The 72,089-nt window shown below is 36.1% G+C and overlaps 1 protein-coding gene across 1 annotated transcript; it reads left to right on the plus strand.

The window, feature by feature from the left end:
• The first annotated feature begins 5,820 nt into the window (after nucleotides 1-5,820).
• On the plus strand, nucleotides 5,821-54,621 carry GNAT3 (G protein subunit alpha transducin 3). The gene is given in 10 exon segments (XM_007467044.1): nucleotides 5,821-5,935; nucleotides 37,507-37,598; nucleotides 39,489-39,646; nucleotides 43,832-43,940; nucleotides 43,942-43,961; nucleotides 52,210-52,256; nucleotides 52,259-52,338; nucleotides 52,533-52,686; nucleotides 54,438-54,584; nucleotides 54,587-54,621. Coding segments are annotated over 10 exon segments (957 nt in total).
• Nucleotides 54,622-72,089: the final 17,468 nt, after the last annotated feature.

Here is a 72,089-nt window from a genome sequence, read left to right on the forward strand (position 1 = left end):
TATCCTGGACCACATCAATGTCACAGTGGGCCCAGTGGATTCACAGACCCAGCCAGTAATTATTTCTCAAGTCCCTGAATGTATGATTGGAATGAGTATATATCGCAGTTGGAATGAATATACATGGCAGACTCCCCATTTTGCTTTTTCTGGCTTGTACAGTAAGAGTTAGCATAGTGAGGAACGTCAGATGGGAGCCTCTTTTACTGCACCACCCAGTCCCCAGCTGTCATGGTCCTTAAATGGAGTAGAGTGCCCCAGTCTTTGTGCTCCATTTCAGTATAAATCTGAAGGACCATCTCAGCTTTGAAGCTCCCCAGAAGGTTGGCTAAGTTCCCTGTTGCAACTCCACTGCACTCCAATTTCTCCTTTTGCCAATATTGCTTCCTTCACTCACTTACATGGAGTATTCCAAAGAACACTTTCCAGTCAACTTTCTGCATGCCTTTTTCATATAAAAGTCAGTTTTTATGGAACTTTACCTAAAACAATTACCTTTTCAGTTTGGTCTTTCTTGGACGTATTACATAAAATTCGAATCGCTCATCCTTACCACTACCCCCATACTCCTTATGTCTATTCTCTGTTTTCTTTTTTAAACAGTTGTCACCATCTATAATTCTATATCCTTGAAATATTTAGTGTGTTTATTCTCTGTGAGAACCCCCCTACGCACTCACACACTAGAATTTGAGCTCTGTGAGAGGAGGCATCTAATTTGTTTACTGCTGAATCTCCCATGCCTGGTACTTAACAATGTTAAATATATCAATTGTTGAATAAATGAATCCCTGCCATTCTAGAGGTAATATTTCACATTTGCAATCATTTGGGAAGGAGAATCGTGCATTTCCAAGATGGAACAAAGAGCTATCAAACAGCATATATCTACTGATCACTCACTATTTACTAATTATTTCAATAAACAAGATTTTCTTCTATATACTCTCAGTTTGGAGCTTACAAACAGAAGAGAGGTACCAGAGGGCATGGTCACTGCAAAATACTCTGCCTAGTTAATGAGGATGGACAAACTGATCGGCAACAGATTCCTCTTAGGGATTTGAAAAGTAAAGAATCACCTAATGGGGGATAGTAGATGTGAAGCATATTGGAGAATATACAGATTAGGTTCTCTCTTAAATGATGATTATATGAGAAAAAGTCAGCCATGGAAGATCAAGATATTCCTAGTGAGAAAAAAAAGCATGAGTGAAAGCTAAGTTGGGACACCTAATTAGGAAGGAGGTAAAATCCCAGCTCTAATAGAGAATGTGTTATGAGAAGTCATGGGAAGTACATTTGGAGAGTTGGGTGGTGCTGACTATATCATTGAGTGCATGGTGGTAGGATTAATATAGGAGACAGTGATAAATAAGAAGTTCTTTTTCAACACGAAAAGTAGTATGATGAAACTTGAGTTTGAGGTAATTTAACATGGCACAAGCAGACAGGTTAGACTGGGATAGGGTAGAGACTAGAATCAGGAAAGCTAAATAAGAGGTGGTTGCAAATCATCAGGACTGAAGTTACTGAGGAGTAATATTAAGCGAGTATGTAGTGGAAATGTTGCATTAAAGAAATATAAAAGTTTTTTTTTTAAAGAGACAGAATTTGGGACAGGAAGAGGTCCCACAGGAAATAATTATCTACTTTGTCAGTTAGGCTTGTAACATTTTTTATTTCCAATAATCATTGTATATAATTACATCCTAATCCATAAAGAGGAGTATGTAGCAAAATAAAGGTAGAAATCAACTGCAATGAATAAAAATATGTATTTGCACTACCTCTTAAGATATAAGAGCTGCTTAAGGCTGGCACTGTAAACTTATTGCACCATCTGAATGTGCTAACTTGAAACACCAAGTTTTGCCCTATTCCCTCAAGATGGAAAGACTGCTCTCAGGAAGTCCCCAAAGACACGAGCTCTCTGGAGGAAATACCGTGCACAGAGCTCCCAGAAGTGCACGTCTGAGTACAATTAGCAAAGAAGCGGTAGTTTGCCTCAAATGTCATGGGAATACACAAGGATAAAGGTCATTGCTAAGGGAGCCAGGACTCAAACCACCCAGGGACCCAATGCCTGAAGTCAACACCTCCTATTAGATATGGAAACAAAATAAGTAATACAGATGGCAACCTGATTTGACAACTATCAGAAGGATCTGAGCCGCTGAAGCCACTTATTGAAGTCAGCAACATGTCACAATCTCAGGGGAAATCCAGCTTGATGACTATTTTAGATCCAGTAATACCGGCAAAAGAGACATCTCTAAAAACGTAGGTTGACGTCTCAATACTACAAGCAAATGGTAAATAATCGCACATTATCTCAAGCTAGATGTTGAGATATAAATGTAAAATGGTAATTATTCAAACTGTTTAAAGGCTAATGTCCCAGACTGAAGATTCAGAGAACCTGATCAAAAACAGAGGAAAAATTATGACACCATATAAGCTTGCAGTATTTCAGTGACCTTTAGCATTGAGGACTCACTCTTTGTATTTTACCTCCTCAATTTTCTTTCTTGCACAGCCTGTTGCCCAAAGAAGATGTTGACAATCAGGTTTGTGATTTTTTTTTTTTAAAGGCAACAATGTTCTTAGAAGTCATTTTTGAATGACTATTTTAAACGACCATGATGCTCCAACAGTGTGTTTTGCTTTGTGTGTGTGTTTGGGTTGTGCATGCACATACGTGTGTATCTCTGTGTGTGTGTACACAAAGTAACCTGCCTTTTTTAGCTGGTCAATATATAAAACTCTAACATGATATGGTCTTGAATAGCTTTATGTTTCTGTTTTAAAGAACAAAATTCATGGCCACATTTTTCCTTGAACAAAAACATCGAATTTAGTTACCTTTTCCTATTGACATTGTCTATCAATTTTCCCTCACTATGGAGCAAGGTTTAACAATAGAAAGGGAGTGTGCTGGTGTTATTTTTAAGGCTGAGAAAAAAAAAGGGGGGTAAATATTGGGCTAACAGTTGTCATTGTATCAATAGATATTGACATAACTTCTGACTAAAATTGGGCTTTTTGTTGATTTTTTGAGTCACTCTAAAATTTCTAGGGTGTTGAGATAGACCCATTACGACGTTGAACCTTGGAAAGAAATGCTAACCATACTGTCACCTCAGCAGAGCACACACCAAAAAGGCCCCAGGTCTCTATCAATTTTTTAAAAAGAAATAATCTTTGAACATTTCCTCTGGTTAGCACTGTGCCAAATACTGTGGAGGACATCCAAGCTAATAAGATGTTGTGCTCACTCTAGCAGAATTTACTGTTTTATTGTCATCATTTTCTTGGGTCCAGAAAGCCATAATTCCAAGTGAAGCAACATGGATTAATAGCTGTATTAACCTCAGGTCATTATTGAAGCTGTGTCCCAGGCACCCAGGGGAGAGGAATGGGAAAGAAGCCTTTCTCTTTTCTCTGGCTTTCTCCAGCCTCCCTCCCTTAAATATAGACACATCTTGAATTTTATGTCAAGATTATTTTAGTCACTGATGAAAAAAATCACATAATAATCTCATAAAGTTGATGACTAAACATTGTGGGTTACACAGAAAAGTGGAAATTCATAATTTTATACAGTGCAGAAAATGCACAATTCTACTCCTGAAAGAGCTGGTCCGTTTTCGTCAGTAACCCACTTAGGAAGTCCTACTAAAACGCATACCCTTTCAAAGCCAGGGTATGTCCCCACCAAAAAGCTATGGGGTATATTTACCTGAATGCAATTATACGAAGTACCTTATCCGTTCATAATTGCTATGGAACATACAAGAGTCGTTTATATTCAAGGTACATTACACTCAACTTTTGTGTAAAAACAAAAGGCAAAAAGATTTTAACGGGGGCTTCCCTGGTGGCGCAGTGATTGAGAATCCACCTGCCAATGCAAAGGACACGGGTTCAAGCCCTGGTCCAAGAAGACCCCACATGCCGCAGAGCAACTAAGCTCGTGCGCCACAACTACTGAGCCTGCACTCTAGAGCCCGTGAGCCACAACTACTGAGCCCATGTGCTCCAACTACTGAAGCCCGTGTACCTAGAACCCGTGCTCCGCAACAAGAGAAGCCACCGCAGTGAGAAGCCTGCGCACTGCAACTAGGAGTAGCCCCCGCCCACTGCAACTAGAGAAAGCCTGCGTGCAGCAAGGAAGACCCAATGCAGCCAAAAATAAATAAATAAATTTATAAGAAAAATAAATAAAAGATTTTAACGTTTGTGATCTTGTGTTGCGGTTAGCATAGACTCTGTGTTCGTGGGTGAGTATAAATAAAGCAGTCATTGCAAATCTTGTTCCCTTGGGGCAGGCCCTTTGCATTGTAAAAGCGACACCACATGATTTGCATGGACCCTCACATACCTACCTTTCCACATCCTTACACTATCATAAAATGGCTTTGGATAGATGAAATCCGGAAAGTTTTGACTACACTTATGTATTGACAGCCTAACATTTTATGTGAAAAAGTAAACAAAGCAGGACTATGTATTGAATTTGACAGCCTATTTCCTTGTTCTATGAATATGCAAAAATCCACCTGTTCAGACTTTGCCCATGGTACCACAAGAACAGCACCAACATGCTGATGGACTGACTATATTCTAACATTTCCCAGTTAGGCATGTTCACCAGTCCCAAAATGTGCACTGAGAGATTTGCCTGCTGCCACAGGTAGCCAACTCTGTTTATAAGGAAAACATCACTTGACTACCTAAGCACTTTATGCTTCATATGAACAAAAAATTATACAACAGAATCTCTGTCCCCAAGCTTGCAGCTCGTCAAGAAGGACATGGCATCTATTGGGGTAGTCAAAAGGCATGGAACGTATTTAGGTGTATTTACTCTTCTTACTTTTCAGGAGAAACCAAATGACCTACTGTTACAAAGAATATTGCTTTTTATTCCCTCAGTACCAAATCAATCAAAGTCCTTCCAGCACAGCAGCTGTTGCTTAATGGCCCCAAAGAGTTAATGTATTGCTTGAATCAAACACATTTCAGTGTCTACACCAAGCGGATTCTCAATTAATGTTGATGGATTGACTTTCTCACAAGCAGTAAAAATTCAATTTATAGAAATCGATCCTAAGAGACGAAAGTAAATAATTTAAGAGCACCGTGTGTTGAATTCTATGTTTGGTAACACAGCAATGTGTATAGATATAAGAACTACATGTATTTATTTCCTTTTTAAATAAAAAGCTGTTTTCTAGTTGGCTGACAGATACTACGTCTCAGTCATTTTGAGGCATAATCTAAGCATAGCAAGGCTATAAATTTGGGTGATTCAATATAAATATTCTGATAGTGATATTAGAGTGATTATGAAGAATTTTAAGACTCATATATCTAAAGACAAGACACAAGCTTGTTCATTAGTAATTATAACTTTAAATCATGTAATAAAGATTGCTTATTAGTGAGAAACATTCTATTTGAACTGTTCATTTCAGATTATCTTTAGTGTACAGATTTTGACAACTTTCTACATTATTGTATGCTATTCTGTAAGGAAGAAGAGCAGGTTTGAAGATGTGTCAGAAGTAACCATTTAATCTGAAAGCATAAAGAATTTTCTCTTTAGCTGCCATAGGGTTGTATGGTTTTTACCCTTTGATCGGGTGACAGCTCGAAAGCATCTCCTTAGTCAAAGCAGAGTCTTAGAAAATGAGGGAATGGGCTATTGGGTATTTCAGCAGAGCATTGCTTTTACATCCTATGTCCAAACCAGAGCTGTGCTCTACATTTCAAAAAGTTTGAGCAAATAAACTGACAAGTATCAAACACTACAAGATGGGAAGGGGAATTAGTTCAGAGAGCAAGGAGTCAGGCAAAAGATCAAAAGAACTGGAGAAAAAGCTTCGGGAAGATGCTGAGCGAGATGCAAGAACTGTAAAGTTGTTATTAGGTAATAGCTTTATTTTCTTTTGCCTTTAAAACCCTGATTTTTTTTCAATTGTGATTTATTTACTTTTCTCAAACTTTAGTTTCAAGGGTATTACCACACGGGAGATTTATTATCAAAATGTGTTTGGAACTTGACTTTGTGTGCTCTATGAATATTTACTTGTTTGTTTAGCATTTTATTACATGTCTTTTGTTAAGCACAGAGACAAATATTTACTAGATGGTTCAATTCTCTATGTCAGTAATCTTTTATTATTTTTTAAAAAACTCAGACATTTTTTATTGTACCCGTCACTTCGTGAATACCAACTTTTTATATGGAAAACAACCTTTTAATTACAAGTTATAAAGATTTATGCTAATTTGTTTGAAAATATGTTGAGTTGTTTGATATCAACACTAATATGTTATTTAATTACTTGTACTGTTAAAACCAATTAGTCTCAAGTTATTTGGAGAGTAATGATAAAGTACTTTAAATTATACTAATAATATTATTTAGGCTTCTGAATACTGCCTGTAATATTGTCTGTATGACTGAAAAATACCCCATTTAAATCCTTTTAGGATATTTAAATATTCATTCAGGTCAGGAGTTACATCTCTTCTATCTTTTATTCCCTCAAAATTCAGCACAATATTTTACCACAACTATAAACTTAATAAATGTTTAATGAATTGAAAGAATGAAAATAGTCTAGATGCCACACATTTTTCTAAAAATTTTTAACATGTTATAGTCACTAGAAGATAAATATATTTTTGAAATAACATAAAGACCTATGAAAAGAATACAAAACAGCTTTAATTTAATCATAGCTGTATGTTTCTCCTACTCTTAGTTATACACAAAAGGACTTCATTTTATTTCAGAATTGTGAGTCTTTCACACAACAAAATGCTCTCATTTGTGTGTATGTGTGTGTGTCTGTGTGTCCCTTTACTGTGTCTAATTTGCTCCCAGTAGCAAGAGTACCTCAGAAACGAACTACGGCATTCCCAGCACTTGCTCCTCCAAGGAAAGGAAACGTTTTCTCCCTTTATGCCCAAGTCCTGAGGCCTCACACTTGCCCACAGCACTTGCAAGTAACCACCAAGAGAGGTTGATAATTTGGAAAGATGTAGGGGTCAGCTCTTATGAAACCAGAAAATAGACCTTCCCTAACACTCCAGAGAATTCTCTGAGGCTTTGATCAAGAGTCAAAGTAATAAGTGGACATAGAGAAAACAAAAGATGAGAGGGAAAACAAAGCATTCCTGCAAATGCATTCTGTGTCCTTCTTGTACTCAGAACAATGGCACAGGAATAATAATACAATACATTAGGAATCCCTATGTTTGAAGAAATTTTCAAAAGAATAGACATTTTCAATATACCAATTATTTTTAAAGTGGTGGGCTAGATAAAGCGGAAAGGATAACATTTTATAAGAAATATAAGAGTAGCCCCCGGCTCACCGCAACTAGAGAGAGCCCACGCGCAGCAATGAAGACCCAACACAGCCAAAAATAAATTAAATAAATAAATTTAAAAAAAAGAAATATCAAAGAATCTTAGTGGTATTATTACATCTTTAACTTTCCTAAAACAATCACAATTGCACAAATTCATTTCCAGTGTTACCATACAATAAGCTTGGATTCATCTTGTTCCAACAATATGTCACCAAACTTTTCTGTCACATCTTATTTGCACAAAATGAATCAAATTCTCTTTAGCTTTTCACATTTCAATGTCCAAACACTTGACTAAATTTTCCCTTCTGGACTGTATATGAGTTCTATATCTAATGATTAAGTTGTCAAAGTTCAAAATAATAAAGTTTTGTAACAACTCTGCTTCAATTCTCATGTTTTGAATTGAAAGCAAATTCTATAACCTATAATCTTTATATTCAATTTGGCATCATTAAGATATCATAAAAGCATTCAGTGGAACTAAACAAAACCTTCCCACCCTCTCAAATCCCCTCACTAATGAAATCTATCTAATTTCTCCCATCATTGAGACAACGATTCTCACTCATCAGTCTGAACAACTGTTGTTAAGTTTATCAGTGAGCGGACGTCATGTGGGACTAACCAGGTAAGCGTTGGTAGTAATCGGTCCCTGAGTCTAGCTCTATTTTTATAAAAATTAAAAATCTGAAAAACATTTTCAACAGAATTCATTCTTTATGTTGATCCTCTTGTTATCCAATGAATTTCTAGGTGCTTTAACACAACTTGCAAAATTTAACATGTGCTGTAAAGTAGATGTACCATTTGGTATTACTGAATACACGGTTTCATTTAATCTGAAGAGCTATCTATAATAAAGTGCACTTTACAACTAAAGGATCACCTTGCAGACAGATTCCCTTTTATTGTATCCTTCAGACATTCAGTAAAATTATAGAAGAGATGCAAAATCTGTTCCTAGAAGCAGGCTTCTAGGAAACACTGGAGATGACATACATTCCTGGCTCATTTGATAACTGCTATCAAGACAATAATGTCACATACTTTAAAAAAAAATTAGCCTGTAAAGGTGCCCCAGGAAGAGTGCATTTTAATAAGAAAAACAAATGTTCATGAATAAGCTGTTCTCTTTTGTAAACTTCCTATGTTACTTTTTTAAAAAATCTTAATTTACAAATATTTGAATAAACTTGTATTCTATTCAAAAGAAATACATGTAATTTGATTGTGAAATCAATGTGGATTATGTTTCTGTTTTTCCTGTCCCCTTTCCTTATATTTATTATTTCAAATTTCAGTTCAAATTTATTTATTTACATTACTTTTTTTTTTTTTTTTTACTTTGACAAATTTCTATCACATGAGCTAGTTAGATTCAAAGCTGCGAAGTACAGGGAAAAAATTAGTTTCATTCTTTCTTCATATCTGAAATCTTGCCTCATTCACTCTACAATTTTTAGCTATGATATTGTAGTGAGCTTTTAGCCAGTGATTCCCAACATTGTCATGGACTGTTCATCACTGGTGTTCTATTCCTTTAGTTCTAAAACCATTTTTTTTTAATTTTTTTATGTGCTATCTTGTAAGCATCACACTATCATTTTTTTAATGGTGCCATCTGAGTTTTATCATTTTAAAATATTATTCTAGTCATCTGGCTCTTAGAAACATGAACCTTGGATGGACTCTAAAATTTCTAAATCTACTTTAAATATGTTTATATTTACTTACTAATCAACATCAAATTTTCCAAACTGGCCCACTTATTCAACAAGTGGATGTTTTAGAAGATGTTCCATTGTTTTAGTATGACAGTAGGAGAATTATAATAATTCTGACACTATGTAAAAGCCTGTTAGAAAATAATTGATAAAACTTGCAAAGCAGAATTACCTAAATAGGTTTACCCACCTGGCAGAGTGGAGAGAATACAATTTAAAATTCTGATAGAGTAAAATGTGTTTTTAAGCCATTTGAGGTAAAATTGATTTGTTAATATTTTCATCAAGTGTTATGCTTTTTTCGCTTCTCTGAATGACCTCAGCTAGACACATAACCTCGGAGAAACGATGGGTGTCAAAGAATTTGGTGAATTGTAAAAATCTAGACAAACGTGGTTTACTCTTACTGTATAACAGATTCCTAGATCTGAAATAAATTGAATGTCAGTAAATGTATACAGGTTTTCTTCCTCTTATGTACATCAAGAGAAAAGAGGACATAAGATTCATATCAAAGTTGTTATTTATATTGTATTTGTTTAAATAGGTCTTTAGTTTTAAGAACTATATAAGAACTAAGAACTATATATACTAAGAACTATACTAAGAACTATACTATAACTAAGAACTATATATACTAAGAACTATATAAGAACTAAGAACTATATATGAGTGGGAGTGGATGCAGAAAACTGCAAGTGTTCCTGAGTCACTGGCTAGAGTATAAATTCAACAAGTGTAAGAAGTTCTGTTCTGAATTTCTATTACACCAATAGAGTCAATGCCTTTCTGTGGATGTGATCGCATACACAGATCCCCTGGAATAATTATGTTACACTTAAAACTTGCAAAGAAGAATTAGCAGAATTAGAAAGAAAAAAAATTCTTTCTCATCACTAGTGATAAGAATCTTGTGAACAACATGTAGAACTTATTTCTGAATAAGGTTTCCATTTTTTTAAATTAAAGTCATTCTTTCCTTTCTGTAATATCAATACATTTTTGTTTTAAAATATTTTACAATATTTTATTTTGTTTCTAAAGATATCAATCTTGTGGGTGCACAAATATTTTTAATACAAATGTTTAAAATTGTTTTAGAGTAAATGGAGAGAAAACAGGCAGAAAAGGTCTACTTGAAGAATTTCAAATCATCTCAAAGCAATGAACTATTTGCACCATAACAATTTGAAAGCTCCAGAGGAAAAGCCAAATATTTGCAGTTGTATTTATTTATAAAGAATGGCAGCTGGCAGCATCAAATAGCTTTTTACAATGTCCCTTTTTTCTAATAGGAAAAAAGCACTTAGACGAATGTTTTGCATATATTTGGTTGTTTGTTTTAATTTATCTCAAATAATCAGGACACATTAACCATAGGCTCATAAGTCTCTCACATAAAAGATGCAAACCATTCATTAAGGCATTCCATATTTAGCCAAATGATGGTATTTGTTAATGAGATTAAATATCCTATCTTGCTGAGAATAGCTCTCGTTAACTACAATTTAGCAGAACCTCTCTAGTTATATCAGAGCATTTTTATATTCATTTGTTTTATTCAAACCTGAATTAGTGACTCAAGAGCAATACTGTACCTTTAAAAACATTCATATAAGCAACATGAGCAGTTAACAAAAATCGTTTACCCCTCCATTGTGTTAGAAAGAGGGTAGTGAAACAACTGATGGTGTAAAGGCTCCATGATATATTTTACATAAAATAAAATATACTTCCAGTTAAGATTTAGATTCAAATTCAGAATCCATCTCCTTATTTAAGTTTCCTCCAAATACATCAATGTAGCATTTGCACCTAAGGATGCAGAATTCAAGGAGAAACTGAGGGTGAAATTAATCAAGATATGAAAATCTCCATTCTCTTTACTAGATTCTGATGCTAATAAAGTAGAACTCGAGGGTTTAATTCCTGCCTCAATATTTTATATTCAAACAGAACAAATTTGCTATTTAGAATTGCTCCTCTTTTAAGATATCTGGAAATTTCACTCTCTGACCAGCATGTGATTCTTTACTATCTCATACTTGTTCACAGTTACTGAATTTGTTCTTTAATTTCATATATTTTCCTTCAAAGTCAGCCATTATAACTGGCTCCTCCTAAAAGTCTGAAATATTCTGTCCCCTTAATCTTCTACCTAAACTGGCATTCACAACCTCAAACCTGGATAATTCCTCAAAGTTCTCCATTTATTATTGTTTTAATACACTGTTCCCAACCGATTTCCTCCAAAGTGATGTTATTTAACATCTTTTCAGCCCTCAGGGCTCATCCTGGTCCCCATGTAAACTCTTAATTTCCTTCATTCCCAGATGTTTTAGAATAAAACGATTTATCATTGTCAGTTTCCTGGCTGACAATTTCCTGTTTTTAACTTTAGCTGGGCTAATAATTGTTTTACTTATTCCTACTTTTCTACTAAAATATTCCAAAAGGCGGCTCTTTCTACATTTCCAACATCATTTTCTTCTAGAACTTACTCTCTTCCCACCTCACCGTAGATGACCACCCTTGTTAAGACAGTCATCACTCATCATCTCCAAACTCATTAACTTTCATTTATTCTCTTTTACTTCAACTAGTTTTAAGGAATTGGTGGTATTCCATTTTCATTTAAGGCTAACTTCAGCCTTTGTGCTATAAATTCTATCCCCTTCTGTATCTTAAGAATTTTGCTTTATGAATTATTTTATCTCTCTGCCATTTTCAAAATTCTTCTCTGCTAGCTCCTTCCCCTTGGCATATAATATTTCTCTCCATTTGCCTAAAAAGCTTTTACTCTTTTCTTTGACTCCCTTTGAATTCACCTTATAGAGTTATCTTTTAAAATGTTATTATATTGAAATGCTTATAGATATAGTCTATGGTCACTGCTTCTATTTCTATACCCTCTACATTCCCTTCCGTTAATTGCAAAATAACTTGTATATCTTTCTCTCTACTAAAAAATGATCTCTCACAATCCCTGATAACCTGCAAATTCACAAAACTGAGACCTCAATAACTGAATCTCTTCTTTTTTAACTCCTGTAACACTGAAATACCTATTCATTTTTAATATCCCTTTACTCCCCACTTCACTGAAGCTTGCTTCTTTTCTCTCCATTTGTAAGTGGTTTCACTCACCAAAATTTGTCCTTAGGCCTTTGTGTTTTTCAATCTGTACTCTCTCAGGGACCTCATATCAGGACTTAACTATCACTTCTAGAAGAATGACTAATATGATAGTTAATGACTAATGATAGTTAAGTTAAATTTGTCCAATTTCTTGATCCATATTTGCAAATTTCTGTTATTTATCAATAACCTGATTGTACTTTGGGAGACCTCAAAATTATTTTCCAAGTTTATCTTGTTTCCAATCATCTTCAAACTTTATTTTTTTAATGAGATCCCTCATTATATTCTTTCCCATTAGATCAACTTGATATTTCAATCTTCCTCAGCTCTTTTCTTTGTAATCATTCTCTATCCATTGTCCAAAGCCTGTTACAAAGTTTAGTTTTAGCTCTTCTCTGATAGAATGGGTCTCACATTTCTCTTTTTCCGCTACTTCTGTTATTGTTTTCAATCTACGAGGAAGCCCTATGAAACAGTATTTTCATTATATAGAGAAGAAAATGAGAACTTATTAAGGTAATTCAATTTCTAAGATGACAAATGAGTTTACAGGAGAACAGAGCTTTTTCTTTCTTATTATAAACATCTTTACTGGAGTATAATTGCTTTACAATGGTGTTAGTTTCTGCTGTATAACAAAATGAATCAGCTATATATATATATTTATCTCCATTTCTCCTCCCTTTTGCATCTTCCTCCCATTCTCCCTATCCCACCCCTCTAGGTGGACACAAAGCACTGAGCTAATTTCCCTGTGCACCTGTGCATAGCTGTGCTATGCAGCTGCTTCCCACTAGCTATTTTACATTTGGTAGTGTATATATGTCCATGCCACTCTCTCACTTCGTCCCAGCTTACCCTTCCCCCTCCCCGTGTCCTCAAGCCCATTCTCTACGTCTGTGTCTTTATTCCTGTCCTTCCCCTAGGTTCTTAAGAACCATTTTTTTTATTCCATATACATGTGTTAGCATATGGTGTTTGTTTTTCTCTTTCTGACTTACTTCACTCTGTATGACAGTCTCTAGGTCCATTCACCTCACTGCAAATAATTCAATTTTGTTTCTTCATATGGCTGAGTAATATCCCGTTGTATATATGTGCCACATCTTCTTTACTCATTCATCTGTCAATGGACACTTAGGTTGCTTCCATATCCTGGCCATCATAAATAGTGCTGCAATGAACACTGTGATACATGACTCTTTTTGAATTATAGTTTTCTCAGGGTATATGCCCAGTAGTGGGATTGCTGGGTCATATGGTAGTCCTGTTTGTAGTTTTTTAAGGAACCTGCATACTGTTCTCCAGAGTGGCTGTATCAACTTACATTCCCACCAACAGTGCAAGAGGGTTCCCTTTTCTCCACACCCGCTCCAGCATTTATTGTTTCTAGATTTTTTGATGATGGCCATTCTGACTGGTGTGAGACTCTCTGCATTCTAAGTTCTATGAAAACAGACAGCATGTATGCTTTTGCTCTTCTTGAATTCCAACAGCTTAGCACGGGAGAGCATGCATGCATAATGCATGGAAGAATGACAGAGTCAGAACCTAAAATATTTCTGTATGTTGGTCATGGTGACTAAACCATAGACATACATCTGGTATTTGAAAATAGAGCTGAAAAAGAGACATCTCATAAGGATTTTGGTTTTTGTTGTTGTTGTCTTTTTTTTTAATTCATATATATGTTCACATATAACCAGAGCTAAGGATAATATTAGATCATTGAAACTGGAAATCTACACTTCTTTTCTTTCTTCTTGTATTCAATTTCCTTTTTTTTTTTTTTTTTTTTTTTTTTTTTTTTTTTTTTGCGGTACGCTGCCCTCTTACTGTTGTAGCCTCTCCTGTTGCTGAGCACAGGCTCCAGACGCGCAGGCTCAGCGGCCATGGCTCACGGGCCCAGCCACTCCATGGCATGTGGGATCTTCCCAGACCGGGGCAAGAACCCGTGTCTCCTGCATCAGCAGGCGGACTCTCAACCACTGCGCCACCATGGAAGCCCTCTTTTCTTTTTTTTTAATGTTTATTTTTAATTAATTTATTTTTTCTTATTAGTCATCCATTTTATACACATCAGTGTATACATGTCAATCCCAAACTCCCAATTCATCACACCACCACCTCCACCCCCCACCTCTTTCCTCCCTTGGTGTCCATACATTTGTTCTCTACATCTGTGCCTCAATTCCTGCTCTGCAAACCGGTTCATATGTAACATTTTCAAGGTTCCACATATATGCATTAATATACGATATTTGTTTTTTGCTTTTTGACTTACTTCACTCTGTATGATAGTCTCTAGGTGCATCCACGTCTCATCCACAAAGGATTCAAGTTCGTTCCTTTTTATGCCTGAGTAATATTCCATTGTATATATGTACCACATCTTCTTTATCCATTCGTCTGTTGATGGGCATTTAGGTTGCTTCCATGACCTGCTACTGTAAATAGTGCTGCAATGAACATTGGGGTGCATGTGTCTTTTTGAATTATGGTTTTCTCTGGGTATATGCCCAGTAGTGGGATTGTTGGATAATATGGTAATTCTATTTTTAGCTTTCTAAGGAACCTCCATACTGTTCTCCATAGGGGCTGTATCAGTTTACATTCCCACGAACAGGGCAAGAGGGTTCCCTTTTCTCCACACCCTCTTCAGCATTTGTTGTTTGTAGATTTTCTGATGAAGCCCATTCTAACTGGTGTGAGGTGATACCTCATTGTAGTTTTGATTTGCATTTCTCTAATAATTAGTGATGTTGAGCAGATTTTCATGTGCTTCTTGGCCATTTGTATGTCTTCTTTGGAGAAATATCTATTTAGGTCCTCTGCCCATTTTTGGACTAGGTTGTTTGTTTTTTAATATTGAGCTGCCTCAGCTGTTTATATATTTTGGAGATTAATCCTTTGTCCGATGATTGATTTGCAAATATTTTCCCCCACTCTGAAGGTTGTCTTTTCCTCTTGTTTATGGTTTCCTTTGCTGTGTAAAAGCTTTTAAGTTTCATTAGGTCCCATTTATTTATTTTTATTTTTATTTCCATTACTCTAGGAGGTGGATCAAAAGATACCTTGCTGTCAAAGGGTGTTCTTCCTATGTTTTCCTCTAAGAGTTTTACAGTTCCTGGTCTTACATTTAGGTCTCTAATCCATTTTGAGTTTATTTTTGTGTATGGTGTTAGGGAGTGTTCTAATTTAATTCTTTTACATGTAGCTGTCCAGTTTTCCCAGCAACACTTATTGAAGAGATTATCTTTCTCCACTGTATATCCTTGCCTCCTTTGTCATAGGTTAATTGACCATAGGTGCATGGGTTTATCTCTGGGATTTCTATGCTGTTCCATTGCTCTATATTTCCGTTTTTGTGCCAGTACTATATTGTCTTGATTACTGTAGCTTTATAGTATAGTCTGTAGTCAGGGAGTCTGATTCCTCCAGCTCCATTTTCTTCCTGCAAGACTGACTGCTTTGGCTATTCAGGGTCTTTTGTGTCTCCATACAAATTTTAAGAATTTTTTGTTCTAGTTGTGTAAAAAATGCCATTGGTAATTTGAAAGGGATTGCATTGAATCTGTAGATTGCTTTGGGTAGTATAGTCATTTTCACAATATTGATTCTTCCAATCCAAGAACATGGTATATCTCTCCACCTGTGGGTATCTTCTTTGGTTTCTTTCATCAGTATCTTATAGTTTCCTGCATACAGGCCTTTTGTCTCCTTAGGTAGGTTTATTCCTAGGCATTTTATTCTTTTTGTTGCCATGGTAAATGGGAGTGTTTCCTTAATTTCTCTTTCATATATTTCATCATTACTGTATAGGAATGCAAGAGATTTCTGTGCGTTAATTTGGTATCCTGCAACTTTACCAAATTCATTGCTTAGCTCTAGTAGTTTTCTGGTGGCCTCTTCAGGATTCTCTATGTATAGTATCATGTCATCTGCAAACAGTGACAGCTTTACTTTTTCTTTTCCAATTTGGATTTCTTTTATTTCTTTATCTTCTCTGATTGCCATGGCTAGGACTTCCAGAACTATGTTGAATAATAGTGGTGAGAGTGGACATCCTTGTCTTGTTCCTCATCTTAGAGGAAATGCTTTCAGTTTTCACCATTGAGAATGATGTTTGCTGTGGGTTTTATTTATTTATTTATTTATTTATTTATTTATTTATTTATTTATTTATGTATGTATGTGGCCTTTATTATGTTGAGGTAGGTTTCCTCTATGCCCACTTTCTGGAGAGTTTTTATCATAAACCAGTGTTGAATTTTGTCAAAAGCTTTTTCTGCATCTATTGAGATGATCATATGGTTTTTATTTTTCAATTTGTTAATATGGTGTATCACATTGACTGATTTGCGCATATTGAAGAATCCTTGCACCCCTGGGATAAATCCCACTTGATCATGTTGTATGATCCTTTTAATGTGTTGTTGGATTCTGTTTGCTAGTATTTTGTTGAGGATTTTTGCATCTATATTCATCAGTGATATTGGTCTGCAATTTTCTTTTTTTGTAGTATCTTCGTCTGGTTTTGCTATCAGAGTGATGATGGCCTCATAGAATGAGGTTGGGAGTGTTCCTTCCCCTGCAATTTATTGCAAGAGTTTGAGAAGGATGGGTGTTAGCTCTTCTCTAAATGTTTGATAGAATTCACCTGTGAAGCCATCTGGTCCTGGACTTTTGTTAGAAGATTTAATCACAGTTTCAACTTCATTACTTGTGATTGTTTTGTTCATATTTTCTATTTCTTCCTGGTTCAGTCTTAGAAGGTTATATCTTTCTAAGAATTTGTCCATTTCTTCCAGGTTTTCCATTTTATTGGCATAGATTTGATTGTAGTAGTCTCTTAGGATACTTTGTATTTCTGTGGTGTCTGTTTTAACTTCTCCTTTTTCATTTCTAATTTTATTGATTTGAGTCCTCTCTTTTTCTTGATGACTCTGGCTAATTGTTTATCAATTTTGTTTACCTTCTCAAAGAACTAACTTTTAGCTTTATTGATCTTTGTTATTGTTTTCTTTGTTTCTATTTCATTTATTTCTGCTCTGATCTTTATGATTTCTTTCCTTCTGCTAATTTCGGGTTTTGTTTGTTCTTCTTTCTCTAGTCCCTTTATGTGTAACGTTACATTGTTTATTTGAGATTTTTCTTGTTCATGAGGTAGGCTTGTATAAACTTCCCTCTTAGAACTGATTTTGCTGCATATCATAGGTTTTGGATCGTCGTGTTTTTATTGTCATTTGTCTCTAGGTATTTTTTGATTCCTCTTTGATTTCTTCCGTGATCTCTTGGTTATTTAGTAACGTATTGTTTAACCTCCATGTGTTTGTATTATTTACGTTTTTTTCCCTGTAATTCATTTCTAATCTCATAGTGCTGTGGTCAGAAAAGATGCTTGATATGATTTCAGTTTTCTTAAATTTACTGAGGCTTGATTTGTGACCCAAGATGTGATCCTCCTGGAGAATGTTCTATGCGCACTGGAGAAGAAAGTGTAATCTGCTGTTTTTGATGGAATGTCCTATAAATATCAATTAAATCTATCTGGTCTACTGTATCTTTTAAAGCTTGTGTTTCCTTGTTTGGATGATCTGTCCATTGGTGTAAGTGAGGTGTTAACGTCTCCCACTATTATTGTGTTACTGTTGATTTCCTCTTTTATGGCTGTTAGCAGTTGCCTTATGTATTGAGGTGCTCCTATATCGGGCGCATATATATCTATAATTGTTATATCTTCTTAGATTGATCCCTTGATCATTATGTAGTGTCCTTCCTTGTCTCTTGTAACATTTTTTTATTTTAAAGTCTTATTTTTTCTGATATGAGTATTGCTACTCCAGCTTTCTTTTGATTTCCATTTGCATGGAATATCTTTTTCTATCCCCTCACTTTCAGGCTGTATGTGTCCCTAGGTCTGAAGTGGGTCTCTTGTGGACAGCATATATATGGGTCTTGTTTTTGTATCCATTTAGCAAGCCTCTGTCTTTTCATTGGAGCATTTAATCCATTCACATTTAAGGTAATTATTGATTTGTATGTTCCTATTACCATTTTCGTAATTGTTTTGCGTTTGTTTTTGTAGGTCCTTTTCTTCTCTTGTGTTTCCCACTTAGAGAAGTTCCTTTAGTATTTGTTGTAGAGCTGGTTTGGTGGTAGTGCTGAATTCTCTTAGCTTTTGCTTGTCTGTAAAGCTTTTGATTTCTGCATCAAATCTGAATGAGATCCTTACTGGGTAGAGTAATCTTGGCTGTAGGTTCTTCCCTTTTATCACTTTAAGTATATCATGCCACTCCTGGTTTGTAGAGTTACTGCTGAGAAATCTGCTCTTAACCTTATGGGAGTTCCCTTGTGTGTTATTTGTCCTTTTTCTGTTGATTTCAATAATTTTTCTTTGTCTTTAATTTTTGCCAATTTGATTACTATGTGTCTCGGCGTGTTTCTCCTTGGGTTTATCCTGTATGGGACTCGCTGTGCTTCCTGGACTTGGGTGGCTATTTCCTTTCCCATGTTAGGGAAGTTTTCGACTATAATCTCTTCAAATATTTTCTCTGGTCCTTTTTCTCTCTCTTCTCCTTCTGGGACCCCGAAAATGTGAATGTTGTTGCATTTAATATTGTCTCAGAGGTCTCTTAGGCTGTCTTCATTTCTTTTCAGTATTTTTTCTTTCTTCTGTTCCACAGCAGTGAATTCCACCATTCTGTCTTCCAGGTCACTTATCTGTTCTTCTGCCTCAGTTATTCTGCTATTGATTCCTTCTAGTGTATTTTTCATTTCAGTTATTGTATTGTTCATCTCTTTTTGTTCTTTAATATTTCTAGATCTTTGTTAAACATTTCTTCCATCTTCTCGATCTTTGCCTCCATTCTTTTTCCAAGGTCCTGGATCATCTTCACTATCATTATTCTGAATTCTTTTTCTGGAAGGTTGCCTATCTCCACTTCATTTAGTTGTTTTTCTGGGGTTTTACCTTGTTCCTTCATCTGGTATATAGCCCTCTGCCTTTTCATCTTGTCTGTCTTTCTGTGAATGTGGTTTTTGTTCCACAGGCTACAAGAATGTAGTTCTTGTTTCTGCTGTCTGCCCTCTGGTGGATGACAGGAGTTTGTTTTTTAAGTCAATCAAGATTTTGATAGGTTTTAATAATGTAAATGAGAATAATAATACTTGGATTTTTTGTCAAAGTCTATCCTGGCTCTATTATGAGACAAAGATTTCATGAGGGTGGTTAAGGTAGGTAGACCATTTAGGAAATTGTCACTTCCTTGCAAACACTTGATGAGATTGTAAATTAAGGCAGAAATTATAAGTTTGAAAGTGAGATTTGAAGGACATTCAGAGACAAAAACCAATAGAACACTGTGACTTGACTACCTGTGATTGTTAAATAAGAGGAATGATTAAGAGCAGAATTGGGAACAGTGATTATTTTATTCATCAGTATGTGAAAGAGAGGACAAAGTTTAGGTTAGGCAAGAAATGAAAGGAGTAATAATTTGAGACATTCAAATTTGTGATGTTTCTAGAACAATCAACTTGAGATATCTATTAAATAGATGAATATATGGGTCTGGAAAGCAGGAGGGATAAACTCAAGTGAGAGCTGTCAATTTGATATATTCAATCCTCTGTTCTCCCTTTCCCAGATATACAGTGTGTAAAGGCCAAACTTTACACACTGTATAATTAACCAAGGCCTTTTTTTGAAGGCCATTAATTTATACAAAATATGTGTGCATAACCGCTCCCACAATTAAGGAATACTTAGATAAATTCTACCTATCGATCCATCTTCCTATCTATCGTCTATGTTTCTATTTAAAGCAGGCCTGTGTGGGAAAAAAAATCACAGAATTCTATATTTCAGGGTTTTCTCCCCCTTTTTTGCCTAAGAAGTATGTTAAAAAGATAAGATCACATATCTGTTAAAATACTTCAAAATCTAAGAAGGCTTATGTAAATAATGTTTTAAATATAATATTATCAGATATTTTTAGAACAATTATAAAATTGAAAGTATTTAAATAAACTTTCATTAGAAAGAAAAGATTATATAGCCACAACATTCTTTCTCACAAATGAAATATGTTTGTTTGGGTGATGACATATTTTATAGTTTCATAATGCTTATCATTACTGTATCACAGAAATAGGTATGTGGACATACTAATAGTAATAGAAATATATCTGACACCATATGACTCCTGATGTGATTCACTGAAAAAAGACAATATTGCTTACATCATATTTATGCTAAAATATTTACACTGGATCTAACCATCAAATATAGAATATTGAACATTCTATAATAAATTGCCCTAGGCTTTAGAAAAATGCCAATGTCATGAAAACCAAATAACAATAATATAACAAGGGAAATATTCTAAATTAAGAGTTTAAATATTATAGCATAATATCCAAAGGAAATGTGTAAGCCTTGATTAGATCTTGGGCCCAAGACATATGAAATGCATGGAAAACATATTTTGGAACAGTCAGATAAATTTGAATATGGAGAATATATTAGATAACATTTTGGATTTATACATCTAAATCGTGAAAATAGTATTCTGGTTTTCTGGGAAAATGTCCTATTCTTAAGAGATGTGTTCTGAAGTATTATGGGTGAAGTGTCTGATTGCTTTCAAGAGGTTCAGCAAATCAAAACATAAATATGTGTATATATATATATCTATACACACACACACACACACACACACACGTGTTGTGTAAATTTATATATATATATATAAATTTATATATATATATATATGAAACAAGACAAATGACAAAGTGTTTGGTAAGGTGAAGGGTATAAAAGGTATAAAATATAGGTTTCTAATGTATTATTTTCTCAAACTTCCATAGGTTTATAAGATTATTAAAATTAAAATTTGGGAAAAGTAAGTGCATTTTTTTGGCAAAAGAAATATGCAAATGTATCTGTAAATTCATGTACATTTCCTTACAAATGAATTCTATGAGATAGCTCATGAGCATATCACTTTAAAATCACATAAACTTTTTTAGGAAGTTCTTCTCAATGCATTACTTGATAACCTTGACAACAAAATCTGGCCAATCTTCTTGACAAACAGATCCAAAAACCAAACCAAAATATTAGCAAACTGATTCCAACAATGTATAAAATGTACTAAAAAAAAAAAGAGCTAGAGGTGGGAAGGATGTTATTTCAAGAATGCCTTGTTTAAATACTATTAGAAGATTGATATATTCACATTATTAAAGTAGAAAGATAATGATTAGGACAGGAGATACGTGCATGTACGTGCACGTACGTATGTACGTGCATGTACGCGCGCGCACACACTAAATGAACTTTTTATCCATTCCAGATAAAAATTTTTATCACACTAGGAATAGAAGGCAATTCCTTAAACAGGATAAATAGTATGTACAAAAACCTGCAGTAATTGTCATATTTAATGGGGAACATTTAGCATCATTAACTACAGATAGTGAACAAGGACTTATGATGATGAATGGGTCTGACAGTTTCCTGCCCTTGATCTTCTCCTCTTCAATGCCCTTATCAGGGATTTGGGTAAAGATAGATAAGGCAACATTTCACACTTGAGTAATATTCAGAATTTGGAAGGATATAGTGATAGGAAAGTCAATATTCCAAGTGATCTCAACTAGCAGAAATGCTTGGCCCAAATGAGAAAAATGGAATTTAACAGATATCTTCAACTGAGCCTCAAAATCAACTATACTCATGCAGTATTCACATGTAGTACATGGGAGAATCTGTTTGCTAAGATGTGATGTGAAAAACATAGCAACAAATTAATTGCTACAAGCTCAATATAGGTATAAAAAAAAAAAAAGTAATAAAGCTAAAAAAAACCCCAACAAACAAAAAAGAAAAGAAGAAAAGAGGCAAACTAGTCATGGTCTCTATTAAGAAAAGTGTTCTATTTAGAAATAAGTACCAGGATTGAGGCAGTCCTATGTTGCACCCTTATCTTACTACATCAGAATATTATTGCTTTCAATAAAATCACCTGATATCTATGGCACCATTTTCAGTAGGACAGTGTTTCAAAAGGACATTGGCTCTTGCATGGAGTGTGGTTCAGAGGGTAAGGAATCTAAAACTCATGTTCCACCAGGAAGGGTTAAAGGAGTGGAAGATATTATACTTGAAAAGTCTCTTGGTAAAAAGGTGGGGCATGCTTCAAATAATAGAGAATGTTGAGAGCTCACTGTAAGTTAGAGTATGCACCAGGTACTTTATATCTTAATCTACCCAAACCCTAAGAGGTAGATATTAATAAGCCAATTTTATGAAAGAGGATACTCTCAGAAATTAATTTTGATCAAGACACCCAAAGTCAGCAATGAGTACACGCTCACTTTTATTTAATTCCAAAGCATGAGTTTGCTTATTACATTGTTCTACTCTCTGTCTAGCCTATTTGAAGGGTTGTAATGTGGAAGAGACAGATAAGTTTGTTGTTGCTCAATGAGAAAGAGGAATAGTGAGGGTAATAAAATCAAGTTGCTCCAAAAAGGGTTACCCTAAAAATCGTTTATGCCAACAGTACACCAACAGATGACAAGCAGACACTACAAACCCATATGTCTATGAAAGTTCACTTCTTCCATATTAATTTAAAATAAGTGATTTTAAAATAATTTATGTCTTGACATCATTTTGATATTGACATTACCAGCGCATACCTAAAAAGAAAGCAACAGGGCTTTCCTGGTGGCACAGTGGTTAAGAATCCACCTGCCAGTGCAGGGAACATGGGTTCGAGCCCTGGACCAGGAAGATCCCACATGCTGTGGAGAAACTAAGCCCATGCACCACAACTACTGAGCCTGCGTTCTAGAGCCCGCGAGCCACAACTACTGAGCTCGCGTGTCACAACTACTGAAGCCCACATGCCTAGAGCCTGTGGTCCACAATGAGAAGCCACTGCAATGAGAAGCCCGCGCACTGCAACGAAGAGTAGCCCCTGCTCGCCGCAACTAGAGAAAGCCTGCGTGCAGCAGTGAAGACCCAACACAGCCAAAAATAAATAAATAAAATAATTTTTTTAAAAAGAAAGCAATACTATAGCATTAATATGCAAGTCAGGAGACTTAATCTCTTTGTTTTAAAGTAGGTCTGGGGATCACCAGGGAAGATGGTGTAAGAGTAAGACGCAGAGATCACCTTCCTCCCCACAGATACACCAGAAATACATCTACACGTGGAACAACTCCTACAGAACACCTACTGAACGCTGGCAGAAGACCTCAGACCTCCCAAAAGGCAAGAAAATCCCCACGTACCTGGGTAAGGCAAAAGAAAAAAAGAAAAAACGGAGACAAAAGAATAGGGACGGGACCTGCACCAGTGGGAGGAAACTGTGCAGGAGGAAAGGTTTCCACACACTAAGAAGCCCCTTCGCAGGCGGAGACTGTGGGTGGTGGTAGGGGAAGCTTCGGAGCGGCGGCGGAGAGCACAGCAACATGGGTGCGGGGGGCAAAGCAGAGAGATTCCCGCACAGAGGATCGGTGCCGACCTGCACGCACCAGTCCGTGAGGCTTGTCTGCTCACCCGCCTACGCGGGCGGGGCTGGGAGCTGAGGCTCGGCCTTTGGTCGGAGCGCAGGGAGAGGACTGGGGCTGGCGGCGTGAACACAGGCTGCAGGGGGTTAGTGCGCCACGGTTAGCAGGGAGGGAGTCCAGGGAAAAGTCTGGACCTGCCAAAGAGGCAAGAGACTTTTTCTTCCCTCTTTGTTTCCTGGTGCGCGAGTAGAGGGGATTAAGAACACTGCTTCAAGGAGCTCCAGAGACAGGCGTGAGCCGCGGCTAACAGCACGGACCCCAGAGATGGGCAGGAGACGCTATGGCTGCTGCTGCCGTCACCAAGAAGCCTGTGTGCGAGCACAGATCACTATCCACACCCACTTCCAGGGAGCCTGTGCAGCCCGCCACTGCCAGGTTCCCGGGATCCAGGAACAACTTCCCCGGGAAAATGCACGGCGTGCCTCAGGCTGGTGCAACGTCACGCTGGCCTCTGCCGCCGCAGGCCCGCCCCGCACTCCGTACCCCAGCCTCCCCCCGGCCTGAGTGAGCCAGAGTCCCTGAAGCAGCTGCTTCTTTAACCCCATCCTGTCTGAGTGAACAGATGCCCTCCGGCGACCTACACGCAAAGGCAGGGCCAAATCCAAAGCTGAGCCCCTGGAGCTGTGAGAACAAAGAGAAAGGGAAATCTCTCCCAGCAGCCTCAGGAGCACTGGATTAAATCTCCGCAATCAACTTGATGTACCCTGCATCTGTGGAATAAGTGAATAGACAACGAATCACCCCAAATTGATGAGGTATACTGTGAGAGCAAGATTTATTATTTTTTTCCCCTTTTCCTCTTTTTGTGAGTGTGTATGTGTATGCTTCTGTGTGAGATTTTGTCTGTATAGCTTTGCTTTCACCATTTGTCCTAGGGTTCTGTTTCTTTTTTGGTATTTTTTCTTAATAATTATTTTTTATTTTAATAACTTTATTTTATCTTACTTTATCTTCTTCCTTTCTTTCTTTCTTCCTTCCTTTTTCTTTCTTTCTACTTTTTCTCCCCTTTATTCTGAGCCGTGTGGATGAAAGACTCTTGGTGCTGCAGCCAGAAGTCAGTGCTGTGCCTCTGAGGTGGGAGAGCCAACTTCAGGACACTGGTCAACAAGACACCTCCCAGCTCCACATAATATCAAACGGCGAAAATCTCCCAGAGATCTCCATCTCAACACCAGCACCCAGCTTGACTCAATGACCTGCAAGCCACAGGGCTGGACACCCTATGCCAAACAACTAGCAAGACAGGAACACAAGCCCACCCATTAGCAGAGAGGCTGCCTAAAATCATAGTAAGTCCACAGACACCCCAAAACACACCACCAGACGTGGACCTGCCCACCAGAAAGACAACATCCAGCCTCATCCACCAGAACACAGGCACTAGGTCCCCTGCACCAGGAAGCCTACACAGCCCACTGAACCAACTTTAGACACTGGGGACAAACACCAAAAACAACGGGAACTACGAACCTGCAGCCTGCAAAAAGGAGACCCCAAACACAGTAAAATAAGCAAAATGAGAAGACAGAAAAGCATACAGCAGATGAAGGAGCAAGATAAAAACCCACCAGACCTAAGAAATGAAGAGGACATAGGCAGTCTACCTGAAAAAGAATTCAGAATAATGATAGTAAAGATGATCCAAAATCTTGGAAATAGAATAAAGAAAATGCAAGAAACATTTAACAAGGATCCAGAAGAATGAAAGATGAAACAAGCAACGATGAACAACACAAAAAATGAAATTAAAAATACTCTAGATGGGATCAATAGCAGAATAACTGAGGCAGAAGAACGGATAAGTGACCTGGAAGATAAAATAGTGGAAATAACTACTGCAGAGCAGAATAAAGAAAAAAGAATGAAAAGAACTGAGGACAGTCTCAGAGACCTCTGGGACAACATTAAACACATCAACATTCGAATTATAGGGGTTCCAAAAGAAAAAGAGAAAAAGAAAGGGACTGGGAAAATACTTGAAGAGATTATAGTTGAAAACTTCCCTAATATGAGAAAGGAAATAGTTAATCAAGTCCAGGAAGCACAGACAGTCCCATACAGGATAAATCCAAGGAGAAATATGCCAAGACACGTATTAATCAAACTGTCAAAAGTTAAGTGCAAAGAAAACATATTAAAAGCAGCAAGGGAAAAACAACAAATAACATACAAGGAAATCCCATAAGGTTAACAGTTCATCTTTCAGCAGAAACTCTGCAAGCCAGAAGGGAGTGGCAGGACATATTTAAAGTGATGAAGGAGAAAAACCTGCAACCAAGATTACTCTACCCAGCAAGGATCTCATTCAGATTTGATGGAGAAATTAAAACCTTTACAGAGAAACAAAAGCTGAGAGAGTTCAGCACCACCAAACCAGCTTTACAACAAATGCTAAAGGAAATTCTCTAAGCAAGAAACACAAGAAAAGGAAAACACCTACAATAAGGAACCCAAAACAATTAAGAAAATAGGAATAGGAACATACATATTGATAATTACCTTAAATGTAAATGGACTAAATGCTCCCACCAAAAGACACAGATTGGCTGAATGGATACAAAAACAAGACCCATACATATGCTGTCTGCGAGAGACCCACTTCAGACCTAGAGACACATACAGACTGAAAGTGAGGGGATGGAAAAAGATATTCCATGCAAATGGAAACCAAAAGAAAGCTGGAGTAGCAATTATCATATCACACAAAATACACTTTAAAATAAAGACTATTACAAGAGACAAAGAAGGACACTACATAATGATCAAGGGATCGATCCCAGAAGAAAATATAACAATTGTAAATATTTATGCACCCAACATAGGAGCACCTCAATACATAAGGCAAATACTAACAGCCATAAAAGGGGAAATCAACAGTAACACATTCATAGCAGGGGATTTTAACACCCCACTTTCACCAATGGACAGATCATCCAAAATGGAAATAAATAAGGAAACCCAAGCTTTAAATGATACATTAAACAAGATGGACTTAACTGGTATTTATAGGACATTCCATCCAAAAACAACAGAATACACATTTTTCTCAAATGCTCATGGAACATTCTCCAGGATAGATCATATCTTGGGTCACAAATCAAGCCTTGGTAAATTTAAGAAAATTGGAATTGTATCAAGTATCTTTTCCAACCACAATGCTATGAGACTAGATATCAATTACAGGAAAAGATCTGTAAAAAATAAAAACACATGGAGGCTAAAAATACACTACTATAATAACGAAGTGATCACCAAAGAAATCTAAGAGGAAATCAAAAAATACCTAGAATCAAATGACAATGGAGACACGATGACCCAAAACCTATGGGATGCAGAAAAAGCAGTTCTAAGAGGGAAGTTTATAGCAATACAATCGTACCTTAAGAAACAGGAAACATCTCGAATAAACAACCTAAACTTGCACCTAAAGCCATTAGAGAAAGAAGAAAAAAAAAAACCCAGAGTTAGCAGAAGGAAAGAAATCATAAAAATCAGATCAGAAATAAATGAAAAAGAAATGGAGGAAACAATAGCAAAGATCAATAAAACTAAAAGCTGGTTCTTTGAGAAGATAAACAAAATTGATTAACCATTAGCCAGACTCATCAAGAAAAAAAGGGAGAAGACTCAAATCAATAGAATCAGAAATGAAAAAGAAGTAACAACTGACACTGCAGAAATACAAAAGATTATGAGAGATTAATACAAGCAAATCTGTGCCAATAAAATGGACAACCTGGAAGAAATGGACACATTCTTAGAAATGCACAACCTGCCAAGACTAAATCAGGAAAAAATAAAAAATATGAACAGACCAATCACAAGCACTGAAATTGAGACTGTGATTAAAAATCTTCCAACAAACAAAAGCCCAGGACCAGATGGCTTCACAGGCGAATTCTATCAAACACTTAGAGAAGAGCTAACACCTATCCTCAAACTCTTCGAAAATATAGCAGAGGGAGGAACACTCCCAAACTCATTCTACGAGGCCACCATCACCCTGATACCAAAACCAGACAAAGATGTCACAAGAAAGTAAACTACAGGCCAATATCCCTGATGAACATAGATGCAAAAATCCTCAACAAAATACTAGCAAACAGAATCCAACAGCACATTAAAAGGATCATGCACCATGTCAAGTGGGGTTTAACCCAGCAATGCAAGGATTCTTCAATATATGCAAATCAATCGTGATACACCATATTAACAAATTGAAGGAGAAAAACAATATGATCATCTCAATAGATGCAGAGAAAGCTTTTGACAAAATTCAACACCCATTTATGATAAAAACCCTGCAGAACTTAGGCATAGAGGTAACTTTCCTCAACATAATAAAGGCCATATATGACAAACCCACAGCCAACATCGTCCTCAATGGTGAAAAACTGAAAGCATTTCCACTAAGATCAGGAACAAGACAAGGTTGCCCACTCTCACCACTCTTACTCATCATAGTTTTGGAAGTTTTAGCCACAGCGATCAGAGAAGAAAAGGAAATAAAAGGAACCCAAATCGGAAAAGAAGAAGTAAGGCTGTCACTGTACGCAGATGACATGATACTATACAGAGAGAATCCTAAAGATGCTACCAGAAAACTACTAGAGCTAATCAATGAATTTTGTAAAGGAGCAGGATACAAAATTAATGCACAGAAATCTCTGGCACTCCTATACACTAATGATGAAAAATCTGAAAGTGAAATCAAGAAAACACTCCCATTTACCATTGGAACAAAAAGAATAAAATATCTAGGAATAAACCTACCTAAGGAGACAAAAGACCTGTATGCAGAAAATTATAAGACACTGATGAAAGAAATTAAAGATGATACAAACAGATGGAGAGATATACCATGTTCTTGGATTGGAAGAATCAACATTGTGAAAATGACTCTACTACCCAAAGCAATCTATAGATTCAATGCAATCCCTATCAAACTACCACTGGCATTTTTCACAGAACTAGAACAAAAAATTTCACAATTTGTATGGAAACACAAAAGACCCCGAATAGCCAAAGCAATCTTGAGAACAAAAAATGGAGCTGGAGGAATCAGGCTGCCTGACTTCAGACTATACTACAAAGCTACAGTAATCAAGACAGTATGGTACTGGCACAAAAATAGAAAGATAGATCAATGGAACAGGATAGAAAGCCCAGAGATAAACCCACACACCTATGGTCACCTTATCTTTGATAAAGGAGGCAGCAATATACAGTGCAGAAAGGACAGCCTCTTCAATAAGTGGTGCTGGGAAAACTGGACAGGTACATGTAAAAGTATGAGATTAGATCCCTCCCTAACACCATACACAAAAATAAGCTCAAAATGGATTAAAGACCTAAGTGTAAGGCCAGAAACTATCAAACTCTTAGAGGAAAACATAGGCAGAGCACTCTATGACATAAATCACAGCAAGATCCTTTTTGACCCACCTCCTAGAGAAATGGAAATAAAAACAAAAATAAACGAATGGGACCTACTGAAACTGCAAAGCTTTTGCACAGCAAAGGAAACCATAAACAAGACCAAAAGACAACCCTTAGAATGGGAGAAAATATTTGCAAATGAAGCCACTGACAAAGGATTAATCTCCAAAATTTATAAGCAGCTCATGCAGTTCAATAACAAAAAAACAAACAATCCAATCCAAAAATGGGCAGAAGACTTCAGTAGACATTTCTCCAAAGAAGATATATAGATTGCCAACAAACACATGAAAGAATGCTCAACATCATTAATCATTAGAGAAATGCAAATCAAAACTACAATGAGATATCATCTCACACCAGTCAGAATGGCCATCATCAAAAAATCTAGAAACAATAAATGCTGGAGAGGGTGTGGAGAAAAGGGACCCCTCTTGCACTGCTGGTGGGAATGTGAACTGGTCCAGCCACTATGGAGAACAGTATGGAGGTTCCTTAAAAAACTACAAATAGAACTACCATATGACCCAGCAATCCCACTACTGGGCATATACCCTGAGAAAACCATAATTCAAAAAGAGTCATGTACCAAAATGTTCACTGCAGCTCTATTTACAATAGCCCAGAGATGGAAACAACCGAGTGTCCATATCATCGGATGAATGGATAAAGAAGATGTGGCACATATATACAATGGAATATTACTCAGCCATAAAAAGAAACGAAATTGAGCTATTTGTAATGAGGTGGATAGACCTAGAGTCTGTCATACAGAGTGAAGTCAGAAAGAGAACGACAAATACCGTATGCTAACACATATATATGAAATTAAAAAAAAAAAATGTCATGAAGAACCTAGGGGTAAGACAGGAATAAAGACACAGACCTACTCTACTGGAGAACAGACTTGAGGATATGGGGAGGGGGAAGGGTGAGGTGTGATAGGGCGAGAGAGAGACATGGACATATATATACTAACAAACGTAAGGTAGATAGCCAGTGGGAAGCAGCCGCATGGCACAGGGAAACCGGCTCGGTTCTTTGTGGCTGTCTGGAGGGGTGGGATAGGGAGGGTGGGAGGGAGGGAGACAAAGAGGGAAGAGATATGGGAACATATGTATATGTATAACTGATTCACTCTGTTATAAAGCAGAAACTAACACACCATTGTAAAGCAATTATACTCCAATAAAGATGTTAAAAAAAAACAACAACAGTGAACACTAGCTCTCTTCTTCCACTTTCCATCTGTCCTTCAACCATTTCCATTGCTCTTGCCTCTGGCACGTCACAGAAACTGCCCTTATAATTGTCAGTTACGATTTCCTAATTGTCATTTTTTAGGAAGTGTTGAGTCCTTATTTTAATTCCACTTGACTTTATTGAGTTTTTCCCTCCCAAAACTTTACCCTGGCTTCTAGGATCACTCCCTTTCCCAGTTCACCTCCAAACTCTACTATCCTCCGCGATTCTTTGACTACATCTTCATTGTTAGTGTCTCTACTGTATCAGGCCCTCTTGTCTGCTTACTCTATGGCTTCATCACATGAAAATCGCCGAAGTCCACTGATTTTCACATTCATCTTCAAGGGGACTGTACCAGAATATTTCTTCCAAACTCAGACACTTTGTCTGAACTAGGGAAGCAGATAATATCTACCTCTATATTCTGTGGATAGGTCTAAATCAGAATAAACATTAAACTTATCTGCCCATCTGGCCTGTAGTCCCCTACAATGAATCACAGCAACAGCAGCCTCTAAAGAAATAAATCTAGGTGTAGTTATACTGACCCCTCACTCTCTTACCAAGTTATGCTACATCTGCGTAAGGTATGTTTCCCAACATGTCACTTAACTCTACTGTCACTGCCTTAGTTCAAAACCTCAGCATTTCTGACCTGGATTAATAACGGCATCTTGCTGTGCTGTTTCTACTTCCCCGTCTCTTCCTTCCACCGCATTATCCACACTGCCACCAACTAATCTCTGAAAAAATGATTGTATCTCCTTCATAAATTGAATGCTTCACCTATACTATCAAGATGAAGCTCCTAGACGTGGTAAATCAACAGTTCAGAATCCAGCTCTTGCCTGTCTCTTCATCCTAACATCCCACAATTTCCCCCTTCCTACTTCCTGCTTCAGAAATGCTGGACTAAAACAGTTCTGTGCACTAGCATGCTATGGGTGGCAATACAGCTTAGTGGCTAAGATCAAAGGCTCTAAAAGCAGACTGTGTTTGTTGAACAGCTGTACTACACACTAACATTTTAAGTCAGGGATAGTGTCTTAATGTATCTATGCCTATGTTTCTTACCTGTAAAATGTAGGTGATAATTTTACCTACTTTAAATGAAGGCTTACTGTAAGAAATAAGACATAGAAAGCACTTAAAACAATGTTTGGCACATACTGAAAGCTTGATGATTGTCAGCATCTATTTGGTCACACAGATCCTTCTGCCTAAAATGTTCCTTTTCCTTTTGACTCTCTGGAAATAACTATTTATCCTTGAAAAAGCTGATCATCACTGCTGCCAGGCAGTCTCCCTGATCCCTTACAACCACTCGCAATACAGTTGATCACTTTTTCTAGTTCATCATACCACCTGCCAATATTTTTGCTAAACATTATCACACTGTACAAAAATAGAATTTCATGCCCTACCTTCCAGTAGAACTTCCTGTGGTGACAAGAATGTTACACCTGTGCTCTCCATATGTGGCTAGTGTGATTGAGGAACTAAACTTTTCATTTTACTTAATTTTAATTAACATGTCTGGTGGCTACTGTATGGGTCAATGGTGCACTAGTCTGTTTTTAGGGAGGAGGGACTTTGATAATTCATTCATTCTCTTCAGTGCATGAAACATGTTACTGAAAATGCCCAGTAAATGCTTATTAATTTGAACAGATCTAGGAATGAACTTCCAGGTAGAGAGCTCTGTCTCACATCAATTGCAGCCCTTAAAAAGCAATATTGCTTAAGTCCCACTACAACTGGATTTTGTTAACTGTGCTTTTGTCAATTTGCTTGATGAAAGGTATTTCTTCATCCTATGAAGAAAAAAGTATAGCTATCAGAATCTGTTCCAGGAAGAAAACCTAAACACCCCCAAGTTTATTTATAATTGCCACTTAAATTTACTAATTAAAGTAATATTCTAATTTCAATTTTTGACAGAGAACTGGGATTTCTTTAATGAACGTATTCCTGATCTATCCATAAAGACATTTTACCGTTTTTTTTCTACAGCCTTTAATTGACTATTTTATTCACTTAAGTTATTTAATTGTTTGCTACAGCAGGACAAACATGGCCATTTTTGAAGTAGAAAAACAGCCATTATTGGCAATCAAATATTAAAAACAATAAATAATAGGTATAGGTACTGCCTTTACTCCTTTCACTAAGAGTCCTTTTATTTGAAGGTTCTAATATCTTGGGAGGCATTTGTGTTGCTTTTTCCCCCTATGCTAAAGCCTCTATGTGTATGCATGCAACACAAATCCTTAGTGATATGTCATTCAAATGATGCCTAATGAACACACAAGCACTTTTAAAAGCAATAAGAAAAAAAAACAGAAAGCAATAAGAACATGTTATGCAAAAAAGTGATTAGCATACACAAAGACCTTAACTTTCAATAGGTGTGTATTCCAAAACTAGTGGTAAAACTTTGAGCTCTGTTTGTATGAGTGGAAGGGAAAGAAGAGTTCAGCCAAATTAAATGTTGAGGCATTTCAACTTTGAGAACTCAGCAGGTACACACCATGGAACAGCAACAATGGATTTAACAGAGAGTAATTACCGCCATTAAAGAGGATGCCTTTGTTACTGTTATAAATAGAAAGTAGGCACTCCTATTTTCCAGTGTGTCTTAAGTGATAGGACAAGATGGGAATGTTATGTTAAATTACTTCATTTCCTCAAGATGTCATGTTATAAACACTACAAAATGTTTCAGAACTCTGTGTATATCTTTGTCCTCGGAATATTGAAATCTTTCTCTTGAAAACAAATAACCTTGCTAAGTAAAAAGCTAATGACTGACCCTTAAGAGACAACCAAGTATAATCCCCTTATTTAAAGATGTAAACAAAAAAGAAGGGCCAGAGAGGATTAGCAAGTTGACCTGCATTAAATAGCCAGAGTTTAGGGCAAAACCCACTTCTCTTGGCTTCCATTATAGTGCTTTTCCCTATATAAGGATTTTTGTAAAAATATTTTTAACAATTAGGATTATTTCTTTTATTTTCTCCCTCCTAAGCAATAATAGTTCCTCAAACAGGTTTTCTTTCTGCAATCCTTTGAAGATGATTTAGCAATGTTTGAATTTGCATGTGTAATATTCCATTTATTTGCATCACAACCTTGCCCACTGCTACTTAAATATATTTTTTGTTTCATGCAGCCCAATGTCTGCAAATCAGTGATGCCAGTCATCACTAAATACCTGAAATGTGTTGGTTAAAAGTCTTAATGATCTGGCATGCAGGTGAGGCGGAGTGAAAATAGACTCTGTACATTGCTGCCATTATACTAACTACAAAATAGAAATAAATGTCATTTATTCAAACCCTACATTAAATGGTGTAAACAGAGTAACTTAAGCAGCACTAAGCAATTTACATAACTTCTTAGGAGTACTTATGTCCTCAAGTATCAAGCATCACAGTTGTCAGGTAGTATATAGTTCATATTTTGATTTCGATTAATGTAGATTATAGCAGTTTCAATCACATTCTTCAGTATTTGATTTTAAGATTAATACACTCTCTACCTGGCTTAAACTGTTTATTCAACAGATAATTGCTAAGCACTTTGCTTATCTGTGGCTTTCAGAGAGCTGGTGTCCTATGGCTTTCAATTTAGCTTTCAATTTACTTATATGTTTCAATTTATTTTATACAGTTTGTACATCATCACACAGATTACCATTCAAAGAAAGTATCCTAAACGAAAATATACATGAGCTTTATTAGTCACTGGTTCTGTAAGTCTGGACAAGTTACTTAGGTTTCAGATTTTTCATCCACACAGTGTTAGTGCTTTCATCATTAAATTACAATGACTAATACAGGAGGAAGCAAAACCATAAGAAACCCATATAAACACAAAGTATTGAAGAACATTAAGCTCCCAGTAAACATTAGGTATTTTTGCTTTCCAATAATCGCATTGAATGGAGGCTCATTAACACTTATGTATTGAAGTCTACACATCCAATACCATTTGAAAAAGTTTTTTTTCATTAAACTATTATTGATATGGCAGACATCTGACTGGACACTAGGAATATACTGAGGAATCAGCAGTAAATGAGATGGAAATAGTATTTGCCCTCTGGAGAAGAAAGTTTGGTGCTGAACAAGTAATTACAAAGCATGAACTATTTCAAAAGAGCAGCATAGCTGGATATGGAGCTAAATCCTCATCATGTGTAGAGAGAATTACTGAGAAAGGGAAGACTATTACTAATGAAGATGGGGCAGAACTAATAAATTTCCCTTTGGAAATGTTGAGTTTGTAATTCTGTGAGCTCTCCACATGTATGAACAGTTGAAAATGTGCATTTTAAGTTCAAAGGGGATATTTGGGTAGAGACTTAAGTCTCAGTGTTACTGCCATACCCTTACACTAAGACATATAATTTACATTAAGGAAGGGGATGGGATGGAAGAGATAAAGTGCTTAGATTGAGAAGAGAAGGGCACTAAGGAGAATGGAGACTTAGGTAACAATGTTGAAAAACTCCAACAGCTTCTGGTCATTTGAGAGGAATAGGAAACTTTGGAGAAAATGATGGAACAGTAAGAAGAAAACCAGGAAAATATGGAATCACGGAATTTGAGTGAGGTGCTCCAAAGGAAGGTGATCTAAATTGAAAGGTCTGAAGAGGTCAAGAAGGTAGTATATTTAAAAGAATCTAATGGATTTGATAATGTAGAGATTATGGGAGAGGTTTCAGAAAAGTTGTGAATGCAGAATCCAATGAAGTGTGTTCAGAAATGAGTAGATATGAGAACAGAGTTTAAAGAACTATCACTGAAGAGTATGAGAGAGAATCTGTAGTTGAAGGGAAATACAGCTAAAGGGGGGTCATTCTTGTTTCTTTTGGTTTAATGTTTGATAAACTAATTTCAGGAGTATATAACTTTTAAAGAGGGCAAAGTTGAAGAAACAAGAGGGGGAAATAATAAAGGCATTTACTCTCTCTGAATATTCCTATATTCTATTTTAGAGCATCTAAAGCAATCACTAGACCAACATAAAAGGATGCTGAAAATTAACAACACTTTAATTCCACATTTTGGGTGTTGTGACCATCTTTGACATAGGACCCTATGAAGTGAATCCTATAATTTCAACTAAAGAACACTGATTCCTCAAGATGTTCTATGATACAAGTTCTGTAATCAAATAAGTTTGGTATACATATGTACTATAACAACTTACTGGAAATTTACCAAGAGTATTTGTAAGCAAAGGCTCTGAAAATCCTATAGTTAAAACTTGGTATTCTGAATCTGACAGTTCTGCAAATTATTAGGCTATGATATCCTTTCATTCCATTGATATATCAATATTTTTTTCTGCAACATTTTTAAATATGATTCTAGGGTTTAGAATGAGTTCCACAAGGTTCTAGGATCATCTGAGGTCCCTAATGTTGATGAAGAAAGTCTGAGTAACTTGTTGAGGAGACATATATTTCACTTTCTATGCAACGTAATTCTAGAACTATCCAACATTAAGAGAATGAGCTATTCTAGAACCACCATAATTCCCAAGCTTTTCCAAATACATGATAGGGGAAAATAATTTCTTTAGGATGCCACTCATACCCACTGTGAATTATTTGAAACTTTTGGAAAATTATTAGACATCCCTTAAAATTTCTCTAGAACATGAGGTCTGAGCTAATTAGTATATTAATTTTACTTATTCATCCATTCAACAACATTTCAGGGACATATACTATGCGTTAGGTTCTGTTCTTGGTTTTAAGGATATAGAAATGAACAAAACAATAAAATCTCTGCCTTCATTTGCTTATAGCCTAATATAAAAGATATAAAGAACTGTGTACTATATAGGTAGCAATAAGTGCTATGAAGAAAAATCAAGGAGGTTAAGGGGCTAGAAAGTGATGAAAGAATGAAAGAAAGGGTGGTAGGGAAGGCATTCTTGAGTAGGTGGTATTTGGGAAGAGATGAAGATTTGGTAAGATTTCAGTGAAGTAGGAAGTGAGCCACAGGAAACACACGAAGAGATCAGCCATTCTCAAAAGCTCTGAAATGGGGGCTTGGAGAGTTCAAGGAATAGTAAGGAGCCCAGTGTGTCTTGAGGAAAGAGGGACAAAAGTGCAGGGGTAGTGGGGAAGCAGCAAATAAAATTAGAAAGGAAGACGTGCCTAAAAATGTAAAGCCTTGTGAGCCACAGTACGGAATTTGGAATTTTATTCTGAGTTTGATGGGAAATTACTGGAGTTGTGGGTTTTTTTTAATCTGGAAGATAATAGGTAGGAGTTTGATGTTCAATCAATTTGGCTGTATATAGAAGACTGTTCATAATGGCTGTTAATTTTGGTGTGATGTATTTCAAAAATTCAAATTTCATTGGTGGGCCCAATCCCTTAAACAATATCAATTTGGACTCTTTAATTATCATCAACCCTTTGATAACTGTAGAAGAACTTCAAGAATTGAATTTGCGGTATGTCTAATACGATATTATTTATGGTTAAAAAAATATATGTTGCGAGGTATTCTCAACTCAGGCTGCACATTTGAGACACCTGGGAGATTTTTAAAACTACCTTTGCAGACCGTGACACCTGGAGATTCAGACTCATTTTGTTTGGGTTGGGGTCCTGGTATCGATATTTTTTAAAAAGTACCCCACATGTTTACAATGTGCAGCCTGGTTTGAAAATCACTACCATCAACTTTACCTGTGCATGCAGTACACTAAAATATAAAAGGTCTTGAAAGACAAAACCAAACTGATAGGATGGCTTGCCCTTGGGAAAGCTAATAATAAATGATCAAAGAGGACTTCATGACATTTAAATGCTCATGGTGAGACTATATTCTTGATACCTCTACAAATAAAGTATATGTAAATTTAAAATGGTAACTATTTAAAAGAATGAAAGAGTATATAAGAGCTTGTTTTGTAAAGCTTACAAGGCATGTGATTTTTTTCCCTTTAGGGACAATACTGTTTGAGCAGCTGTTGTGCTGCATCATTTGTCCCAAATGGCACTTTAGTGTGGAAGGAGTCAAACAGGATGATGCCAGCAAAGTGATCGGATCATATTTCACTAATTTGCACTTTCCTATCACATCAAACTACTTGGGAAGAAGGATTTTAAAGTTCACCTTTTGTTGATGCAATAAAATAGGATCAAAGCCCTCGATTTGGGCCAGTTAAAGTTTGTGGCCTAGTGGTCATCTGATCAGTTTGGTTTGGCAATAAAATCCACTTGAAGAAAGATGAAGTAAGGTTTTTAGTCTCAACAGAGCCTCTCTTTAACAATACGAGCTATACCCTTAGTTCTTCATGCGAAGAGCAGATTTTTAGTAAAATGGTGACAGAAGCCTGTCATAGATTTCAAATAATAATAAATTGAATTATATCAGAAAGTCATCAGGTTCTTATTGGACATACTTCACTGGTATCCACCTGATTTTGCAGAAAATACGTTTGAGTTTGACTCTTCAATGCTTATTGTCTTCATTGATTTGGCAAATTTACCTCCAAGTTTTAGATTCGTCATTTGTAAGATGGAGAAAATATTGTGTCTATGTGACTACTCTTGTCAGGATTATGTAAAATATTACAAGTGCTAAATCTCATGTGAGTTGTTATAATAATATGCACTCAAAAGAGTTTGAGCAAGAAAGAGCATGAGATTTGGAGTCTGACAACCAAGATTTGGGCCCAGATTTCTTCTATTGATTGCTCTAGCATCATGGTCAATAACTGAATTAGTCTGAAATCCACATTCTAAATCAAAATTTTTTGTCATAAACCAGTTTTTGATTATTAGTTTAAGTAAACTGTGGACTACATTATTTACTCAAACTTTTACTTCCTTCTGCCCTTGTCACTTCCAAATATCCCATCAGGAGTAACACAATGCTTGCTTTTTCTTTTCTCCTTTACCTCTTTTTACTTTACTTCCTTCCCATCTCTTTTCCTAATGAAGTCTCAACTCTGCCCTATCGATTTGCCCCAAAGGCACGCAAGTGACAACACCTACAAGGATGTTCAAAAACTGGGTGGATCAAAATGTTTACCATTGCTGGGGTTCCCTGGTGGCACAGTGGTTGAGAATCCACCTGCCAGTGCAAGTGCAGGGGACACAGCTTTGAGTCCTGGTCCGGGAAGATCCCACATGTCACAGAGCAACTAAGCCCATGCACCACAACTTCTGAGGCCGTGTGCTGCAACTACTGAAGCCTGCTCACCTAGAGGCTGTGCTCTGCAACAGAAGAAGCCACCAACCGCAATGAGAAGCCCGCGCACCGCAACGAAGAGTAGCCCCCACTCACTGCAACTAGAGAAATCCCGCTTGCAGCAATGAAGACTCAACGCAGCCAAAAATAAAATAAATTAATTTTTTAAAAAGTTTACCATTGCTAATTTTTATGATTACAAAGAGGTACGTGATGGCAAATAATACTGTATATCAATACATTTTTTTAAACTATAATTTTAGAGTACTGAGTTTTAATTTCCGTTTTTACTCTAATTCTTACTTGGTATTTTTGTTTCCTGGAAAATATATGGCCATAATCAAAGGAAGACAATGTGTCTGACTAGATCAGGTTCATTACCCTTTGACACTAGCATTTTGGTTGTCTAGAAGCTCAGTGGACTCACACTAAAATATTGTTATCCCTTTTTGCATCACATTTAGAAGTCAGTGATATATACCAAAATATCCTAATTTCTCCATGTAATAGTTCACAGTTTTTGCAATGAAAAACTTTTCTGGACATGAGCCAGTCCTTATACGGAACTTGAGTTCTAATGTATCAACCTGAAAATATAGTGACTAGATGCTCAGTGAAATTAATACTGAATGAAATAAGAATCACCAAATTGAAATGCTCTATTGGAAAAAAAAGAATATGTGATCCCAAATAACAACGTATTTTTATACTTCTCACAAAAACAATGCTATAGGAAGACCAAAGACAACTTTATGCGATAACAAATACCCTGAAAGATGGCAGCATGACGCCTGAATTGGCTGAGGTAATAAAACAACTGTGGAGAGATCCAGGAATTCAGGCCTGCTTTGAAAGGGCATCTGAGTATCAGCTCAACGACTCAGCAGCTTAGCAAGTGAATGCATTTTGAAAGAATCTGTAGCTGAAACATTTACATTTAAGAATTGTAACTGTGTATGCTCTACGTTTGTAATCACAAATGATGAAAGTAAATGGCTTTACATTTTATCATACTAAAAAGCAAGTGAAGAGAAAGAAAAAAAGATCAAGATGATGTAAATAAGATGTAAAAAACATAACCACAGGAGCATTTTAAATAACTAATTTTGAACCTATATGTCTGAAAAGATATATATGTTGTAAATATTTTCTCCCAATTAAAAAGTTTTAATCCTTACACACTAAGTTCAACATGAACACAGACTGCTAACATGCACACTGAGGTATTGGGCTATTCACTTCATCTCTATCAAGTTACTAAAATTATCTTCTAAAATAACCTTATTAATGATACACGCTTTGGCTCCATTGGTTTGATGGGCATGATACAGCATTTTAGAAGAAAGTTATGTATTGATTTGAAAAACATTTGTATATTGTGGGATTCTTTTTGAGTCTCAAGCAAGATTATATAATTTTCACAACTTTTAGCCATAAGGAAATTAGGATGTTGTAACAATGTTTATAATTTCATTAACAAAATGATTTTAAATTTCCATTTTAGTAAGTGGTCCTTGACCTGTCCCATGGTTACATGCTTATAAGCATGTGTACACATGCATGTAAATATAATGTAAATACTTATTCTATATTTCTGTCCATGCATATGAATGTGTAAAAGGGTATAAATAGCAGTTCTTCTGAGGCTCCCAGCAGAACATGCTAGCAGTACTTTAAAAAACAGTTAAGTAAAAGTTAAACAAATGAAAGATTATTTGAGGACAGAACAGAAGACTTGCATGATGCTTCAGATTTTTAAGCATAATGAGTAGGAGGATTATGGAGAGAAAACAAACCATATAAATTCTAGGAAAACATAACAACAGTCTTCTGTGATTGCTCATTCGTTTTCATTTTAAATTCCAAAATCCAATGGACATATTGCCCTTGGAGGAAAGTCCTGCTCTTATCTCTCTGATGACCTATAGAATGGATATCATCCTGTGATTATATCAACAATGTTTTAATACTACGCTATAGTATAAAACATTGCTTTTTGATATGAATCATTGATAAAGGCAGTCACAATCAGAAACTGAATTATGTAATATTCTCATAAAATGTTGCTTAGCAATGTTCTGGGAAGAGAAGAAGGATAGTTCAACACTTGTAATTCATACATTTAGTTTCAGACACACATTACTGGTTAAACATTTTCCCTTAAAATAATGTAACTTGTATTTGCAATTATATTATCATTATGTTTACCAAATTCTTTGCTCTTTGATAACAAAAACATTTTACATATTGTGTACCCCAAATGGGCAAATAGAATGACATTTTATTGTTTTTCCTAGACTTTCTAATCTTTAATTTTAGCTTTTTTCTTTGTTTTGACACATAAAATATATTTTACACTGGGACTATCACATTTCAGATTCATATTAAAAGCAGTTGTCTGTTCTTCAAGTTTAACAAATCTACACAATATCTATTTGCATCCATTTTTGTGAACCTCACCAGTAATGTAATGATTTTTAACCACCCACATCGATTTGCAAAGAGCCGTAGAATAACAACAGGAAAAAGAAAGTTTTCATTTAAAATTTAAATGTTAACTTTCTTTTCCCTTAGGGATTCTTAAAGGGAAGATTAAGTAAAAGCTTGCTAAGAAAAACAGTTGAATGGCTAATTGCTTTCTTCCAAAAATTAACAGCCGATTTTTTTCTTTCAAATACTTAATTACATTCACGTTTTAAAACTAAATACACTCTCAGATTGATAACACATCCATTTTATTTCATATGCATTATATAGGGCAGGGGTCTTTCTTTTCCTTCTCCTCTCTTCCTTTCTACCTCCCTTCCTTCTTTTCCTTTCTTTCCTTCCTTCTGTCTATTTATTCATCCACCAGTCCGTCCATCCATCCATTTTTTTTTTTTGTGAAAGTGAGATATTTGTTATTCTCTCAAACCTAGCAACCCTTTAAGTTGAGGTCAGCAAAGAGGCGAGTCCTAATCAGAGAATGTTGTTTGTTGGCAACATAACACCTCTCCCCTAATCAGTACTAGCAAACTGAAAGAAAACGGTCATGAGAGTGGGAAAAATTTTAATTAATACTTCATGGTTTGCTGATTGGGCTGTCCAGTGTGTGACTTAAACTCTACGTTTTAAGATTCAACATGGACTTTACTAGGAGAATACTATTTTTATATGATTAGAAAAAGAATCAGATATTTTTTAAGTGATTTGAGCTGTATGTATTCAGGGTCTCTGGTTTAAGTTTTAGACCACAGGCTTGAGCACCCAAATTCTATATTTGTTTATTAAAATGAACATCTTAAATGCAAATTTGTCACTCTGCTACTGCTTCTGCTTTGCTTGAGATCATTTATGCATGCAAATAAAAGTACATTAAAATGTGTCTTTACCAAAGCATTCATTCAGCTATCATTAAAATGAATTTAATCTCTATCATGGCAGGTATGTTTTTGTTTGGTTCCGTTTGGTTTGGTTTTTGCTCCTGCATGAGCTGACCAGTAGTATACTACCACATATGCAGCCTGAGTTAACAGGAAATTCACCAAGGACCTGGCTTCAAAAATCGAAAATAGATAAACTAGAACATTTTTCCAATACTTTCTTCTGATATTTCTATCTTGACTTGTCTTTTTTAATAAAATTAAACTTTATTAGAATAAAACATGGTGATAAATTTTCACATTATACATATATGTGTTTCTGAAGTGTGATTGTCTATTGGTCCTTGGCCAAAATCCCTTTGAGGCACTTGGCAATTCTTAGTTTATTTCAGCTTAAAATCAGAAAGTTCCTCCAAGAATAAATTATCTATATTACTGTTGAATTTATTAAAAAAATAAAGTAGCGTTGGCTTTCAAGGCATTGTGCTAGGCGCTAACGCATAACAGTTCCTCAGCTTATTCCCTGAAAATGTCAACTGTTGAGTAATAACTAATATTCAGTTAGATTATACCTCTCAAATTCTGTCTAGATGGATACATGCCCATTATGATCTTCCTATTTAGGTTATATGTATAAACTTGGTTCAATATAATGGGCAATTTTGTCATAAAAACCTTACCAGGCTATTGCTATCTCTATTTAACAATTTTATAGAAATAGCCATATTGCTAAGCTCCTAAAGCCTTAGTATCAAAAGTGTATAATAAGTGATTTTCAACTGTTTTTAAAGCAGTGATACAGTTTGTTTTAGTCCAAAGACATGATCTGGTTGGAAGGATGAAGCTAAGAACAGTTGTTTCCTCTAATCTAACAGACTCTTCCAGACCACATAGCTTAATCAGATTCACTCCTGCCTCTCACCACCTGTGAGAGATCCTGTGGGCAGAAGGAGGGCAGTATTTCTCCTGGTAACAGTAGGGTTTTTAAATATGGCCTCCGGTGAAGAGTGAAGGACACACTGAGGCACTGATAGAAGCAAAGAAGAGGTTGGAGAGGATACAGTGTGGAAATTCAGCTTTCTATCCCCAGGAGTGTGATTTGGGAGTGGGTCAGCAATTTCATGAACTAGTTCCAGCATGAACCAGCAAGAAAGTCAAAAGTTTCTTCTGTTACTGAGCTAACCAGATATAGTCATGGTTCTTAATGAAAACTATTCTGATTCTTAAACTAAACAATCCAGGAGAAACAACACAACCACCATCAAATTATGATATTAAAACCAGTCTCTCTCTTAAAATTTGAAGTGTCTACATACAAGCAACAGCCTTTTGAGACTATTCTAGTGACCATCATTACAAGGTAGCATTTTGGGGGTTGATCTAAGTCCTATAAGGAAAGCTTTCTTGTCAAATGTCTATTCAGACACCAGTGAATCCATCACATCATCCTTATAAAATACAAGCTAAGGCAGCATTCATCCAGTTGCCTTTAAAAAAAAAGGTCCCACAGGTCAGCTGTGTGTCACACTCAGTGCTCTGCAACATCCCAGCCACCATGTTCTTGCAATTCTAAGGAGCAGCGTTGGAAAAGCACCAGTCTGGAGTTTCATAATTTTAATGGGCTCTAAACTAAAAATTCATTTGTACTCAATACTGATATCTTCTAGTACAAAGTTAAAATTATATATGCTATTTTGTTTGTTTTTCTTATTAGCTACCTGAACGATTTGGACAGAAGAGCAGCTCCTGGCTACGTCCCAAATGATCAAGATGTTCCACATTCTCGAGTGAAAACAACTAGAATCACTGAAACTCAATTCTCCTTTTAAAGACTTGCATTTCAGGTATGATCCAATGTCTCTTTGAACTCTCAACAGAAATATGCATCAGACACAATATTTCTTCATGGAGAAGAGCTCTAACCCATGGTCAAGTGCAGTGAGTCCTTGGGCATGCTCACTAGGCCTCAGGTACTTTCAGTACCACTGTCTTTCATTGCCCTCCTGTAGCTTTACATGCCAACCCTCACCCTGAGCCTCATCCTTTCCCTCCAGTAAAAATGCCTCTTTCGGGCATTCCGGATGGCACAGTGGTTGGGAGACCGCCTGCCGACGCAGGGGACACGGGTTCACGCCCTGGTCCGGGAAGATCCCACATGCCACGGAGCGCTGCAAGGACTGGCCTCTTCTTATCGTTAAGCTTCCAAATCAAAGGCTGTCTCCTCATGGAGCCTTGACCATCCTATCTACTAACCATCCCTTAATATCCCTGCCACTACTATACCCTGCGGAGTGTGGGTAAGCACATAAGAACAAGCTCTCAGGAGTGGGGGGAGGGAGGGCAGCCTGATTTTTGGCCCTTGATGAGTCCCCCGGTGCAAACACCCTGACAATAGCCAATTTCAACCTACCAACATGATGTCACTAAATGTAGAGTTGGGAAGAAATACGAACAGTTCTTTCTACCCTCGCCAATGTGAGTCAGTACCATTACACAACTGATAATATCACACTATTTTTCTCTTTTTAAACATACCAATATATGAAATTGCCTTGTTTCTTTATCAGTTTGTTCTTTTTGATTCTGTTTCTGCGTCACGTGCTCTGAGCTCCAGAAGGCCAGGGGCCATATTTGCTTACAACTCTATTTCCTGTGATTATCACACTGACTAACCCAGAGCAGGCACACAGTCAATCCTGGCTGGAGGAATAAATGTACTATGCCAGGCACCTATGAATACTACCTTCACACCCTTACTGTAACACGATGAATGGGCATTGCTATCCTTATGTAGGACAAACGGTCAAGAAATGGAGGCTAAAACAAAGTAAAAGGTTTCCCCAAGATCATACACAGAAGTGCTAGAAATGTGATTAAAATGCATATCTTCCTAACTTCAAATATCATACTTCTTACACTGCTTATCACTGATGGGCTATAAGGTAAATTGGGCTGGAAACCATTCTTTTTCTGTACAGTAAGTGCTTCCTCCAGTGTTGTTGGTCATTCACAATTCCCTTCAAAGAGAAGAGGGAAGGGGGAATAAAAGGACAGTCTATTGGGGAGGTATCTTCCAGTTGTCAGGGCTCTATGGTACTTCACCACTCTGTGCTTCTAAAACGAGGCTAGATGCGACGATTGCCAATGAACACACAAAACCTCAGAAAATCATATTCATTTCCTGAAACATCAACTTCACTCAGTACCAAGTAGTATCATATTCACACATTTTTTAAAATAATTTTTTGAATATTATACAGCATTTGCATTAGGATGCTAGACTTTCGTTAGTGTATCATAATTTTCCTGTCCTTTTATAAGTCTTCGGTTAATTTTGTAAAGCATTTTAAGTTGTATAAGTGATCTATTCTACTTTCATATATCACCGGCCCTTATGAAGGAATGAGAAAGGTCTTGCTAATTCTCTATTACAGTATTGATGCTAAAATGTAAGATGCTCGTGAATTGGATTGTGAAGCTCAGTTAAGACTTATTTTGACATAACATTTTCTATACTATGCAACTATTACCTCTTTCGCACCCACTAAAACAGGTTTTGAGCTCTTTTGTTTTTTTAATAGGTTTTGCTTTCTCTCTGGCTTAAGAGGGTGTGTTATTAAAGGCACTGTCTATGAGGAAGAGAATGTGGAGAATTTCTCTAAAAACAAATATTTAAACAATAAAATTTTGAAAATACTTAAATTTTACTATAAAACAAAAAACACAGCTACACATACTTTTAAGGAACTATTTTAATCATTTAAATATATTTTTAAGTTTAGTCAGAGCAACTGAGACATATTAATCCCTTAATAAATTCTCACAGCTAAATCACTTTTTTTCAAGTGCTAAATAGGATTATCCTAAAGCACATAGGCTTTTGTAACATTTCATAGTATTTCAAAATAGGAATTGTAAAAAATAAGGTACCTTCCAACTTAGTTTCAGTAAGTGCCCAGGTACTCACATTAGCATTAATTTGTATTCACATAGCATAAATCATCCTAAGACTATTTAAAACTAAAGACTTAATTTACATATTAAATTCAAGAACTATAGAATTTTAAACAGGAACATCAAAATGACAAAATTCTCTCTGTCCAAGTACTGTATCATCCTCATGTATCACCTAACTTAATGCAAATTTCCTTAGAGCTCTTATCAAACCAGAACTCCAACTGTCAAACTGGTAAAATTAATTCTCCTTACAGAAGTTACTAAGTAAACAGAAAATGCAATGCAAACGTCAGCCCTTTTATTGCTATAAAATCATTCCGCAGGGCAAAGAACTTACATATTTACAAGGATTTATCAGTCATAGAGAAGTCCTTTCTTCCTAATTGCTTTATGATTAAAAATTAGAACTGAAAGGACATAAAACTATACGGAAGCTAGGGAAAAGAGGTCAGCAACCATTACAACATAGAGCTTTAGATTTTGTACCTGTTATATAACTATTTGCAACAGTGTTTAGTGGATCCATGATATGAAATAAATCATAATTGTTTTGAATTTAAAGTTGAGTCATGTGCACTATGTTCACTTCTGTGAGAGTATGAGACAGCTTAGCAGTGAGTCTGGTTGTATACACAGCAGCTATATCCCAACTTAGCTTTGTTATTCTCTATTAGATCTCACAGATCAGTAACTCATGTATATAACTATACCTTTGTTTCAGGTATGTTCATGGTTAATGTTACCAAAATTATAAGCTATATAAGATGATGTCTAATTTATTCTCATAATAGAATTTACTTTGATGACTTTAAAAATTATATTATTCAATAATCAGAGAATTATCTAGTGGGCATTTTAAGTTACACACACACATTTAGTAGGAAATATATGATGGTATTAACAATTACAGGAGTCTAGAGACCAAGCTTCCCTTGTGGTTGTAAATCCTTTTGATTCTGTTTTTAATAAAAAGCAATTAAGGCATTTAGAATGACCTCTGTGCATATGCTTTTTATCTGCAAGCATCTGCCCTAATCTATTTTCAGAACTGGGTACCAGGGAAAGACTTGGTTAAGCCATTTTGCTGTGGCTGTGTAGTGGTGACACAGATCTACCTGTTGGCCCTGACATACGTAGCCACCTTAGGATTTTATACCTAGACTTATTGTGCTGATCAATTTATAATGCATATAAATGTCGAATCACTGTGCTGTACACCTGAAATAATATAATTTTATATGTCAACTATACTTCAATAAAAAAATTAAAAAGTTATACCACTGCTGACATAGTCAAATATGTTGAATAAATCCCATTCAACAGAATAGTTTAAAATAAATTTCTACTCAGATTAGATCCTATTTTTCTGTGCTCAAATATATAAATGATGTCAGAAATTGTTATTTTTCCAAGAGAGGCACATGCTTATAGGATGAGCAAAGACATCTCACAAATAAATTAGCTGCAGTAACATTATTAATTTTTAGGTATCCTAGACTATTCAATGAGTTTGCAAACACTATAAAGGGCATATTATTCCATAATAGTCTATTCTGATATGAAATGTAAATAATCTTGTGTGGCCAAATATTTAGCCAACTGTTTAACATAAACTAATAAAACTTAATAACTTTCCCAACTGTTTAAAATGGACTATAAAACTCAACTGTTTAGTCAACTGTTTAATATAAATCCATAAAACTCTGATGGCTTGCAATATATAAATATCATGGGCAGTTTAACAAATAATTGATGTTCACTTGTCGCTTAAAAGCCTAGCCTGTGAATTTTCAGTTACATCATTCATTTCAGGCATTTAAACACGTTTTCTTTACTATTTAAGAATCCTTACTTAAATATCAGGCTTAAAGAAACATGTATTACATACATACATATATAAATAAGTAAATAAATAAATAAAACCTTTCCAAAATGAGAATTCCAAGTTCCATTTAAAGTCTCTAAAGCTCTAGCTGTCTTAACTATTCAGGCAATTAAGGTTATTCAAGCTATATCACATATCCATTCACCTCATCAATTATCCCAGTAGATTTGACCAATCCAGATATTCAGTCAACAAGTATACAGGTTTTCCTCTGATTTCTATTACTGTTTTTCTCAGAATAGTTATGATGGAGTGTATATTTACATTTCTTCCATGCTCCACTTTGGGAATCTCCAAAATTTTTCAGTGGTTATAATGCCTTACACCTCTAAAATAAGCCCCAAATTAAAATTTAGATGAAGAGCTAAACATGAAAAGAGAAGTATAAAAAACAAATTACTACAACAGCAGCAAGACAAAATGTAAACTTTCTTAGAGCTAACGTAATATCCAGGAGAATCAATATAAAAGCAAAACTCCAGCCACTGGTCTGATTTGCTAATGAGCATTTCAGTTCAATAGCAGATGGCATTAGAGAATCGGTCAATGCTCCCTGGACCTATGTCCTAACGTCAATCTGCACAGAAAAAGGGAAAAAAAAACTATCAAGTGAGTCATAAAATGAGAGGATTATTAGCATGCAATCTAAGACTTTCAGAAGCCGTTTTACCAACATGAATAAAACCCAAAGACTGAGTAATCTTTGTCCTCCCTTCCTTAGGAGAGAGCTAAGCATATTTAAACATGTTTATTAGAGGCTGTAAGATGTGTTGAGAGAACAGTGGGCTAAAGGTCATATTACATAACTTATACCCCTTACCAACTGTGTATATTTGACTGAAGAGGAGAATAGCTATCTCTTACACACAGGTGTTAATATCAACAGCAGGCTACAGAGAAGCTGAATTATCAAACTGAGGAGATAGCCAGATGGTCCATTTAAAGAATGCAACAAAACCACTGGGAAGGAGAAAGTTTTCAAGTTTTGCCCAGTCACCTGTTCAATAACACAAAGAGTTACTGTCTGACCTGGGGAAAGAAGACTCCCCAACAAAGATAATTCCAATCTACTTGGTCAGGGTTTGAGAGCTAACAGTAGGCACTATGTAGTACTAGTTAGACACCTCTAGTCTAATTAAGTAGACTTAACAAACTTCACAACAAAGCTTAACAACGTTCATAGCGTCACTATCATACGCAAAGAACCAATCACGGCGCCTGGTACAGAGCAGCCTCAAATATCAGTTGAATTAATAAACCTCGGGCAAGTTGCTTAAAGGGCTCATGAAAAAACAGGAATAATAATTGTACCTATCTTATAAATTTAGGGTGAAGTTTTTTTTTGTTTTTGTTTTTGTTTTGCGGTACGCGGGCCTCTCACTGTTGTGGCCTCTCGCGTTAAGGAGCACAGGCTCCGGACGCGCAGGGTCAGCGGCCATGGCTCACGGGCCCAGCCGCTCCGCGGCATGTGGGATCTTCCCGGACTGGGGAACGAACCCGTATCCCCTGCATCATTGGCAAGCGGATTCTCAACCACTGCACCACCTGGGAAGCCCTAGGGTGAAGTTTAAATAATTGTTGGCTAAAAGTTTAAAAGTCTGAACACATATTTATTATCCTTGCTTCCATAAGAATGCTTACTGAATTTTAAAAATTAAATTTGTTGGCTAATTTTTACATAATATAACCTAAAGTCAATACCGTCCTCTTCCTCCACTTTTATCACAAGTCTGAAACTGCAGAGGATTTGGTAATTAGCAGCACTTATAATAGTCTTTACTGTCACTGAATTTAAATTTCCAAACCACACAACGATTGAATTCCTAAAGGTTGTTTTTAATATTGTGAGCAACTGCTCTTTCAATCTACTATTAAATGGAGTGATTTTGCATTGGTACATATATATATTTGAGGGATTTTAGTTCTATATATCTGTTCTGCACTTGGTTATGCGAAAGGTAAAGTACTAGCACTACAATGTGTTGTACTTTTGATTATCTTCAGTAAATCAGCTGGTTGACATTTAATACCCCAATATAGTTATTACCTTTGAAATCTCTGTACAGCTAGGATGTTCCCTGGTACTTAATATCTTAGGATTAAGCTATTATGAAAGCCGCATAATTTTTCCTTTGCCTCTGGTCTCTTTCTCATCAAATCTATCTTCTGAACTCAGATCAAAGTGACTTACCATACCAATAAGCAAACAAAAAGAAGCAAAGGTTAATTCCCTACCCCCAAATCTCCTATAGATCCCCACTGACTACAATATAAAAACTAATCTTCTCATGTAATGTAAAAGACACAGTAAATCTATTTCTGGCCGAACACCTCAGGCTTACTCCTGCCTGCTCAAAACTTTTGCTCTTGCTGCCTCTATTCTTTTTATACAACTATCATCTTCTGCAGTTTCTGATCACTCCATTTTAAATTACAACCCACCCTCTACACTTCCTATCAGATACTGATATCCTAAGTGCACTCACACACCCACACGCAAACACACACACACATAAACACCACCATCATCCACTTACAAGGTTCTCGAGACTGAATCATCTCTGGTACCTGAAATATAATAAATGCTCAATAAACAAATATTTGCTGAATAAATGAATAAGTATTAGGCCATATACCTCAATGTTTTTACCTTAATCTTCACATTTCCAAAAATATAATTATTTGCCCCAAGCATGCCATGTTCTCTCATTTCTTGATGACTTATACATGCACTTAATGTAAAACTCTTCCCTCCATTCCATTAACATGGATTCTATTCATTTATTTGCAAGTATTTATTGCATGTCTATTATGTGTCAGGCACAGTGCCTGGTACTGGGTATATAGGCATCACTAATATAGATAAGGTCCCTGCCCTCATGAGGCTACTATTCTATTAGGGTGATGATAGCTATTAAACATGTGAAAAAATAAACCACTTATTTATTGATTGTGGCAGTTACTATAAAAGAAATAAAGAGAGTGATACAATAGAAAGGAAATTGGCAATGGAAAGAGTTAAGAATTTACATGGACATTCAAGGTGGTTACTTGTGAAGGAGATATTGACATTAAGACCTGAAAGTTAAGAAAGAAGCAGCCTTATGGAAGGAAGAAAGGAACTGTGTCACGTGGAAAGGAGATGGATTACGCAAAAGTCCTGAGATAGCAAAAAGTTAGATTTATATTAAAGGAGTTGTTACATGGTCCCTCAGGCTGATTTAAATCTTCCTCTGGGCTCACATTTTACCTTATATATTAGAATATTACATAATATTATAATAATGTATTTTTCTCTTTACAAGACAGCAAGCTCTTTGAAGAAAGTGACCAGTTCTTTTTTTTTTAAGTGGGAAAGGCAATTTTTGTAACAATTCAAAATTCAGAAGCCATAAAGGAGAAAAGAACATTTATAAATAAAATTACATAAAAATAAAAGTATACGGAAAAAACCACCATACACAATAGCAAGTGACAACAAACAGGGAATACATAGATAAATTGTGAAAACATGGACAAAAAGTTAATTCCCTTATTTTATGTTAGGAAAAGTCAAAGAACCTTACAGAAAGGAGTTCAAATGATGTTGTAAGCTTTTAACACTTGAGACAAATGCTGTATTTACTCAATCATTAAAGCAACCTCACAATATAGTTACTGTTATTATCATTTATTCATCAGGAACCTAAGGTGCAGAGAGGTTAAGTAACTTGCCCAAGGTTACCCAGCTTATAGGGGACAGAGTGACCATGTCCTTTTATCCTTGTGTCAGTAGGCCTAGCACCGTGTCTAGTACATAGAACACAAATGATAATTGAGTGAATGAATAGAGGTAAGAGGAGCTAAGAGAAGAGGGAAGAATCATAGTATCAGAACTATGGTAGCTTCCAATCTTCTTGTGGGCTCTGGGTATTTAAGAATATGTATAGACTTTGATCAAAATCCCTAAAACCAATAGATGCCTTACTAAAACTCTAAACTGCTGTAAATTTTCCAATTGCTCAAAGTCAGTATGTGAATTATTTTGCTCCAGGCTGCATGAGTACCAAAAAATAAATAAATGTTCTCTTTTTCTCTACTCCATGAGCTGCAACTTGGCCAAACAAGTCTTACTTTATAATCAGTAAAAACTGAAAGACTACCTTTTAAACAGAGGGAGCATTCAGTTATAAGTCCAAATGTTCATCTTAGTGTAAATTTTGGAGGATATTTGTATGATTCTTTATTCTGTTAGTTTTGTTTTTTTAAAGAATGTTTGATGTAGGTGGACAGAGATCTGAGAGAAAGAAATGGATCCACTACTTGAAGGAGTTACATGAATTATATTTTGTGCTGCACTCAGTGCCTATGACATGGTCTTGGTGGAAGATGAAGATGAAGTGGTAAGTCTAAAAGGAAAACACAGTCAAGGTAAAAAATAAGCAGTTGTGCTTTCCAATATGAATACCCCATTTCCCAACTCAGTTAAGACCTTCCAAAGATAGATGTTTCTTCTACAACCTTGTTCATAATGCCAACCATTAATATCTTGCAAATAACAATCCTACACATTTTCATCTTTTATACCTAACAGAACAGAATGCATGAAAGCCTTCACCTGTTCAACAGTATCTGTAATCACAAGTACTTTGCAACCACCTCCATTGCCCTGTTTCTCAATAAAAAAGATCTCTTTCAAGAAAAAGTAACCAAAGTGCATCTTGGTATCTGCTTTCCAGAGTACACTGGTACGATACTTTTCTTTTCATTCCACAGTAGTAAAATTTTGTATAGAGATACATTTTTTCTATCTGGATTTTGATGTGTAATATTTAGGAGGTTGAGGCTTATGATACTTTTCTGAGTCATGTATATGATCCAACCTGGGAAGAATCTTACAAATAAAGAGGAAACCCTCTCTACACTGCCTGCATTAAAGCAAAGCTCTAATGAATAAAGAAGAGGTGGTTAGATAGACCAGGGTTGTTACTCTGTGTAATGTATAATGACATTGCAAATTATATTATCTTAAACATTATAATAGGAGTGTAAATTATATTCCAAATTGGCATTTTTTTAATATATTTCCTAATGAAACCTTGTAATGTTGTACTAGACCTCAGTGGCTCTTCAAAGTCAGAATTAAGTTTCTGGAGGAATAGCTTGAATGAATGAGAAGAGTGACATCTATTGTTCCAATTTTCCTAGCTCCTAGGGTTTTAGTACTGACCCTCTTAGCCAATGAATATAAATGTCAGTTTCTCTAAAAGGGTTGTTTCTTTTGGAGACTTTTTTTTTTTTTTTTGGTAAATAGTTATATGCCCTGTTAATGAAATTGTGTAAGATGGAAATATTTATGATTTAAACACAAATATAAACCCAATTTCACCACTTAGATATGTGGGTAGCCCAGATGTGCCAGGGGTGTTGAATTGTGTCAAAGTAGCTGTTTGTGCTCATCTATAATGAGTACTTATATTTTTCTTATTTGTAAACATTATGTTTACATATTTATCATATGATTGAATATAATCATGCTTCTGTACTGAAAGTTACCAATTAAATATAGAATCATAATTCAGGGCTGTATGTTTTCTTTTAAGTAATCATCTTTATTTTTCAGAGCAATTTTTAGTTTATGAAAAAAATAAACAGAAAAAAGTTTCTACATACCCCCCATCTGGCCAGCTCCCACCATTTCCCCTATTATAAACATCTGGAAGGGGTGTGGTACATTTGCTACAACTGATGAACAGATATTGATACATTATTAACTGAAGTCCCTATTTCAGGTTAGGGTTAACTCTTTGTGTTCCACAGTTCAATGGGTTATGCCAAAGTCATGTCAATGTACCCACCATTACAGCGTTATACAAAATAGTTTCACTGCCATAAAAAATGCCTGTGATCCACGTCTTTGCTGCCCTCAACCCTTGAAACCATTATCTTTTTACTGTTTCTGTAGTTTTGCCCTTCTGAGAATGTCAAAGAGCTGAAATCATACAATAAGTGCCTCTCACTTTTTGGCTTTCATTCACACAGTTTTTCGTCTCTCCTAGCTATCCCTCAAGGTCCAGCTCAAATAACACCTCATTATGTAGTCCACTCATCTATAATTTCCATTCTTTTCTTCTTTTAGTTCATATTAATACCCATGCACACAACCCATGCACACATTTACATGCATAATCTTTGACATACATACGGGCTTTTTTACTTACTCACTTTGTTATATAAATATATTAGTGTTTCTACTCTACTGTGAGCTTTCTGACGCCGAGGTTACATTTTAGCCACCTGAAGCCACGAGGGAGGTAAGCATAGTTCCCAGCACAAAGTAGATGTTGTGTAAACCTCTGATAATTAACCATTGCCATTTTGATTTTTCAATCCTGAGAACATCAAATAGCAAAGGAAATTCCTAAAACATTGATATTACTTATAATTTGATGCTTTTTAAATGCAGTTAAAGTTTACTTCTTTAATTTTTTTTAACAAGGTCCAAATACATTTGAAGATGCAAGGAACTACATCAAGAACCAGTTTCTAGACCTGAATTTTAAAAAAGATAAGGAAATTTATTCCCACATGACCTGTGGTACAGATACTCAAAATGTCAAGTTCGTGTTTGATGCCATTACAGATGTAATAAAGAGAATCTGAAAGACTGTGGGCTCTTCTAATCAATCCTTTTTTCTTCCACTCTTGCTGATGTATACTTTTCAACATATAAAAGGTGCTGTGTGTTTAGTTTTAATAGATATTAACTTGTATAACTAGTGTTGTAAGGCAAAATTTTTCATACAAAAATTTTAATGTATTGTCACCTGCATGTGAATGAGTTTTGATTTCTCTGAGATATTGAGGACTGGGGTGTCTTTGATGTCCTCAGTTCTGAAAACTGATACATTTTGGTAACACTATAACTGTACATATCAGTGACACTGAATTTGCTTGGAAGTAAATTCTGCACTGTGGCCTATTTTTAATGACAGAGCAATGGAAAAAAAAAAGCAAGGTATTCCATATTACTTCCACTGGCCAGACTTTGAGAGGCATTCATTTTTGCTGATAATGTAACCATGCCTGTAACTGTAGAAACTATTCAAAGATGATACGTGTGGTGTTTTACTGGTGTTTATTTTATTGAATACTCCTATTCAGCCACCTGCAAATGCAATGTTCACCATACATGTATCTGTTGATGGAAATTTCATATGCAAAAGAAATGCATCCAATTTTTATTTGCTACTTTTCCTTAGAAAAAAATCATTAATGCTGAATTTACCTTTAGAATTGAGGATTTCAATGATATATTTTTGTACCAATCTGACTGAAAACAGGGGACCACCTGTGGTCAAGAACACAGTGTAAGGCTGCTCAGGCTGAACAAAGTCCTCAGTGGAGTACTCGTTTCCTACATTTTATTCCAGAGCAGCATGGAACATTATTGTAATTGATGGTTTGGGGACAATAAATTGAGACCTCAAGAGAAAAAAATAATTCAATGTCTTAGCACTAGTGTGTTTTAGCTTTGTGAATAAGAAGTAGGAAGTAAGAGTGAGTAATTAGGAGACTTTTTTAAAAAAGAAACATTGAACTTCTTGTTAGTAGTGTATTGTGCTGTCTAAACGTTACACCAGATGCTAGTGGTCAAGGCCTACTCTTTAAAAGCTAATTTGGTGCTTTACAAACAAAATCATTATTTATAAACAGAAAAGATGACTTTTTCTTTTTTAAAGTGTGCTCTATTTACAACGTATACTTGTTAAGCATGTGTGATATCATTTACTCTCTCCACTTGCAGAAGGTGATATATAGATCAGAATAGGAGATGAGTGCTTAAGATCTATAACTTCTTTGAAAAGAGAGCTAATTAGGTTAGTGTAACTAGATGAGATGAAAGGAACATAAATTAAACAATTTGCGAATCTGTAGCTCAGGCGGATTTAGGTAGCCCTGTCTCAGTGTCACTGCTTCACTGTTCTGTAACACATTTCCATTCTAATCATGCAAGAATGATCATTATTCGATCAGTAACCTTGACTAGAGTGTTTCTGGCTTTATTTTCAAAAACACAAGGAGTTATTAACAAATACAGTCAAATAAAAACATTACTATAGTAAGAACAATTAATTTGAAATTTCTTTGCAAAATATAAGTTATTAAGGAGCCTAAGATACCAAAGACAAAAAGTGTATGAGAAAATATTTAGTTCAGGTATTCAGTAAATTTTTCTGGCTAAGACCCATTATCTATAGGACAACAACCCAACATTTTGCTAGGAGCTAGTCAATGCTTTGAGACCTTAAATTAAGATTAGAAATTCTGTCCTTTCATCCATTGCTTTGTTTTTGTTTTCCTGCTTTGCTTTAATCTGTTTTTCTCTAACAGTGTGAAAAGAATGTTCCAGAAAAGAATATTTTTTGAAATACTACTATTATAACTTAGATTTTGACTCTGACTTACCTTTAGGGTTCCTCTTTTAGATAACATAGGTGGAAATGGTGAGGTCAGAAATGGTTTTTTAAAAATACATAACTCATTTCAATCTTTGCAAAAATTAACAGGCATCAGTATGTATTTATGAATATTGTTCTCTGAGAAATTTAAACAATATTAAATTACCAAACTAAACTTAGATATCAGTTTGGATTATTTATTTTAAAAAAACCTGTTCAATTCCTTCCAATCCTAGAATTGAACTTTAAAAAACTTTTCTTCACAATCAAAAATAGTTGCTATGCTAAACGACAACTTTAAGAGAAATTTTTAGTTGGAAAATATAAAATAAATGTTTCCATTATTTCTTTAATGATTGCACTCCTTAAAAATTGACTCTATTTCTGATTTTACTTTTTAAATGTTTTAATAAAAAAGGGGTTGGAGTGGATACACAGCATTTTCCCAGGGCCCTACCTCTACACTCAGAGACACCCTCTGAGACCCCCTCCAACGAGCTGGGCCTAAACCCCACCCACACACCCTCACTCAGGGCCCTACCTCCAAACTCTGGAACCCCACACTCCAGAGGCCCTCCTTTCCCCTTCTGCGCAGGCCCTAAGCAGAGGCCCCACCCCGTGCTTGCACGTGGCCCCGCACTATGCTCAAACATCACACCCCCAACCCGCCTAGGTCCCACCACACATTAAACCCAGCTCCTGCCTAAGTTACACTGCCCCCCGCCCCCATAGTCAAGGTTTTTTTCTTTTATCCTCTTTTAGATTGGCGGTCTGTTTTACTTTGCTGATTCATTGTTGCTGATTTTTTTATATTTTTATTTTCCCTAACAAATATTTTTCTAATTTTATTTTATTCTGTATACTTTGTTAGTGATCTCTCCTTTTGGCTTGCTCTCTCCCCACCCTTTTTTTCTTTTCTTTTTTCTGTCGTAGTTTTATTTGACCTTGCTGCAGTTGTTTCAAATATAGTTTTATTTTTCCTAATATATTCTTTAGCTTTCTATTTTTTGTTTTTTATTCTTTGATACTGTACTGTTCTTTTTTTTTTTTTTTTTTTTTTTTCTTCACTGTGCCACAAAGTTTGACGGATCTTGGTTCCCAGGCCATAGGTCAGGCCCAAGCTCCTGTGGTGGGAACTCTGAGTCCAAACCACAGGACTAACAAAAACTCAGACCCCAGGGAATATCAATCAGAGTGAGGCCTCCCAGAGGTCCTCATCTCAGCACCAAGGACCCAGCTCTATCCAACTGCCTGCAAACTCCAGTGCTACATATCTCAGGCCAAACAACCAGTAAGACAGAAATACAGCACCACACATCAAAATAAATAAATAAATAAATAAAACGACAAAAAAATTTGTTACAGATGAAGGAGCAAGGTAAAAACCTACAAGACCAAAAAAATGAAGATGAAATAGGCAAAATACCTGAAAAAGAATTCAGAGTAATGACAGTAAAGATGATCCAAAATATTAGAAAGAGAATGCAGAAAATACAAGAAACATTTAACAAGGATCTACAAGAACTAAAGAGCAAACCAACAGTGATGAACAATACAATTACTGAAATTAAAAATACTCTGGAAGGAATCAATAGCAGAATAACTGAGGCAGAAGAACAGATAAGTGACCTGGAAGATAAAATGTTGGAAATAACTGCCAGGGAGCAGAATAAAGAAAAAAGAATGAAAAGAATTAAAGACAGTCTCAGAGACCTCTGGGACAACATTAAACACACCAATATTCGAATTATAGGGTTCCCAGAAGAAGAAGAGAAAAAGAAATGGTCTGAGAAAATATTTGAAGAGATTATAGTTGAAAACCTCCCTAACATGGGAAAGGAAATAGTTAATCAAGTCCAGGAAGGATAGAGAGTACCATACAGGATAAACCCAAAGAGAAACACACCAAGACACATATTAATCAAACTGTCAAAAATTAAATACAAAAAAAAAAAATTAAAAGCAGCAAGAGAAAAGCAACAAATAACATACAAGGGAATCCCCGTAAGGTTAACAGCTGATTTTTCAGCAGAAACTCTGCAAGCTAGAAGGGAGTGGCAGGACATATTTAAAGTGATGAGAGGGAAAAACTTAAAACCAAGATTACTCTACCCAGCAAGGATCTTATTCAGATTTGACAGAGAAATTAAAACCTTTACAGACAAGCAAAAGCTAAGAGAATTCAGCACCACCAAACCAGCTTTACAACAAACGCTAAAGGAACTTCTCTAGGCAGGAAACACAAGGGAAGGAAAAGACCTACAATAACAAACCCAAAACAATTAAGAAAATGGTAATAGGAACATACATATAAATATCTACCTTAAATGTAAATGGCTGAATGGCTACAAAAACAAGACCTATACATATGCCATCTACAAGAGAACCACTTCAGACCTAGGGACACATACAGACTGAAAGTGAGGGGATGGAAAAAGATATTCCATGCAAATGGAAATCAAAAGAAAGCTGGAGTAGCAATACTCGTATCAGACAAAATAGACTTTAAAATAGAGACTATTACAAGAGACAAAGAAGGACACTATATAATGACGAAGGGATCAATCCAAGAAGAAGACATGACAATTTTAAATATGCACCCAACACAGGAGCACCTCAATACATAAGGCAAATGCTAACAGCGACAAAAGGGGGAATCGACAGTAACACAATCATAGTAGGGAACTTGAACACCCACTTTCACCAATAGACAGATCATCCAAAATGAAAATAAATAAGGAAACACAAGCTTTAAATGACACATTAAACAAGATGGACTTAATTGATATTTATAGAACAGAATACACTTTCCTCTCAAATGCTCATGGAACATTCTACAGGATAGACCATATCTTTGGTCACAAATCAAGCCTCGGTAAGTTTAACAAAATTTAAATCATATCAAGTATCTTTTCCGACCACAACACTGTGAGACTAGGTATCAATTACAGGAAAAAACTGTACAAAACACAAACACATGGAGGCTAAACAATACACTACTTAATAGCTAAGAGATCACTGAATAAATCAAAGAGGAAATCAAAAATAACCTAGAAACAAATGACAATGAAAACACGACGACCCAAAACCTATAGGATGCAGCAAGAGCAGTTCTAAAAGGGAAGTTAATAGCAATACAATCCTACCTCAAGAAACAAGAAACATCTCAAATAAACAAGCTAACCTTACACCTAAAGCAATCAGAGAAAGAACAAAATAACCCCAAAGTTAGCAGAAGGAAATAAATCATAAAAATCAGATAAGATATAAATGAAAAAGAAATGAAAGAAACAGTAGCAAAGATCAATATAAAACTAAAAACTGGTTCTTTGAGAAGACAAACCAAATTGATAAACCATTAGTCAGACTCATCAAGAAAAGGGAGAAGACTCAAAACAACAGAATTAGAAATGAAAAAGAAGAAGTAACTGACACTGCAGAAATACAAAGCATCATGAGAGATTATTACAAGTAACTATATGCCAATAAAATGGACAACATGGAAGAAATGGACAAATTCTTAGAAAGATGTAACCTTCCAAGATTGAACCAGGAAGAAATAGAAAATATGAACAGACCAATCACAAATAATGAAATTGAAAGTGTGATTAAAAATCTTTCCAACAAACAAAAGTCCAGGGCTAGATGGCTTCACAGGTGAATTCCGTCAAACATTTAGAGAAGAGCTAACACCCATCCTTCTCAAACTCTTCCAAGAAATTTCAGAGGAAAGAACACTCCCAAACTCATTCTATGAGGCCACCTTCACCCTGATAGCAAAACCAAACAACTATACTACTAAAGAAGAAAATTAGAGACCAGTATCACTGATGAATATAGATGCAAAAATCCTCAACAAAATAGTAGCAAACAGAATCCAACAGCACATTAAAAGGATCATACACCATGATCAACTGGGGTTTACCCCAGGAATGCAAGGATTCTTCAATATATGTAAATCAGTAAATGTGATAAACCATATTAACAAACTGAAGGAGAAAAACCATATGATAATCTCAATAGATGCAGAAAAAGCTTTTGACAAAATTCAACACATATTTATGATAAAAACTCTCCATAAAATAGGCATAGAGGGAACCTACCTCAACGTAATAAAGTCCATATATGACAAAACCACAGCCAACATCGTTCTCAATGGTGAAAAACTGAAACCATTTCCTCTAAGATCAGGAAAAAGACACGGTTGCCCACTCTCACCCCTATTATTCAACATAGTTTTGGAAGTTTTAGTCACAGCAATCACAAAAGAAAAAGAAATAAAAGGAATCCAAATCAGAAAAGAATTAAAACTTTCACTGCTTGCAGATGACATAATACTACACATAGAGAATACTAAAGATGCTACTAGAAAACTACTAGATATAATCAACAACTTTGGTAGACAGCAGGATACAAAATGCACAGAAATCTCTTGCATTCCTATACACTAATGATGAAAATCTGAAAGTGAAATTAAGGAAACATCCCCATTTACCACTGCAACTAAAATAATAAAATACCTAGGAATAAACCTACCTAAGGAGACAAAAGACCTGTATGCAGAAAATTATAAGACACTGATGAAAGAAATTAAACATGATACAAGCAGATGGAGAGATATACCATGTTCTTCGATTGGAAGAACCAACATTGTGAAAATGACTATAGCACACAAAGCAATCTACAGATTCAATGCAATCCCTATCAAATTACCAATGACATTTTTCACCGAACGAGAACAAAAAATTTCACAATTTGTATGGAAAAACAAAAGACCGCAAATAGCCAAAGCAATCTTGGGAAAGAAAAACGGAGGTGGAGCAATCAGGCTCCTAGACTTCAGACTATACTAGAAAACTACAGTAATCCAGACAGTATGGTGCTGGCACAAAACCAGAAATATAGATCAATGGAACAGGATAGAAAGCCCAGAGATAAACCCACGCACATATGGTCAACTTATCTTTGACAAAGGAGGCAAGAGTACACAATGGAGAAAAAACAGCCTCTTCAATAAGTGGTGCTGGAAAAACTGGACAGCTACGTGTAAAAGAATGAAATTAAAACACTACCTAAAACCATACACAAAAATGGATTAAAGACCTAAATGTTAGGCCAGACACTATAAAACTCTTAGAGGAAAACATAGGTAGAACACTCTGTGACATAAATCACAGCAAGTTCCTTTTTGACCCACCTCCTAGAGAAATGGAAATAAAAACAAAAAGAAACAAATGGGACCTAATGAAACTTAATAGCTTTTGCACGGCAAAGGAAACCATAAAAAAGATGAAAAGACAGCCCTCAGAATGGGAGAAAATATTTGCCAACGAAGCAACTGACAAAGGATTAATCTCCAAAATATACAAGCAGCTCATGCAGTTCAATATCAAAAAAACAAACAACCCAATCCAAAAATGGGCAGAAGACCTAAATAGACATTTCTCCAAAGCAGATATACAGATTGCCAACAAACACAGGAAGGACGCTCAACATCACTAATCATTAGCGAAATGCAAATCAAAACTACAGTGAGGTAGCACCTCACATCAGTCAGAATGGCCATCATCAAAAAATCCAAAAACAATAAATGCTGGAGAGCGTGTGGAGAAAAGGGAACCCTCTTGCCCTGTTGGTGGGAATGTAAATTGATACAGCCACTATGGAGAACAGTATGGAGGTTACTTAAGAAACTAAAAATAGAATTACCATATGACCCAGCAATCCCTGTACTGGTCATATACTCTGAGAAAACCATAATTCAAAAAGAATTACGTACCACAGTGTTCACTGCAGCACTATTTACAATAGCCAGATCATGGAACCAACCTACACATCCATCCACAGATGAATGAATAAAGAAGATGTGGCATAGATATACAATGGAATATACTTAGCCATAAAAAGAAATGAAATTAAGTTATTTGTAGTGAGGTGGAGGAACCTAGAGCCTGTCCTACAGAGTGAAGTAAGTCAGAAAGAGAAAAACAAATACCGTATGCTAACACATATATATAGAAACTAAAAAAAAAAAAAAACGGTTCTAATGAACCTCGGGGCAGGACAGGAATAAAGACACAGGCGTAGAGAATGGACTTGAGGACACGGGGAGGGGGAAGGGTAAGCTGGGACGAAGTGAGAGAGTGGCATGGACATATATACACTACCAAATGTAAGATAGATAGCTAGGGGGAAGCAGCCGCATAGCACAGGGAGATCAGCTCAGTGCTTTGTGACCACCTTGAGGAGGGTGGGAGGGGGACACAAGAGGGAGAGGATATGGGGATATATGTATATGTATAACTGATTCACTTCGTTATACACCAGAAAGTAATACAAAAGTGTAAAGCAATTATACTCCAATAAAGATGTTAAAAAAAAAAATCTGTTTCAGGGCTTCCCTGGTGGTGCAGTGGTTGAGAGTCCGCCTGCTTTTGCAGGCTTTTGCAGGCGGGTTCGTGCCCCCGTCCCCCCGGGAAGATCCCACATGCCGCGGAGCGGCTGGGCCCATGAGCCATGGCCGCTGAGCCTGCACGTCCGGAGCATGTGGTCTGCAACAGGAGAAGCCACAACAGTGAGAGGCCTGCGTACCGAAAAGAAAAAAAAAAAAAAATATATATATATATATATATATATCTGTTTCAATTGAAAATTCAACCTTTTTACTATACAGTTAGTGGTGTTCTTTCATAGTATCTCAAGGAAATAGTCTTAGTCATTCAAAGGTCAAATGTGATGATACTGATATTTTCCTTTTCTCTTATTTGAAGCTTCTCTTCCTGAGAATGTTTCACAATCCTGCTTGCCTGAGATTTTTAATCCTCCTAACTCATTATTCTCTAAGATTTGCCCAATTGTAGACACACTGCACTACCTCAGAGATCTGGTGCAGACTTACATCTAATGGGGTCACTAACAACTAGTTTTTGCAGTTTTTCCAGAAGCATGAACTGATCAAGTTAAGTGTTTGCATCTTGGGACTAGTGGCTAGAGTTAAATGAAGAAGAGTAATAACTGGGCAATGTCTTTGTGTCAAAATACAAAAAACTGGCAACCCTATGAAGAAGCTCTATGGAAAGGGGGTTTCAAATTCTGAGGAATCTACAACATACCTTATAGATATCTAGTATCCTACTGATTAACAACATTTATAAACATAGTTTTCATGTGTATCACACAAATGGGCAAACTACTTTTTCAGGCTATGAGCCTGTCCTAATACACATTTTCTTGCTTCATCCAATATCCTATTTTAAACACAAAACGTATTTTTAAATACTTGCAGAGAATTAGTCTTAACATAATCAAACACTATGTATATGAGGAAAAAATAAATCTTTTGTGTTGATTTACACGTTTTCACTGTTACATCAGAATCAGAGGTAGAAGCGTTGGTTAACGTGTATCTGCTAAAAATAAATTCTTTGTAAAAACTATAGGAGAAATTGTGAATCCTCTAATTTGGAATAACTTTAAAAATAGGAGAGAGAACCCTCTGCCTGAGATAGAGCCAGGATTCACCGGAGAATATAACCAGCTAAGGCCCTTATTCGAAACATTCGGGTCTTTTCTATATTTTTACAAACTAGTCTATAGCCACTGGGGGCACACTTACATCATGTGTTTTTTCCTACACAAATGTTGCAAACATAATGAATTTGGATGATGGATAACATTAATGAAACAGATAATAAAATCCTATTAAGAATCATAGTTCATTTTGTGCTTCAGCTCAGTAGAACATGATAATTTTCTGATAATTATAATATGCACTATCTTAGTCAAATTTGTGAGTAACCACTACTAACACAGCTCCAAATTTGTTTGATATTATACAGATATTTAGTCTCTGCATGCTTTTGTTTTCTGCCATTTTCAAACTGTTACTGAAATCTAAGTAACCATTAATTTTGTAAAGTGTGTGTTTTCCATTAATCTGCATTGTGTCTAAAATCTTGATTAGCTTACAGTGAAAGAATAATTTGATGTCTAACATTTATGTTCTGTGAATAGTTATCAATTAGATGCCTATCAATGTGTATCTTTTCAGTAAATCAGAGGAAAATTCCATTCTGCTATAATATTAGCCATTCCATTATTCTGTTTATTGCACCTTTTTCTGTAACCGCCACTCCACCACATCAAAAGGAACATGAGTGCTCTGTGACATTTTGCTATTATCAGCACTGCCACTGCCAACATGTTTTTCGTTAGTACAACTGTTTTTGTTTGTTTGTTTGTTTTGCAGTACGCGGGCCTCTCACTGTTGTGGCCTCTCCCGTTGCGGAGCAGAGGCTCCGGACGCGCAGGCTCAGTGGCCATGGCTCACGGGCCCAGCCGCTCCGAGGCATGTGGGATCTTCCCGGACCGGGGCACGAACCCGTTTCCCCTGCATCTGCAGGCGGACTCTCAACCACTGTGCCACCAGGGAAGCCCTATTCTTCAAATTTTAAGTCTGTGTTCACGTCTTGAGACAGGGATTCCCAGACCTCACAGATACAAGATCACAGGCTACATCCTTTTATAGCTGTTTATAATAAATTTACTCTTTATAACTTACTGACATTTACAATGAAATATTTATGTGTGTGCTTGTTTGACGTGTATTTGTTTCTCCACTTTACTGTTAGTTCCCTGAGGGTGGAGCCCATATGTGGGTTTTCCATAGTTGTGTTTGATGCCAAGTGGGAACTTAAAAAATATTTGTGAATTAAACCAATACACCAATGATTGTTCACCGGGTTCTCCTGGAAAGTTGCTTTTCTTTTAGCTTCCAGAATGCCATATTTCCCTGATCATTCTCCTTTCTCTCTCGCTTCTTCTCAAACTCCTGATTTTCCTGTAAATGTTACTTTTACTGAAGATACTTATCTAGACCATCTTGTCTTCTTACTCCACATATCCTCTATTAGAAATCCGAAGAACTTACACATCTTTATTTTTCTTTAGGCAGCTTCAGTCTCCTGATCCCTGGATGTACATTTTAACTGCCTTTGGGGACACATACAGACTAATAACATTAAAAACTTAAACTCATGATTTAATAAGTTTAATTAATCTCAAAAAATCTATCCCTCCTCCTGTGATCTCTCAGTTGTTTAGTCCAGACCTCAGGTTTTACCCTTCTTTTCTTTCACCTGTTACCCATCTCAAATTATTCAACAAGGCCTACTGGGCTACATCCTAAATATTTCTTTAACTATTTGCTTTTTTTCCATCATCACTACCCCTTGTCTACTTCAAGTCTCTCTCTTGCAGAGATTCCTGGCACAGCTCTTTAAACTGTCCGCCCACCATCTATTCTTGCCACCTCCCATCTATTTTCCATCCAACTGACAGGATGACCTTTCTGAAATGCAGAAAAATTACATTACGTGACTTCAAAGGCTGCCATGGCTCTCCAGTGTCATAAAGTCCAGCTGCCATGTTTACATGTTCTCCATGATCTGGTACATTTTTACCTCTCTAGCCCATCTTTTGCCATTCTTCTATCTAAATCCACTTGCAAATGTGCTCCCTCTTAGAACATTCTTCCTTCTGATTCATTGACTGATTAAATCAACCTTTAGACTTCCATTATTTTCAGAAATTCTCTCCTCACCTGCCACGTCTTAGTTACCTGTCTGTCTTATTGACCACCCTGCATCTCCTTCTTTGTAAACCTTATCATGATAAGGAAGTCAAGTAAATTCATTTCAGCTCCTGTGAAGACTACAAAAAGCAGACAATCTACTTTAGGATAGGGACAGTTGTGTGTATGCTCTATTACTCTGTGTGTGTGTGTGTGTGTGTGTGTGTGTGTGTGTGTGTGTGTTTTAAAGTTTCCAACTCTATCTTAATGTTCCTAGTAGGATAGAAATAATAAAAATGTCTAAAGAAAATGTTGTAACATGAGTAAAAGGACATGATTTGTTTCTACTCAATTCAGACTTGCAAAAAATCTTGAATGCATTTGGCAAAATTTCCAATTGGTAAATCTTATACACTAATATTATATTCCAAATAAGGCTACATAAATATGTCAGCAATCTGTTTCCCCAAAGCCATTTACCACATCCTATTAGTATCAATAGGAATAAACAAGCTTCTCGAGAAGAAGTCAAACCCACCACTATTCGAAGTTATAGCTAGTCCAACCCTAAAGACATTTGAAAGAAAGCAACACCAGTCTTGGCTTTGCTGCCAGCCTGATGCCTCTGTAAACAGAGACACATTTAAATGTCCCAGAGGTCTGAAATGAGATTTTTGATCCAGAGCAGACATACAAGCCATATGGATATTTTTTAGGTTTTGCATAATGAACAGCAGCACATCACAAAGGCCTGTAATAATTAGTCCATTTGTATCAAAAAAAATAAGCCTTAAAATGTGAGCATTTCTTTTATCTAATTGTTTGTAAAGGTAGAATTACATCATACAAAGCACTATCCTTAGAAGAGCAAAACCCAACAATAAAAGGATTAAGCTTCAGAAGCTTTAAACATTTTGCTTCATAACTTTTTGTGATTATTTTTACAATAATTAAAAGGTTTAAATGTACTGCTGATATTTTGATATTCTTTTTTGTTGTTGTTAAGTCTCTTCAAGTCTTTCAAAAGCAACTTTTATCCCCTTAACAGGACAGACTCTGAACTTTCTCTGTACGCTACCACTTCACCAACAAATCACACTTTCATCAAAGTATCAGTACCTTTTAAAGCTAGTTCCCTCTGTACTACATATAACCCCTACCTGGAACACTCCAGAAGATTACAAAACATACTTGATCAAAGTTCTATTACAGCTCTTCAAAATGCTTACACTTCAAAATTTGCAATGTAACTTGGAGAATTAGTCAATAAATTAATGACCCTTTAATGTCTATAAATATAAGTAGATAATAGTGGAACTCTTATTTGTAAGTTTTCCATAATCTGAGTATATTGTTTTCTTTAAAATTTCTCACATTTTAAAATGTTTATATAAAAAATACTATCTTCACTGAGATGAATAAGAATATTGGTGATAGATTTCAGTGGGAAGGCAAAAAACACAATCTTGATGAGGTAACTGTGATCTTTGATACAGATTTAGGTGTTAGGTAATTTCCATTAATCACATGGGTGTATATGTGTGTATGTATAACGGAAAAATCATAAAGTTTTTAGATTTCTTCTAATAACCTTCCTTAAATTTATAAACCCAACATATCTAGCAAATCTCAAATCTTTTTTTTTTTTTTTGGCGGTAAATTATGGAGCCAAGGTGCTGAATACAATTGCCCTCAACACCTCATGCTTCATGAAGACCTAACATAACTTTGCCAAATATAGTTTTTGTTTCTTTTTATAAATTTATTTATTTTATTTATTTTTGGCTGCATTGGTCTTTGTTGCTGTGCGTGGGCTTTCTCTAGTTGCGGCGAGCAGGGGCTACACTTCATTGCAGTGCACGGGCTTCTCATTGTGGTGCCTTCTCTTGTTGTGCAGCGCAGGCTCTAGGCACACGGGCTTCAGTAGTTGTGGCGCACGGGCTCAGTTGCTCCGCGGCATGTGGGATCTTCCTGGGCCAGGGCTTGAACCCGTGTCCCCTGCATTGGCAGGCATATTCTTAACCACTGCTCCACCAGGGAAGTTCTAAATACAAGTTTTAAAGTGTTTTTTAAACTAATGAAACCTACCAGTCCTTCTTGAACTCAGAAATTTAAGTCCACCAGATGGGGATTGTAAATTTTTCCTATACAATTCATGGGACTTCGATGACAACACTGAAAAAGCTTAAAGATTCAATGAATTTCTACTGTCCATGGACTAGTCTGTGCTATTTCTCAGTTGTGTTTCAATTCTAAAAATATAACTAGCAACAGTGTCAATTTTTAAAAAGATCTGAAGAGGCAAATTTTCCCTCATGCATAATGACCACATGAAATTACAACCAGCTTGCAATCTATTAAACTCACACCATGTGAATGGTGAATACACACAATTTGACTTTCTGATGATCATGTAACAGTGTACAAAATGTGTTGTGATACTTACGTTTTGAAAATATTTTCACTTTGAAAGTCTTTTTTCTTTTCTAAGTTAAACCAAGTCTTACTCCATGAGACGCCTACCTTCAAACCCCATCTCAGCAGAGGCCTGTCAGATGTCTGTTTATATTACCTTTGTGAGCTCTGACAACAAAATGCCCAGCTGAGCCCACAGCATTTTACAAGTATTCTAAACCCAGGAGGTTGGCATATCAAACATCCACATACTAATTGTGACATTAATCTCCAGCCATCAGCTGACTAAGGATGCTAGAGCTGTATTAAAAACATGTTGCAGTTCTAAATCACTTCATCAAGTAACCCATGTGGTGTCATATCTTATTACTATACCAACAAGGAGGGGCAAGAAGCAAGAATAGTATAGCTGAGCATGAATTTTGAAGGAAAATGTTCTGTCATCTAAGTTGCGTAGGCAGTATTTAATAAAACGGTGCAATCTAGAACTCAAAGGGCATTTATTTTTGATCATCTGTCTAAATGGGAGACTTCTTACTAAACAGGATGCTTTCCAATTAGTAGAGGATTTGCTCCTTTCAAACCCTGGTATTTTAAACCATAATGAAGAGTTGAACTGTATTATAAACCATCTGTCTTCTGAGGTAGACTATATTCAACATATTTTACCCTTTGCTTAATGTCCCATAACCATTATGATGAACAGTAAATTACTATATTGTAATGCAATGATACTCTGAATTACAATGTAGGTATGTGGGTTTCATTTTATTCATTGTCGTAGGGACTCATATATGTGAGATGATATGAGTCACCAGGATAAAAAGTACTTGCCTTTAAAGAAAAACATGCAAGAGAAGCCTGCTCTCTAGTGTGGACAGAATATAAACAGAGAAGAACAATGCTGCACAGCTGGAGTAAGGTCGTTAACTCCTCAGTATCCACATCCATACAGTGAGGAAAATAACAACAGCTACAGGCCAGATCCCAGGAATAAATGAGATAATATGTGTGGAGTGCTCAGAAGAGGGCCTGATAGATGTTAGAGATGACTGGTTATTAGCAGAGGGAGCAGAAAAGTTAACACGCAGTTGTGAAGTTGTATAGAGAAATATAAAAAGTATTCATTGGGGCTTCCCTGGTGGCGCAGTGGTTGAGAGTCTGCCTGCTGATGCAGGGGAAACGGGTTCGTGCCCCAGTCCGGGAAGATCCCACATGCCGCGGAGCGCCTGGGCCCGTGAGCCATAGCCGCTGAGCCTGCGCATCCGGAGCCAACAGGAGAGGCCACAACAGTGAAAGGCCCGCGTACCGCCAAAAAAAAAAAAAAAAAAAAAAAACCCCAATAAGTCTCATTTTCTTAAAAAAAAAAAAAAAAAAAAAAACCTATTTTTAATAATTGCATTCATTGTGTTAGGCCTAAGAATTATTTTTATTAATTTATTTACTTGTTCATCCTTCCATCTATATGTCCATCCCTACACTAACCTATTCATTTATTTATTCTATTTTTCAACAAACAGCTACCATGCATAGGAAATTTGAAAGCTACTGCAGAATCCTTAAAGTTCAATATGAGGCCTCTGTCACCAAGATACTTTCAAATTAATAGAACAGAATTTCCCACATTGGACAACTTCAGCAAAAGTGAGGGATTAGCTTTGTCAAACACATTTTTGACATACAAGCTGTAAACAAAAAGCACATAGTGTCACTCGTCATCCAGCTACACAAGGGTTAAGCTGCAACCCACTGCAGATTTCAGGATGAAGAAAACAGAAGGAAGCACTGTGTGCTTTGGATAAATGGGCCCCCCAGATAGTTAAGATGCGTATCTCCAGAAGTATTTCAATGACCCTGGATTCCTCCATCTTCCCATACATCACAGAAAAGCACTAAAATTATTAAGCTGAGATATCTGTTCTTTGTTATTGGCAGTCATTTTTTAACCAAGACGTATGCTTGACTGCATGTATTTCCTAACCAAAAATTTAATCAGATATTGGCTCCTCTCTTAATCTCTTCTGAGCAGCTCATCAGAGCTATCCGAGAAACTGTTTCCCCAGCTATAGTCCTCAGTAAGATCCCTGAATAAAACTGACACTCAAAACACAGCTCTGACATTGTGTGTTTTCCTTTCAATCGACAAAAGTTAAATTAAGTTAAACATTTCTTTAACGCTGTGTATCTTTGAGATGGAGACACAGTATAAGAACTCCTTTTTGGAACCCTTATTTTTGCAGCTAGTGTTTTGGGAAATATTGGGTTATAAATTTACAGCGATAGCATTACTGCACAGACTTTGTGATAGGTTTTTGGCGCAAAAGCCTTTTCTACTTACTTCCTGGTTTTCAGTTCTGTTCAGCATATGGTGATGAGGGTACACATTCAGTTTCAATGAAACAAGGGTGTTATTTGTATTCCTTTAGATCATGCACATGGAAAACAGAATTCAGCAGTAAAAGGAAGTTTTGATGACTGACAAAGTCCACGTCGCAGGAGAGGGAGCAATGTCCTGTGCCTGGTGAGGTCATCTTGTGGATAATGGTTTTATGCTAGGAGCCAGCATTGTTTTTTTCTGAATGGAGTTCAGATACTATTTGGTGCAGCAATTTTCTTTAAAAAACAAAAAGCCCTGGATAAGGAGAAGCCCTGGGAGTTCTCCAGGGACTTGACTTTCATCCTGACTCTCCAAAGTGAATTGAGCACCATCTTTTAAGTTATGAAATTGTAATGCTGAAACACAAATCCTACCCTGGAAGAAATCTTAATTGTTCCAAAATTGGAACCATTAGAATGTCATTAATCTGATTTGTCATCATTGTAAAATGATGAATCAAAGAGAAGATCCTCTCTCTCTTCCCTAGGAAACCACTTGTTCCTTTGCATAAAATCAATATGAGGTCATTCATCTGAATACAACTCTGCCTTAACACTAATTTTTCACTAAAACACCATTGAAATAATCTTAACATGGCTTTCTCAACCTAGCTATTTTCCAGATGATTTAGCCCACACAGTTGAACCTAGAAAAATGTTAACAGTTAGGTTGAGACTTCCCAATACACAGTAAAATGTATGAGACATCATTGTAAATTAGGATAAATTACACATTATTAGGTACAACCACATGTTCAGCATCTAACTTTAACTAGCCTATCTCTGACGCCAAGACACAAGTAACAATTTCTTTATCACACAGGACAAAGATATTCCTGCCCTTAGCAAAAAATTGGTCAGATGAAATCCAAAGTGTACTTATGAGGCAGGAAAAGAAAAAAGGAAAGATTTGTAAGTCTATTGTAAATAAACTTAACTCTGATTCTGGACTACATCAATATTAACATATAGATGGAAGAAAGGGAAGTAGGAAGAATATAGTTTTTCCTTAAGACATGTCTGCATGATGTCATTGGTTTTTCCTTATCACTTTGTCTATTATAAATATAAATATATTACCTGTATTAAATTGATGTTTCACATACTTTTCTTGCTAACACCAAACTTGATTCTTTAAAACTATAGATTCACGGATTCATATTCTGATTCTGTTGCTTTGAAAAACACCCAAGCATTTGTGATAGTTATGAATAGGCAGTAGGGGAAACATGGCTTAAAGCATCAAAAATGAAACACTGATTTGAATTTAGTTTTATTTTCACTTGTATTTTTTCAATTTAAATGTTAATGAAGCATGTACTATATT

This window comes from Lipotes vexillifer, unplaced genomic scaffold, assembly GCF_000442215.2.
Source record: "Lipotes vexillifer unplaced genomic scaffold, Lipotes_vexillifer_v1.1 scaffold247, whole genome shotgun sequence".
Lineage (NCBI taxonomy): Eukaryota > Metazoa > Chordata > Mammalia > Artiodactyla > Lipotidae > Lipotes > Lipotes vexillifer.